Here is a 72,089-nt window from a genome sequence, read left to right on the forward strand (position 1 = left end):
AGGCAACTCAGGATGCAGCATCCACTACCTGTTTTCTACATGTACCAAACTTTCCCTAAGTTCACATCATATACTTTTTGAGAAAAGTACACTTATAGATAACTCAAGAAATACACATGAATATTTAAATTTCTGAATTTTATTCTTTCTTAATGTTATTTCATTTAATACCTACAGTAGATACACATCTTTCCCAGCTTCTGTGTGTAGTGAGTGATAATTGAAGAGGTCCTGACAAATACAATCTACTAAATATGAAATGATTAAATAGCATAAGTAATTAAGAAGTACCCAAATTATTTTACTGGTAGGCTTTAACAAATCCATTGACATTTGCCTGCATAATAGCCATTACAGCGAAACAGGTTATATGTAAATGGATTAAGAACAATGAGATGATAGCTGTGGAAGAGAGTAAAGTTTTTCTTATGGTCAGATATAGGAAACCATTACTAAGGCACCAAAGCTAACCTTCAATACATATATTAGTTGGCATGCTTAAAATTTTTCACAAGAAAGGGCTAGAGAGATGGTTTCAATGCTAAGGGTCCAGTTGGCTCTTCCATAGGACCTGTGCTTAATTCCCAGCAACTACACAGCAGCTCACAGCCATCTGTAACTGCACTTCTAGGGGATCTGATGCCTTGTTCTGACCTTTTCCGGCATCAGTCATGCATGTGATACACAGAAATGTGATGGTAGAGATGACAGAGTCATGGAATATCTGCCAAGGAGACTGCTAACAGGGAGTGCATCCAGCCCAATAGAAAGAAGTGGCTTGCAGCCAACAAAGCTGAATAGAGTTGGAGATCTAAGAGGATTTTGACATCACATGGAGATGGAAAGTTTGGAGTTTGCCCATTCGTTTCTTGGTCTTCCTTGGCCCAGTATTTCCTCACTCTTCTCTTTATTTGGAATGTTGATATATACCCTGTGCCATTATATGTTAGAAGTATATGATCTGCTTTTTGATTTTGATTTTCATGGGTGATTACAATTAAGAGATTGCAGGATTCTCAGAAGCAACATTGAACTTTCTAACATTGTTGAGACACTGTGATAGACTTTGGGGGCTTCTATTGTTGAAAAAATAATGCATTTTGCAATGATATTATTATAAACTTCTAGTGCTAGTGAGTGACAGTTTAAATGGAGCTGGCCCACATACTTTCACAGGGAGTTCCACTGATAGGAGGGTTGTCTTTCTTGGATTTGGGGTGGGCATGGTCATTTGGAGCAAGGGTGACACTGTGTGGGCAGTCTTAGAGGTTTCCTAAGCTCATAATACCACCCAGAATTTCAATAGACTTCCTATTGCCTACAGAATGTAGGATTCTCAGCTCTTTCTCCAGACCCACAACTACCTTTACGCCAGCATTTTATATGCCATGATGAAAATGGACTGAATCTCTGAAACTATAAGTGAGCCACTTCAAATAAATGTTTCATTTATGCTCTCTCTCTCTAACTCTCACTCTCTCTCTCTCTCTCTCTCTCTCTCTCTCTCTCTTTCTCATGCTTTCTCACACTCTATCTTTCTTTTCTCTTGTCTTACCCTCCCCAGGCTAAATCTTCCTAGTCCCACGTGATTTTCTCTCTTCCCCTACTCTTTATTCTGGCCTCCTCTCCACTCACAAACCCCCAAGCTCCCAATATGCTAAGAAGATCTAGTTCTTTTCCCCTTCTATGAGGGAACTTGTATGAATCTCTTAAAATCCTCCTTGTATTCTAGTTTCTCTGGCATTATGAAATATAGGCTGGTGATCCTTTGCTCTATGTCGAAAATATATATATGAGTGAATACATACCATGTTCTTATTTTGTTGACTGGGTTACCTCATTCAGGGGGTTTCCTTAAAGTTCCATCCATTTGCCTGTGATTTTCAAGATTCCATTGTTATTTTTTTCCACAGAGTAGTATTCCATTGTGTAAATGTCCCACATCTTCTTCATCCATTCTTCATTGGAGGGACATCTAGGATGCTTCCAAGTTCTTGCTATTACAAATAATGCCGCTATGAACATAGTTAAACACATTATTTTTGTTGCATGGATGTGGATCATTTGGGTATATGCATAAGAGTAAGATTGCCAGGTCCTGTGGTAGACCAATTCCCATTTTACTGAGGAACTGCGATGAAGATCTCCAAAATGGCTGTACAAGTTTGCAATCCCAACATCAATGTAGGAGTACTCCCCTTTCTCCACATCCTCTCCAGCATAAGTTCGCATTAGTGTTCCTGATTTTAGCCATTCTTGCAGGAGAAAGATGGTATCTCAGAGTTGTTTTGATTTGCATTTCACTAATAGCTAAGGATGTTGAGCACTTGCTTAAGTGTCTTGCATGCTTTTTGATTTCCTCTATTGAGATTCCTCTCTTCAGTTCTATGCTCCATTTTTAATAGTTATTTGGTGTTAGGGTGACTAGTTTCTTGAGTTATTTGTATATTTTGGAGATGAGCCCTATGTCAGATGTAAGGTTGGTGAACATCTTTCCCCACAGTGTGGGCTGCCTTTTGGTCTTGTCAACTGTGTCCTTTGCCTTACAGAAGCGCCTCAGCTTGAGGAAGTCCCATTTATTAATTGTTGATCTCCGAGTCTGTGCTACTAGATTTATGTTCAGGAATGAATCTACTGTACCAGTTTCTTCAAGGGTACCTACCACTTTCTCTTTGAAGATATTCAGTGTGGCTGGATTTATGTTGATGTCCTTGATCCATTTGGATTTGAGTTTTGTGTAAGGCTATAGATACGGGTCTACCTGCAGTCTTCTACACACTATCATCCAGTTGTTCCAGCACCATTTGTTGAAGATGCTTTCCTGCTCCCATTGTATACTTTTAGCTGTTTTGTCAAAAATCATGTGTTCATAGGTGTGTGGGTTAATATCAGGATTTTTGATTTGATTACTTTGATCTACTTGTATATTTTTCTGCCAATACTAGGCTGTTTTCACGAATATAGCTCTAGTCAGGGATTAAAGTCAGGGATGGTGATGCCTCCTAAAGTTCCTTTGTTGTACAGGGTTGTTTGGCTATCTGGGTCTTTTGTTTTTCTATATAAATTTGATTATTATCCTTTCATGGTCGGTGAATAATTGTGCGGATATTGATGGGGAATGCATTCAATCTGTAGATTGCTTTTAGTAAGATTTACATTTTTACTATGCTTATCCTACCTATCCAAGAGCATGGGAGATCTTTCCATTTTGTGGTATCTTCTTAAATTTCTTGGTTTAAATAAACAGTTCTTGATATATAGGTCATTCACTTGTTTGTTAAGCATTACCCCAAGATACTTTATGTTGTTTATGGTTATGGTAAAGGGTGATGTTTCTCTGTTTTCTATGTCAGTCCCATTGTCCTCTGTATATAGTAGGGCAACAGATTTTTTTTTTTGAGTTGATCTTGTATAGTGGTAGTTTGCTGAAGGTGTTTATTAGCTGTAGGAATTCCCTGATAGAAATTTTTGGGTCGCTTATGTATACTGTCATATATTTTCAAATAGTAAAGTTTGGCTTATTTCTTTCCAATTTGTATCCCCTTGATCTCATTTTTTGTCTTATTCCTTTAGCTAGAACTTCAAGTACAATATTGAAGCAATATGGAGAGAGAGGGTAGCCTGGTGTTGTTCCTGGTTTTAGAGGAATTGCATTAAGGTTCTATCCATTCAGTTTGATGTTGGCTGTTGATTTAATATATATGCTTTTATCATGTTTAGGTATGTTCCTGTTATCCTTGATTTCTCCAAGCCCTTTATCATGTAAGGGTATTGGAATGTGAAAAAGGCTTTTTCAGTAAACCCTGTTTTTTTTTTTTTTTCAGTTTGTTTATATGGTGGATTACATCAATCGACTTTTGTAAATTCACCAATCCCCGCAACACAAGGATGAAGCCTACTTGGTCATGTTGGATAATTTCTCTGATGTTTTCTTGGATTTGATTTGCCAGTATTTTATTGAGTATTTTTGCATCTATTTTCATGAGGAATATTGATCTATCCTTCTCTTTCTTAGTTTTGTCTTTGTGTGTCTATGGTACCAAGGTAATTGTGGCCTTGAAAAAAATGTTTGGTAATGAACATTTTGTCTTTACTGTGTGAAACAATTTGAGAAGTATTGGTATTAGTTCCTTTTTGATTTGCTGGTAGAATTCTGCACAAATGCCAACAGGCCCTCGGCCTTATTTTGTTGGGAGGCTTTTGTTGACTGCCTAAATTTCATTGACGGTATAGGTCAGTTTAAGTTGCTTATCTGTTCTTGATTTCCTTTTGGTAAGTGATAGTTATCCAGAAATTTCTCCATTTCCAATGAATTTTCAAATTTTGTGGAGTACAGGTTTTTAAAGTACAACCTGAAAATTGTCTTGACTTCCTCAGTGTCTGTTATTATGTCCACCTTTTTGTTTCTGATTTTGTTAATTTGTGTGTTCTCTCTCTGCTTTTCGGGTTAGTTTGGGTAAAGGTTTGTCTATCTGGTTGAGTTTCTTAAAAAAACAATTCTTTGTTGCATTGATGTTTTGTATCATTTTCCGTGTCTCTATTGATTTGTGCTCTCGAATGGATTATTCCCTGGCATCTACTCTGGGGTGAGTTTGCTTCTTTTTGTTCTAAGTCTGTTAGCTGTGCTATTAATTCTCTAATGTGACTATCCTCAGTTTTCTTCATATGGCCTCTTATGAAATGAACTTCCATCCTTCGTAGAAATCTTTTCAATGTTTAACATAAGTTCATGTATGTTGTGTCCTCATTGTCATTGAATTCTAAGAAGTCATCCATGTCTTTCTTTATATCTTCTTGACCAGTAATGCTCCAATTGGACATTGTTCAGTTTCCATGAGTTTGTAGGGTTTCTTCGAGATTTGTGTTGTGGTTGAATTCTAGCTTTAAAGCATGGTGGTCTGATAAGATACATAGGAACATTCCAATTTCTTTTTTTAGTCTGGTGAGGTTTTTTTATGTGGCCTAGCATGTGGTTGATTTTAGAGATGGTTCAATATGGACTTGTGAAGAAGGTATATTATTTGTGTTTGGTTGTTATGTTCTGTAGATGTCTCTTAAATCCAATGTAGACATAGCTTCTGTTAGTTCTTGTTTCTTTGTCAAGTTTTTGTATGGTGGTCCTGTCTAGTGGTATGAGTGGAGTGCTGAAGTGCCCCACTAGGAGTGGATGAGGTTTTACATGAGCTTCAAGATTTAGTAGAGTTTCTTTTACTAATGTGGGTGCCTTTGTATTTGGGGCATAGATGTTCAGAATTGAGAATTTGTCCTGATGGATTTCTCCTGTGATGTATATGAAATGACTGTTTTCATCTCATTTGATTGATTTTGGTGTGATGTCTAACATGTTAGATATTAGGATAGCTATACCTGCTGGCTTCTTGGGTCCACTTCATTGGAAGATCTTCTCCCAACCCTTTACTCTTGAGGGAATGTCTGTCTTTGAAACTTAGATATATTTTTTGTATGCAGCGAAACCATCAATTCTGACTTTGTATCCATTCTTTTATCCTGTGAATTTTCATAGGTGAGTTATGACCATTAATGTTGAGGGATAGTAAGGACCACTGATTGTTAATGCTTGTTTGTTTTAGATTTTTTGTAGGTGGTGTTATTGTGAATATATTATCCATGCTTTAACCTTGGTTTTGGTGAATTGGGATTATCTATTACTTATGTCTTTGTGAGCATAGTTAACTTCCTTGGGTTGGAGTTTTCCTTCCAGAAATTTCTATAGGGCTGGATTTGTAGATATTCATTGTGAAAATCCAGCTCTGTCATTAAATATGTTGTTACCTCCATATATAATGATTGAGAGTTTTGCTGGGTATAGTAGCCTTGGCAGGCATCTGTGGACTCTCATACTTGTAGAACATCTACCTAGGACGTTCTGATTTTGAGAATTTCCATGGAGAATTTAAGTGTAATTTTGATCAGTCTACCTTTATATGTTATCTGAAATTTTTCTCCTGCTGGTCTTAATATTCTTTCTTTTTTTCTGTATGTTAGGTGCATCGATTGCTATGTGTTGTGGGGTCTTTATTCTTTGGTCCAGTCTATTTGGTGTTGGGTTTGCTTCATGTGCTTTTATGTGCAAGTCCTTACTCAGATTGGGAAATTTTTCTTCAACGATTTTGTTGAACATGTTTTCCAAACCTTTGAGCTAGGCTTCTTCACCTTCTTCTACACCTATTATTCTTAGCTTTTGCTTTACCCAGTGTCCCACATTCCTGGATGCTTTGTGTTAAGGATTTATTGGACTTATGATTTTCTTTGGTCGATGTATCTATTTTCTCTAGTTTATCTTCAGCCCCTGAGATTCTCTCTTCATTCTCTTGTATTCTGTTGGTTTTTCTTGAGTCTGTAGTTCCTGATCATTTGCCCAGTTTTTCTATTTCCAGCATTCCTTCAGTTTGTGTTTTCTTTATTGTCTCTATTTCAGTCTTCATATCTTGAACTGTTCCTTCAACTCTTTGATTTTTTTTTTCTCGGTTTTCCTTGCTTTCTTTAAGCACTCACAAAAATGCCCCACACAAATTATATTTCTACATTCTGATCTTGCTTCTTCAAGCAATAATGCTGGTTACACTGCTCTATCTTATATATTCTTTAAAGGTTTTATGTAGTATAACTCCTCATTATCCAGTGTAGGTTGAGTATTCCTTATTGGAAGTGCCTGGCACTGTGTTTGCAATTTTATATGATCTGGGAAGTCCTTCTGGATATATTTTGTCTTCTTGGTTGATGAATAAAATAATGACTGATTGATTGGCCAGCCAGAAAATATAGGCAGGACTACGAGATGAGAATGCTTCAAATCACAGGCGGAGGGGTAGTGATTTATTGCACCAAAGAAGTAACAGGATGGAGAATTCTCCCATAAGCCAAAACCAGGTGGAAATACATGATTATAGAAATGGGTTAATAATTAAGACAGAGATAGCCAATAAGAAGCCCAACCACCAGCCAACGGTTGTATACCTAATATACCATCTGTGTATTCATTTAGGACTAAAGGGTGGCAGAGTCAAACAGGATGAGGAACATATATATATATATATATATATATATATATATATATATATGTACATATATATGTATATATATATAGAAAAAGAGATTGAGAGAGAGAATGTGTTTATAAACCTTAAGTGTTGAACATCAAAAATTTAAAATCTGTTCTATGATATGCTTCAAAATTCACCAAGTTTTGAGTGCTACATATACCCAAAGTGTCATTGAGAGCAATCTGGATTCCTGAATTTCCATAGTTCAGGTGGACACTTGCCTTAAACTGTGTGGAAGAAGAATACAGTTCAGAACAAGGAGCTACAAAGGATTTTGCTGTTTGGTTGTTTTTGAGGTAGAGTCTTACTAAGCAATTCTCAGAATGGCCCGGAACTCACTCTAGAAGAGGCTGGACTCACACTCACAGAGATCCTCCTGCTTCTGCACCCCAACTGCTAGAATTAAAGGGATGTGCTACCATATCTTAAAAAATAAGTAAGTCTATCATTACAAGCAGTTATGTTACCCAAAAAATTTTCTCTAGAAATATAAGTAAAAGCAGTGCCTATACTTCACAAATGTCTACTCACAGAATATTTTAAAGGTAAAGTGAGATGAAAAGATAACATATGGGAGAATTTAGAGTAATGAAAATGTTTAAATACTATGCTTCCTCCTCCTCCCCCTGGAAGGAAAGGTGAGGTTCTGAAGAGACCCTCCAACACAGTTGGAGGAGAGAGAATAGCTCCTTTCAGTGAAGGTCAGCACAGTATATAGGGACCATATGGGGAGTGCTCTGGAATAATTAAAACAGCAGTTGTATGTACAAGGTCCTTTTGTGCACCAGGAATATATCCTGGTTCCACTGCCTGAGGTCCCTTAGACTGTGCAGTCCTTCTAGCTGAGACCCATATTCCCATGGAGGGCACTCCCTTATCCTAGAGACAGGAAAGAAATCCTAGTCCCTACTTCAAATGACTTGACAGATTTACATGACCCCACCTGGATGGCATTGCCCTACATGTGGAATTGGGGTAGGGGGATGGGAGGGGAGGGTGGCCAGTGTACATGTGAACAGGGAGAGAGTGTAAGAGGTAGGGAGGGAGGGAGGGAGGGAGAGGGAGGGAACTGGGATAGACATCTAAAAGAAAATAATAGTGACAATGATAATAACAGCAGTCTTAAATGCAGATCAAATTAGCTGAATCATAAGTCAGAATCACATTCCGCAGCTCTCATCGTGTTATCCTACTGTCTGTCAGCTTATGTCTAATATGTGCCCTGAACACTACACAGATTTCAACAGAGCATGGTGTTTTTGAAGCTTTTCAACAAATTAGATGTTTATTAAAATAACAGCATAAATATTCACACCTTGAATTCCCTCAGCTTTACACCTATGTAAAGAATTCTGATATTTTCAAGGTTTTCTTTTTAAATTGGCGTGTGTGTGTGTGTGTGTGTGTGTGTGTGTGTGTGTGTGTCTTTCTTTCTTTCTTCCTCTTATTCTTTCTTTCTACCTTTCTATCAACATGGGGGTCATGTCCATGCAAGGTACAGTGACCAATGAGGCCAGAGGCATTGGATCCTCTAAAGATGAAGATTACATGGACCTTGAGCTATTCAATATGTGTGCTAGGAACTGAACTCAGGTCCTCTGCAACAGCAATATGTGCTTTTAAAAGCTGAGTCACCTGTTCATCCCAAAAACAGTTCTGATTTTTAAAATATGAAGGTCATAAGTTTGAGTGGAATGGTGCTTATTTTTATATGTGCAATGTGGAAGGCAGGCTACAAGCTCTAGAGAAATTTTACCTGGGTAAATATCACAACTCTCAAGATGTATTTTACATAAAACCCAAACAAAAAAACAACAGAACCACACACAATGCCAAACTATTATCTACTGTATATAGCCACACAAGTTAAGCAAAGGATGCTGGTGCTATTGAGGAGTCAGTAGGATTGACAGAGGATGATGCTTTTTGTGCTTCTTTGTCATTTTTTTGTGTTGCATTTTATTTTGTTTTCTGAAATGGTTTCATTATGTACCCCTAGCTAGCCTGGAAGTGGGTATGCATACCCAATTGCCTGAAAATGAAAATGATTGCCCTGTTTGACTCAGAGTACGATTCAAATGTGCCTGACACCATAGACAGATATTTTTGGAAATTTGTGACCATATACTTCCCAATAATCCAACTTTGAAGGTGATGTTAGATGTCACTCTGTAAATATGTAAATATGTAAATATGTTTCTCATACTGGTTAATGAATAAAGTATTGTTGGTCAATAGGAAAGCAAGACAGGTAGTACTAGGAGACAAGGAGGATTCCAGGAAGGAGTAAGGAGGAGTCAGCATGGAGAGACTGGGGAGACCAGACGCCGGCCCCATTCCCCGGTAAGATGAAACCACTTGGAAATACTTAGATTAACAGAAATGGGTTAATACTTAAGACAGAGCTAGCCAATAAGAAACTAGTATCTGGCCAACAGCATTATATCAAATATAGAGTTTCTGTGTGTTATTTGAGGCTAGTGTGGTGGTGGGCCCAGGTACCAGGGGGTGGGGGGAACTACTACATACATGAAGGTTTGCAACGTGAAAGTGCTTGATTTAAGTCAGAGCCACATAGGTCATGGCCAACCATGAAATGTTCTAGTCACACAGTTTGGGAGGTTTTATTTTGTTTTGATTTTTAGTTTTTTGAAAGAGCATCTCTCTCCGTGTAGCTCTGGCTATCCTGGAAATCACTCTGTAGACCAGGCTAGACACAAAATCAGAGATCTGCATGTCTTTGCCTCCCACGTGCTAGGACTAAAGCCATACACCAACACTGCCCAACTAAAAGTCAGATTATAAAAGTAAACAAATTCATAAAATACTGTGAAGAATCAGAAATTACTTTTGAATTCTTCAAGTTAAAGACTCAAATATTACCATGCATTCAATATGTAATCCGGATGACTGAGACCCCTATCATTTTACAAATTAATCATTCCCAATTGTGATTATGCTTCCAAAGGTAAAAAAAAAAAATCACCAAAATCAGCAACAAGTGGAACTTAAACACCAGGGAATTCCTGTTTCAAGTACAGTAAATGTTATAGAGTGTGTACCATCCCAATAAATGGTCTACAGAGACGATCAAAGCATGGTTGACCCATCATAGTGACATCATCTATATATTTGTCCCACTCCAAGCATTGTTACTACTTGAAGTCTTCAATATTTGCAGTGTAAGATATATTTACATTTTAGTGAAATATGACTCTCAAAATGATTGCTGATGTCCATAGGTAGTTGAAGGTATATACTACCCATGAAGATTTCTCTTTAATTCCACTTCAACTGGAAAGCGCAATGCAAATGATTAGCTCTTTGGAAGTCATTAAAATGCTAACTTAATAAATCACCAGCAGAGGTACTAAATACATCTTTGAAGGGCTAAGCTCCCTGGGATTATTACAGTCATCAAACTCTAGACCTTTCCTTAACTTTTAAATCAATACTTTGAAATTTGCTACATAATTAAAATAACCATTCAAAAATTCTTAAAGTATTGTTAATATGTAGTCACAATGCTATTCCACTTAAATACTTCTCATTCATTCTCCCCAAAAATAACTAATGGTACCTTATTAATAGCACTGTGCCTTTAAAGGACCTGCCACGACATTTCACTGAGAAAGTGAGATATCAGTCATTTTCATTAATGCTAATAAGCCAAAACCCAGAGTTAATGAAACAATTTCAAATAAAATCATCACTACAAAATCCTAAATACTGTTGGGTGAAAATGTTAATTTAAACTAAACTAAACTATTATATACAATATATATGGATACATGATATGTATTTAAAATATGGGTTAAAAAAAAACACTACCTCTGGCAAATGCTGTCTTTATACAATCAGGTGAATATCCTGCTTTAGTTAGTCTGCAAACAAAGAACAAATATATCTATGTTACTCATCAGAAAGAAACACCACACTTTAGGCAAAGGCCAATTCCAAAGCAGTTCCAATCTCAAAATCTGCTGAAAAAAAAAAAAAAAAAAAAAAAAAAAAAAAAAAAAAAAAAAAAAAAAAAAAAAAAAAACAACCACTGATCTTCCCAGATCCATTTCTACAGTTCCACACTTCTTATGGAGGTCTGGCTTCTTCTTAGAGGTGTTCATGTTTACAACTGGATGTTTCTATAAATTGTACTTTGTTGAGTGCTATCTTACAGAGTATACATACATTCATGAAGTAGAACATACTAGATACACTAGTAGAAATGTGTCATTTTATGACTAAGGAAACTGAGGCAGGGGCTTTAACTGACTCTGAAAGGAAAAGAACTGCTCTGAGTTACCCACACTTCCCCTTGTAAAATTTAAAATTCCACTAAATGAGGAGACTATTGCATTTCTAAAGTTTGTATCTTTAAGTTTTACATTTTTAAACAAGTGCTACTTAATTCCTGTTTCTTAGACTTGAAATAGAACAGCTTTATTTACTTAGGAATGAAGTACTCTAAGAAAGCATCACAGTGTCAGAAAGGCATCCTTTTTTTTGCCCACTCTTGTTTTTTTCTACACTCATCATTCTGTAATGTTTTTACCTGACACTTTTAATAGTGTGACTTGTAAAAACATCTTGAATTGTCCCTGAAGTAACCAAAGAAAAGTATTTCACACAAATTAAACTTCATAGTACTAAAACTGAACAGATATTTTACAACATTATGAAATTTACTACATTTTTAAAAAAAAATTATATTTATAAAGCATTACACAATGAAGAAACTATTTCAAATAAAGTATTCTTATGAATACTTACTTTTGTCTCATCAGAGCATTTTTTCTCTTTAATTCATTGATGTTTCTTTCCAAAGCATGAGCTTCCAGCTTGAAGAAAATAATAGATTTTGAAACTATATCTATAAAATCTCAAATGTCTAGAGCATGATGGCATATAACTTCACAACTAAAAACAGGTTAAGAATCTGCACTTATCTTTTTTCACCCACATAACCATGCCTATTCCAGTGACCTCCATCTCCTGACCTCTGCTAGAGTGCCAGGCCTCTCCCAGAATGCCTATCCATGCAGGACCACCCTGAGTCCCTGCCTACCTGATCTTTGGCCCCCCATCACCGGGACTCTGCTGGAGGTGAATTTGGGACCAGTTCAGGTCCAATCCCTCCCATACACTTCCCTGGAAACTTCCTGGGTAGCCCTGAATGTAGCTCCCACCTACATCCAGTAGCCATCAAGAACACTCCTAGAACTCTGATCCACAAAACCACCCACCCAGAATCTGCCCTCACCCCAACCTGTGCCCTAACTAGACCACTGTACCACTCCTCTCATTGAGCACTGGACCACAGAGCAGGTCCAACAATCCCGCCACCTTCAGGGAACTTCCTGGATCTATTCTGAGCACACTAAACCACATCAAGTCCTCTCCTGCATAATCTTTGAACCCCATCGCCTGGCCTCTGCCTGATACCTTAATAGCCAGGCCTCTGCCGGAGACCAGACTATCCATGCTGGACAACTGAGTCCCTGCCTACCTGATCATTGACCCCAATTGCCAGGCCCCCTGTCTGACAGGTAAGCTCCTAGAGAGTTTGGACCACCCAGAGATACAGACATCGAACTCCTGACACACTTAAGCCCCCTAGGGGAGTAGCATAAACAGGAGAGAAATCCCACATGTACCCATTGGAAGAAGTGAAGGTAAGGTGACAATACAAGAAAACACCTAACAATAGAAAGACAAGAAGGAAGTCATCAGAATCTAGGGAATCTACACCAACTACTAGACCTGAAGACATGAAAGCAGATGAAGCAGAAGAGGAGGACTTAGAAAATATCGTCATAAAAATGACAGAGGCACTCAGAAACTGTATGAGAAAATCCCTTAGAGAAATGAAAGGAAAAACATACAAAAAAAATGGACAAAATGAACAAATTTCTTAAAGAAAGTAAGAAAAGTCAAGAAAAAAACAAACAGATGAAGGAAATAATTCCAACAGTTCAAAACCTGAAAACTGAAATAGAGACAATCAAGAAAACACAATCTGAGGGAATGCTGGAAACAGAAAAATTGCACAAATGATAAGCATATGCAAGCATAACCAACAAAAACCAAGAGATATAAGAGAGAATCTTGGGCACTGAAGGTAAACAGGAGGAAACGATTCATTGACCAAAGAAAATCTTAACTCCAACAATTCCTTAACAGAAAACACCCAAGAAATTTTGGACACTGTGAAAAGGCCAACCCTATCAATAATATGTATAGAAGAACTTGAAAAAGCCAAGCTCAAAGGGGTAGAAAATCATGTTCAACAAAATCATTGAAGAAAACTTACCCAAGTTGCAAAGGATATGTCCATGAAAATACAAGAAGCATATCGAACAACAAATAAACTGGACCAAGGAAAACGAACCCCCGACACATATAATCAAACATATGAATGAAGAAAGAATTTTAAGAGCAGCAAAGAAAAAAGACCAGGTAACATATAAAGGCAGACCAGTCAAAAATACACTGGACTTTTCCATGGAAACTCTCAAGGACCGTAGATCCTGGATATGTGGTTCTAAAAGTGCTAAAAGTCCATGGATGCCACCCCAGGATACTATGCCAGCAAAACTCCCAATCACTATAGAGAGAAAAATAGAACCAGCCAGATTTTCACAATACATATCTACATATCCAGGCCTACAGAAACATCTGTAAAGAAAACTCCAACACAAGGAGGTTATCTAGGCTTATGAAGTCATAGGAAATAGATGATCCAAATTCATCAGAGCCCAACTTAAAAACAGGGTAAATATATTCAGAATACCATGGCCAAAAAAATATCTAAAGCAAACAAGCATTAACAATCAATGGTCCTTACTTTCCCTCAACATTAATGGTCTTAAATCACATATAAAATGACACAGGCTAAAAGAATCTATAGCAGGACAGAATCCATCCTTCTGCTGAATACAAGAAACACAGATAAGCTTCAAAAGCAAACATTAACCCATAGCAAAGGGTAGTGAAAAGAACTTCCAATCAAATGGACCAAGAAGCAAGCAGGTGTGTCTCTCCTAATATCTAATAAGTTAAATTTTTAACCAAAATCAATCAAAACAGATGAAGAAAGTAATTTCGTATTCATCGTAGAGAAACCCATCAGCACAAAATCTCAATTCTGGACATATATGTCCCAAATACAAAGGCACCCACATTTGTAAGAGAAGCACTACTAAAACTCAAAGTTTACATAAAACCTCACATACAGTGTGAGAATTCAACACCCCAATCTCACCACTAGACATTTCCACCAGACACAAACTTAACAAATAAACAAAAGAACTAACAGAAGTTATGTCTCAATTGGGTTTAGCAGTCATCTATAGAACATTCCAACCAAACGCAAAAGAATGTACCTTCCTCTCTGCTCCACATGGAACCTTACCTAAAATCTACCACATACTCGGCAGCATAACAAACCTCAACAGATACAAAAAATTGGAATAGTCCACTGTATTTTATCAGACCACCATGCTTTCAAACTGGAATTCAACAACAACACACCTCGCAGAAATCCTACAAATTCACAGAAACTGAATAAGGCACAATTGCACCTGGATCACAAAAGAAATAATGAAAGAAATGGAGAACTTCCTAGAATTCAACAAGAATGAGGACACAACATATGCGAACTTATCGGACACCTTGAAAGTGTGCTATGAGGGAAGTTCATTGCGCTAAGTGCCCATATGAAGAAAACTGCGAATAGTCACATTAGAGAATTAACAGCAAAGCTGAAAGCCCTAGAACAAAAAGAAGCAAACTCACCCCAGAGGTATAGAAGCAAGGAAATAATTTGAGGGCTGAAATCAATAAAGTAGAATCCTGGAAAACAATACAAAAATCAATGCAATAAAGAGTTCACATTTTGAGGAAATGAACAAGATAGACAAATCTTTATCCAAACTAACACAAAAGCAGAGAGAGAATACACAAAATAACAAAATCAGAAACAAGAAAGGAGACATAACAACCGACACTGGGGAAATCCAGGCAATTTTCAGGTCATACTTTGAAGCCCTATGCTCCATAAAATTTAAAAACTCAAAGTAAATGGACAAATTTCTCAATAACTATCACTAACTAAAATTAAATCAAGAACAGATGAGCACCTTAAAAATACCTATAATCCCTACTGAAATAGAGGCAGTCATTGGAAGCCTCCCAACCAAAAAAAAGTCCAGGGCCAGATGGCTTCAGTGCTGAATTCTACCATGAATTCCAGCTAAAGCTAATAACATAACTCGACAAAATTTTTCACAGAATAGAAATAGAATGTTCATTACCAAGCTCCTTTTGCAAGGCCACAATTACCTTGGTAACTAAGCCAAGAGAAGACACAAAAAAGAGAACTACAGACCAATATCCCTCATGAATATTGATTCAATAAAGTACTGGAAAATTGAATCCAAGAACATATCAGAGAAATCATCCAACATGACTAAATAGGCTTCATCCCTGGGTTACAGGGACAGGTCAACATATGAAAATCTATCAATGTGTTCTACTATATAAACAAACTGAAAAAGAAAAACAATGTAATCATCTCACTGGATACTGAAAAAGCCTTTGAGAAAATCCAATACCTTTCATGATAGAGGTCTTGGAGAGATCAGGGATAACAGGAACATACCTAAATGAATAAAAGCAATATACAGTAAACCAACAGCCAACATCAAACAGAGTGGAGAGGAGATTAAGGCAATTCCTCTAAAATCAGGAACAAGACAAAGCTGCCCTCTTACTGTCAATATCTCTTCAATAATGTACTTGAAGTTCTAGTTAAAGCAATAAGACAACAAAAGGAGATCAAGAGGATACAAATTGGAAACAAACAAGTCAATCTGTCACTATTTGCAGATAATATGATAGTTTGGGGGATAAGTGTACTACCAGGAAATTCCTACCACTGATAAACACCTTCAGCAAACTAGCAGGTTACAAGATAAACTCAAAAAAATCAGTAGCCCTACTTTATTCAGACGCACAAAGAGGTAGAGAAAGAAATCAGAGAAACATCACCCTTTACAACAGCCACAAGCAACATAAAGTATCTTGGTGTAATGCTTACCAAACAAGTAAAAGACCTATATAATAAGAACTTTGTGGCTCTAAAGAAAGAAATTAAAGAAGATACCAGAAAATGGAAAGACAGCCCACAGACTGGGAAAAGATCTTCACCAATCATACATCTGAGAGAGGGTCGATCTCCAAATATACAAAGAACTCAAGAAACTAGTCACCAAACATCAAATAACCCTATTAAAAATGGCACACAGAACTGAAGAGAGAAATCTCAATTATGGAAATCAAAAAGGATTCAAGACTCTTAAGAAAGTACTCAACATCCTTAGCTACCAAGAAAATGCAAATGAAAACAATTTTGAGATACCATCTTACCAGAAATACTAAAATTAGGAACACCATGACAACTTATGCTGGAGAGGATATGGAGAAACAGGATAACTCCTACACTGCTGGTGGGAGTGCAAACAAGTACAGCCATTTTATAGATCATTATGGTGATTCTAAGGAAAAATGGGAATCAGTCTATCACAGGACCCAGCAATCCCATACTTAGGCATATACCCAAATGATCCACATCCATGCAAAAAAGATATCTCTTTACTATATTCATAGCAGCATTATTTGTAATTGCAAGAATCTAGAAGCAACCTAGATGCCCCTCAACAGAAGAATAGATAAAGAGTATGTAGCACATTTACACAATGGATTACTACTCTGCCAGAAAGAAACAATGGGATATTGAACTTTGCAGGCAAGTGGATGGAACTTGGAGAAACCATCCTGAATGAGGTAACCCAGTAACAAAAAGAGGGACATGCTACATATTCACTTATATGGATTCTAGACATAGAGCAAAGGATCACTGGCTTATAATTTACAGTGCCAGTGATGAGACTAGGATACAAGACGTTTCTAAGAGATTCATACATGATCTCTCATGGGGGGGACAAGATCTCCTGAGAATATTCAGAGTGGTGGGGCAGTGAGTGCAGAGGGGACTAGGAGAAAGAGAAGGTCAGGAGAGGAAAGCACATGAGACTAGAAAGATTGAGTCATGGAAGGAATAGATGGGAAAAAGACAGAGAGAGAGAGAGAAATACCATAAAAGAGGGAGCCATTATAGGATTCTATAAAAATGATTATAGAGAAATGTACAGAGATGTACAAGTCTCATCCCATTTTACAATTTGAGCAACATTTGCTAGGCTACTATAAATGCCCTTTCCTGATAAGGAGATTGATGACTAACTTATGTACAATCATTTAGCCCTCATCTTGAAGCTGATAGAAATAGAAGAAGATACAAACAGCTAAACACTGTGCCAAACTGGAATCCAGATGCAGATGGAGAGGACAAAACCAGGCTATAGAAACATATAGAGACAACTGACCTAAACAAGGAGGAGCTAATGGGTCCCAGACTGATAGCTAGGAATCCAGCATTTGAACAACTCAGACTCCCTAAACATGGGTCTCAGAAGGCCTGGCCAGTCTAAGAGACCTCTGACTGTGGAACCAGGATGTATCCCTGGTCCATAATAGGATTTTTGGAGCATGTTCCCCAAGGAGGGATACTCCTTGCACCTAGAGGCAAGAGGGAGGGCCTAGTTCCTACTCCAAATGATTTGACAGGTTTAGATGAACCATCCAGGAACTCATCACCCTACATGTGGAGTGGGGAGATGTTATTTGAGGGTGGTGGTTGGGCATGGGAGGGTAGAAGAAAGGGAGCAGGAAAGGATGGAGCAGGAACTGGGATTCATATGTAAAATAAGAAAAATAAATAAATATAATAAATAAACAAAAGAGAATTGGCACTTATTGTAGTCAATATAAATCATTTTCACTTTTGGGAATGATTCAAAAAGGGAATGAGTTTTATGCCAGCCACATGCATAAATGTAAAGCTGGAGTTTCATTGGTACTTGTCAATTAATGTTGCTGTTTAAATGCAATATCAGTGCCTAAAATCATTTGATGATGAAAATATCCAATCATAAGTGGCTAGCAGACTACCTTAGAGCAAAGTCAATGGAAATGGATGGTCCTTAGGTCCATAATACTGGAAACTACAAATGTCTAAAACAGTTTCACAGAATGCCATTACAGGTCATTTTTTAATAGCTAAATACAATCTGTACATATCGCACAACTATTAAGTATAAGACAATTCACAAACACAATTGCAGCAGTTATTATTTGTATCTCTGCATTTGTTGGTAGTGTGCAGCACCATGCCCAGCTTAGTTATAATAAATACCAAGAACCTGCAATACTCTCAAATAATCATTAACAAAAGCCAAACATATGTTATTCTACCTGCTTCCCAGCCAATCTGTTGACTCTACAGATCAGATACAGAATATAGAATACATTAGATAGATCAATTCAAAATGTAAGCTTACCATTTATAAGTAGCAAACACTAACACTCTTCAAATTAAAGGGACTCTACTGTCAATAACTTTGCAATATAGATGAGAATTGACTTTAGCCAATGAATGCACTTAACATCCACCGTAAATATAGCTTAAATATATTTTACTACTATCAAATTTTTTTTAGCTAGGCAATGGTGGTGCACAACTTTAATCCCAGTACAAAGGAGGTAGAGGCAGGTGCATCACTAAGGCCACCAGAATTGCCATCAATACACAAAGAAACCTTGCCTCAAACCCTTGCTCCAAAAAGGATGTTTCTCTCTGTGTAATTATTTTCCAATTGTAATCATAAAATCAATTTTAAACGAAAAGGAATTCAGTACAATACCCTGAGCTAGTAAAATGTTACAATTCACTTAACTGTTTTAAAATTTTACTTAGTTTTATGTGCATAAGTGTTTCTCCTGACTCTGATATACCTGGACTTACAAGGTGCTCACTGTATGACACATAAATATGAAGATGTGCACATGTTATGTATGTGTCCATGCACACACGAGTGTGAGTGGAGGTGTTTTAAGAGGACAGAAGAGGGTCTAAGTTCACCTGGAAGTAGAATGACAGGCAAATGTGAGCCATCTGACTTGCTCAGAACCAAACACAGCTCAGGTCTTCTGGAAGAGCAGCAAGTGCTGAGCTGAAATACTGAGCTCTCTCTCTAACCCCCAAAACTCCTTCTCAAGACTTTGTGATTTTAAAACTAATTATATTCAGAGGGAAATGTACAAGTAAAGCACAAAATAAAAGATTAGTTCTCAGTGCTTCCTATGGTCTGGCCTGTAATATGATTTCAATACTGGTAACATTAATAAAATTCATAGAAAGTGATTATTTTTAAATACCGTCTATACCTTTACCTAATATAAAATGAATAGTATATGTTACGGGACTTAAAAACTTACCCAATAGTCATGTGCCCTTTGTTCATGAGCAATAACCTAAAAAACAGTTATTAAAATTATTCGTAAATAAAAAACATTCATTGCCACCACTAAAATTCATGGCGTAAACCATAATACCCACTGCCTAGGCATCTCTGAAGCACTATAACCATTTTGAAAGCATAATTTCACATATACAGATGATTTTCTCTCCTGAAATTTTTAACAAACCTGAACGTAAGTGTTTTTAATGCCAACAAACTGCAGAAGATGATCAACTACTAGAGTTTCCAAGGAACAGATAACAAGCCCAACATGGGACTGCGATGGTCCAGACATTGCTTTGCTGTATAATACCCATTGCAAAAGAAAGGGAAGTTGCAGAATTTTTTTTATTTCAGTATCGTTGGCTCTCTGGGTATATTTCAGTTTCTCAAAACACATCAGTCGTGATGAAAGCTACAGTCCTGCATCAGTTCTATCCAGTCAGAGTGCTCTAACTGCATATACAGCCGTCACTTGACACACATACCTGCCCTTGATAGGAGCAAATTGTTCTCTCCAATTCTTCTTCGATATCTTTGGCACGCCGTCTACATGGAACAAATAGTTACTCCACTGTGCTGACATATAATAAAGAATAACAGCACGTGGCTACAAGAATATTACTGAGTGTTCTTCCTTATTTAATTATAACCTAAAGACTCCTCTTTTGAGAGATGCTGACAGGTATTAAAGACCATCTTCTCCTCCCCTAGGTCTAATGTCAATTAAACTATGTGAATACTACTACTTGGATGTGCCTAACACAATGTCACAAAAATTTACACAGTACAGAAGGTCTTAAGCAGCCTGTTCAGGGGCTCAATTGCAATCTTACCACGCCCCCATCCTAAGTGCAAAAGTCTCAGGCACATGCAAGCATGCCTCATCATCTGGATTTCATTTTCAGGATTCAAAATCATGAAAGATTAACTCAGATCCTGTAAAATTAACAGATTCCCAGAAAAGGAAATCTTTTTTGTTTGTTTTGTTTTGTTTGTTTTTTACTTCAAGACAGGGATTCTCTGTAGCCCTAACAGTCCTAGAACTGGCTCTGTAGACCAGGCTGGACTTGAGCTGACAGAGATCCACCTGCCTCTGATACCAATGCCCAGCTCAGGAGAGGAACTCATAAGAGGTAAAAGTATAACTAACTTACTGTCTTTATGAAACAAAAAAGTAATTTGTCCTTTTAGACAAAGCCCAAACTTACTCTTCCTAAGGTTGACAGAAGTGTCCTATGACTCAAGTTGCTGTGGTGAGCCTCTAACAGACATTCTAGTGTTTCCTCAGGTCCACTGAGGACTGAACCAAAGACTAGCTAAGCATTTACTAAAATTCTAAGAGTGGCTTGTTCATTTCATGGCAAACTTGCTGGATGCTAGTACTGTGTATATTCTTCCCCAGCTGAAAAAATCTTCATGAATGAGCTTGAATTAACTGCTCATCATGTCCTTCTTGAAGACAGGGTCTCATGGAGTCCAAGCTAGTTTCAAACTCACTATTTAGCCAATATTGGTCTTGATCTTGTGACCATTCTTTTCCACCTCCCAGTGCCAACACACACAACATCCATACCTATTTATAAACTTCTTGATGTTACCATAAAATATGCTTATACTTATATATCAAAATCCCCAAAAAGAAAATTTTCCTTTTTATATTTTCTGAATATCAACAAAATTCCATGAAGCTCAAATACAAAGTAATGAAACAAAAATATGCCAATTCACTGAGTAGTGGTATTAGGGCACACAAGCCTTTAGTCCTAGCACTTGGTAGGCTGAGGCAGGCAGATCTTTGAGTTCAAGGCAAGTCTGCCTCCAGAAAGAGTTCCGGATGGGTCAGGGATACAGAGACCTTGTCTGAGATCAAACAAAACAATAAAGCCATTTTATTTTACTGCTTCCTAATGCCAAGCATCAAAATAAGAAAGAGGATGTCTTACCTATAGGTCTCTAGTTCCTTGTTCACATGGCTGGTTCTCTTGTTCAATTTGAAAAGTTCTTCCTCTTTCTCCAATCTACATTTTTCCTCCACTGTTATTTTCCTTAAAAAAAGAGTTTTTTTTATTCCTTTTAATGTATGTAATCAATATAATCAACTACAATCACAAATGGTGTATCACAGAAAGCAATTGTCATACACCACAGCAAAGGCCATGTGCAAAAAAAGAAAAAAAAAAAAAAATTTGTGAGTCTCCGATATGAAATTTGGCACTGGGCCAAAGAGTGGTTCCAACAAACCCTCCACTTCTGTGGAACTTCCTGGCTCTGCTCTGAACCCACTGGAACCACCTATCCACTCAGGAACACCTTGATGCTAAACTGTCCTAATCTTTGAACCCCACCAACTGCCCTCCGCCAGGGGAGCAATCTCCAAGAGAACTTGGATTATCCAGGGTTGCAGACATCGAACTCCTGACCCACCTACATTCACCAGGACAGCAGGGTAAAGAGAGACAGAAACCCCAGCTTCGCACACTGGAATAAGCGATGGGAAGACAGCAATAGAAGAAAACACCCAACAATAGAAAGAACACTATGATACAACCAGAATCTAGGGACTCCACACCAAAAAGAACTAAACATATCAAAACAGATGAAGAAGAGAATGACATAAAAAAAAAAATTCTTAAAAATAACACAGGCCCTCAAAGATGCTATGAGAAAAAAAAATCCCTTAAAGCAATGGAAGAACTCCAGAGTAATGTGGTTTGATCAAGCCAGACCGCCTCAAACAGAGTAGGAGGTGATCCTACATTCAAAACAGCTGGACAAAGCAGCCTTACAGACTACAGCCAGGATTTGTGAATCTTCTTCGAATCCCCCAAGACAGCGCCCCTTACCAGCAGGAAGTAGTTTGGAAAGAACAACGCCCAAATTCCCAAATATTGTCTATAAATGTTTGTTTTCATTTAAATGGACTTTGTTATATAAAATAAATTAAAAAAAGAGTAACCCACTCATAAAAAGAGGAAATGGTATATACTCACTTATATATGGATTTGAGACATAGAGCAAAGGATCGCCAGCATATAATTCTCACCGTGAGAGAAACTAGTATACAAGGAGGAACCAAAGAATAATACAAGGTCCCTCACAGAAGGGGAAAGGACAGGATCTCCTGAGCATATTGTGAGTGGGTGGGGTCAGTGAGTGGAGTGTCAGGAGAAAGAGAAGGGGAGGAGCAGAGCACATGTGGGACCAGGAAGATTAAATTGGGAGACTAATACATGAGAGAGAAAAAGAAAGATAATATAATAGAGGGAGCCATTACAAGTTTGAAGAGAAAATGGACTCTAGAGAAGTGTTCAGAGACCTACAAGGATAACCCCAATTATCAATCTGAGCAATCGTAGAAAGGCTACCTTAAATTCCCTTCCCTGATAATGAGATAGATAACTAATTTATATGCCATCATTAAGTCCCCATCTAGTAGCTGATGGAAATAGAAGCAGAAACTCACAGCTAAACACTGATCTGAACTCTTGGAATCCAGTTGCAAAGAGGGATGAGTGATAAGAAAATTGGTCAAGACCAGGCTACTGAAACCAACAGATACAGCTAACCCGAACAAGGGTGAGCTCATGGCCCCCTGACTGATAGCTGGGAAAACAGCATTGTACTGAATCATATCCCTGAACTTGGACCTCAGTTAGAAGGCCTGGGCAGTCTAAGGGACATCTGACTGTTATACCAGGATGTGTCCGTGGTGCATAAAAGGACTTTGGGGGCACATTCCCTGTGGAGGAATACTCCTTTAGCCTAGAAGCAGGAGGGAAGTTCTAGATACTACTCCAAATGATTTGACATATTTTGATGTCCCCTCTTGGATGGCATCACCCTCCCTTTAGAGTTGGGGGGGGGATGGGAAGTGAAGGTGTGAGCGGGCCAATAGGGAAGGAGGGAGTGGGAACTAGGATCAAGTTTTATTATAGTAAGTCATTATGTTTGTTAGTAAGAGGGCCAATAACTATAAATATGGCTTGTGTTGTTTTGTTTGGTTTTTATGACAGTGTCTCATAACGTAGACCTGAAAATCACATTGTAAACCAGATTGGCCTCTAATTCACATAGATCCACCTGTGTTTGCTTCTTGAGTGCTTGAAGTAAAGGTGTGTAGACCCAATATTTTAAATTGGTAGTCAAAAATAATAAGAGAGTGAGCCCAATCCCCACAGAGGGATAGTCTCTTAGCTTAGACACATAGGGGAGGACCTAGGCCTTGTCCCAAATGATGGGACAGACTTTGATGATCCACCATTGAAGGCCTCACCCTTTCTATGTAGCAAAAGAAGGATGTGATGGGGTCTTGGGAAGATGGGAGGGAGAGGGAACTGGGATTGATATCTAAAATAATATTGTTTCTAATTTAAACTTTTAAAAAGGAAAAAAGTAACAAGAGAATAAATAATCACAGCACCAGCACTAATCCTGCACTCCTTTTTTCTTTTACTAACGAGTAACAGGTAACTCATTGAACAGTTACTGTGTGCCAGAACTATTACTAGACTTTTCTGTGGGGAATTAAACTAGTCAACAGCCATACAAAACTATTATTTCCATTGCATAAAAATGAAAACAAGGTACAGAGAAAGCAATCATATACCATGTAAAAATAAGTCTCTGAGAAATGAAGCAACAAGGCATTTCATCACTGTGTGGACATCAGAGTATACTTAAACAAACAAATATGGCCAAGAATCAATGGGTGGCATTGTCCTATTTGTGGTTCATTTTGTACCAACATGTTATTATATGACACATGATTGTCACTGGAAGCAGGCTTTGGGAGCATATGGCCTCTTCCTGCTTCTAGTTTTATCTGTCTTCTTCAACTTTAAGGGGGTTATGATCTCTCCTCTTCCTGCTCTAAGAACATGCTCCCATCCTCCCCTCACTATCATTGGCTCTCCTTTGGAACTGTGCACCAAAACAAGTTCTCCCATCTACTAGTTGCCTTGACCTGAATAGTTTGGTATTTAGGGGTTTTTGTTTGTTTGTTTGTTTTCTTTCTGCCATTGTATTTTATCACAGCAACAGAAAAGTAACTAATACAGCCTAAATGTTGAAATTTAAACTCTACTGATAGAACTTCAAAGAGAAATCACATATATAAAGCAGTATACTAAACTCCTAGATTCAAATATTTCACTTCTTCCCAATATTAAACTTAAAGAGCTGAAGATAATGTATCAGTCATGAAAAAAAAAAAAAACAAGAAAATAACATGAATGAAAAGAAGGCAATCTAGAAAATAAGTTAACCAAAATTATAGCCTATAGAGGCAAGAACTTATTCTGATATTTATACAGTTTTACAAAATTTCTATGTCCTACCCTGAAGAACAGCTTGTGGCATAATTCAGCTTGAGCTGTGAGTTGATTCAGAGCAGAATATATAATATAATACTATTAATAACAGACATATTCACTGGGCTTTTTTGTCAACTTCTCACAAACTACAGAAACTTGGCAAAAGAGAATCTCAACTGAGAAAATAACTTCCCAGGACATGCTTGAGGCAAGCCTATGGGCACGTTCTCCATGTCTAATTGATGTAGGAGAGACTCCAACCAATGCAAGTGGTTCCACCCCTGGGTTATATAAGGAAGCTGATCAATGCATGGAAAGCAAGGCAGTAAACAGTCCTCCTCTATGGCCTCAATTTCAGTTGTGCCTAGACATTTCATTATGACCAGTGTGATCAGGACAGCAACAGAAAGTAAAGTAATACATGAAATCACAGTGTGAACACATACAAACAGAACACAATGCATATTTTCACCACTGCTTTGAAAATGGACAGAAAATGTGTTGCACCTTTGAATTTTTAAGCATTACACATTAACTTCATTAACTCATTAACCATTAACTGGCAAATTAGCAAATAATGGGGTCACTGGTTCCTGGGGTAAAACAGGAATACTTCTCTGTTGATCTCTTTTCATGAAACATATCATGTAAAGAATACACAACTTTGAATCCTGTGTAAGTATTTTATTTAAAACTCACCATGGGACTGGAGAGATGGCTCACACCTAAGAGTGCACAAACTGCTCTGGCAGAGGACACAAGTTCAGTAATCAGTACCCACATGGCAGCTCACAAGCATTTGTAACTCTGTTTCAAGGGATCCAACGCCTTCTTTGGGCCTTAGAGAGCACCAGGCACAGGCATTGTGCACAGATATACATACAGGAACTCTCACATACACATAAAATGAAAATAATACTCCATGGGCAGGATCAATAGTTCAGCCATTAAGAAGAGTACATCCTGCTCTTGCAGAGGACATGAGCTCAATTCCCAAGACCTATATCCAGTGACTCATAACAGCATGTTATCTACAATTCCAGGGAGAGCCAACATTTCTGACTTCTACATGCACCAACACTTATGCTTACAGGTGCACACACATTATACATAATTTAAAAGAGCAAATCACTGTTTTGTTTCTTTGTTTTGCTTTGTTTGATAAGATGGGGTTTTTCTATGTAGCTTTGTAGACCAGGCTGGCCTCGAACTCACAGAGATTCAGCAGCCTCTGCCTCCTGAGTGCTGGGATTAAATGTGTGCACCATCCATGCCCAGCATAATAAATCATTTTTTTAAAACTAAATAAAATCTACAATGGTGGAAAACACCTGTTCCAAGCACTTGGGAAGTGACTGCAGAAAGATCAGGAATTATGAGACACAGCTGACTGTAATCAGGGTCAAGCCAGCATGGACTATATGAAAGAGTCTCGAACAAAATAATACACATCTTAGTTCATCATAGTTAACATAAGTTGTAGATTTCCTAAAGTAAATTCCCAACCAACAGCACTGTAAGTTAAGACAAAACAAAGTTAATCTTATACATAGCATTTTCTCCACAAAGTATATTATGGCCTTCTTACCATCAAGAACACGTGACAGCACTCAAGCACATGCTTGGTTTCTATGTGAACAGGTACCTCACCAAATAAACATCACCAAATAAACAATTCTAAAAAGATGAGGTAGTCAGAAAAGACAATTGTTTACAGAATGAGAACTGAAAGAAGTTGCTGTGTTTGCCCTCAACCAGGAGTTCTCACACTGGGCCTCAGAATCTTCATCATTCTCAGTTTACCCATGAAAGGCCAGCAAATCTCTGGGGGAAAACACAGGCTTTAAGGTTACAAACAAATTTAACAATGGACTTTATATCACACACACACACATACATAAATACATGCATACTTAAGGTATGAAGGAATAGGACATACAAGGGACTTCCAAAGGGCAATAAAAGTCAAAGTGTGCTTGGTTTTATAATGAAAACTTTAAACTATAATTCTTATTAGGAAATAAGCAATTGCAAGATTGGTATCTCAAGGGTCTTTTCTCTGCCTCTGGGCATGTCAGGGCAATGTCTCATATTGCCATCAATATTTAAATACACTGAGCACAATTTTATTTATTTCTTTTCATTTTACATATTAATCCCTGTTTTCCCTCCTTCCCTGTTTCCCTCCCTTCATACTCTCATGCCCCCCCACCACACTCCTCTCCCACCCCCTACTCCACATGTAGGGTGATGTCTTCCAGGAGGGGTCATCTGAATCTGTCACATCATTGGGAGTAGGGACTAGGTCTTCTCTCCTGTCTCTAGGTTAAGGGAGTATCCCTCCATGGGGGATGTGCACCAAAAGTCCTTTTGTGCAACAGGTACATATCCTGTTTCCACTGTCAGAGGTCCCTTAGACTTTCCCAGGCCTTCTGGCAGAGACCCATGTTTAGGGAGTCTGAGTCAGTGCAATGCTGGAATCCCAGCTCTCAGTCTGGGGGCCCAGTAGCTCCTCCTTTTTCAGGTCAGCTGTCTCAATGTGTATTTGTAGCCGGTCTTGTCCTCTCTCTCTGCATCTGCATTCCTGTTTTGCTCAGTGGTTACTTGTGGGTGTCTGCTTCTGTTTCCATCTGCTGCTAGATGAGAGCTCTATGATGGTGGATAATACAGTCCTCAATCTTATCATCAGGGAAGGGCATTTATGGTAGCCCTTCCACTGTTGCTCAAATTGTTACTTGCAGTGAGTCTTGAAGGTCTCTGGACATTTCTCTAGGTTCATTTTTCTCTTCAAACATATAATTGCTCCCTCTATTATGTTCCCCCCCCTCTCTCTCTGTCTCTCTCTCTCTCTCTCTCTCTCTCTCTCTCTCTTTTCTATTCCTCCCCTGACTCAATCTTCCTAGGCCCACATGCTTTCCTCTCCTCCCTTTCTCTTCCTCCTAGCTCCCTCTCCACTCACTGCCCCACTAATCCCCATATGCTCAGGAGATCTTGTCCCTTTCCTCCTTCTGTGAGGGGACTTATATGAATCTCTTAGAATCCTCCTTGCATCTTAATTTCTTTGGCAGCGTTAATTATAGGCTGGTGATCCTTTGCTCTGTCTAAAATACATATATGATTGAGTACATACAATTTTATTCTTTTTGTGACTGGGTTACCTCATTCAGGATGGTTTCTTCAAGGTCCATTCACTTGACTGCAAATTTCACGATTCTATTATTTTCTTTTCTGGCAGAGTAGTATTCCATTGTGTAAATGTGCCACATCTTCTTTATCCATATTCTTCAGTTGAAGGGCTTCTTGGTTGCTTCCAATTTCTTGCTATTACAAACCATGCTGCCATGAACATAGTAGAACAGAAGTCTTTGTTGCATGGATGTGGATCATTTGGGTATATGCCTAAGATGGCGATTGCCGGGGCCTGTGGTAGACTGATTCCCATTTTCCTGAGGAACCGCCTTAATGATCTCCAAAATAACTGTACAACTTTGCACTCTCAACAACAGTGGAGGAGTGCTCCCCTTTCTCCACATCCTGTCCAGCATAAGTTGTTCTTGGTGTTTCTAACTTTAGCCAATCTGGCAGCAGTAAGATGATATCTCGTAGTTCCTTTGATTTGCATTTTCCTGGTAGCTAAGGATTGTGAGTACTTTCTTTAGTGCCCTTCAGCCTTTTGAATTTCCTCTATTGAGAATTCTCTATTAAGTTCTGGACCCCATTTTTAATAGGGTTATTTTGTGTTTTGTTGACTAGTTTCTTGTGTTCTTTGTATATTTTGGAGATCAGCCCTCTGTCAGATGTAGGATTGGTGAAGATATTTTCCCAGTCTGTGGGCTGCCATTTGGTCTTGTCAACTGTGTCCTTTGCCTTATAGAAGCTTCTCAGTTTGGGGAGGTCCCATTTATTAATTGTACATCTCAGTGTCTGTGCTACTAGAATTATGTTCAGGAAGCAGTCTTCTGTACCAGTTTGTTCAAAGGTACTTCCCACTTTCTCTTCTATGAGGTTCTATGAGTTTCAGTGTGGATGGATTTATGTTGAGGTCTTTGATCCATTTGGACTTGAGTTTTGTGAATGGCGATAGACATGGGTCTATCTACAGTCTTCTACATACCCTTATCCAATTGTCCCAGCACCAGTTGTTGAAGATGCTGTCCTTGCCCCATTGTATAATTTTAGCTGTTTTGCCCTAAATCAGGTGTTCGTAGCTGTGTAGGTTAATGTCAGAATATTTGATTTAATTTCATTGGTGACCTTGTCTATATTTGTGCCAATACCAGACTGTTTTCAGGATTATAGGTCTGTTGTAGAGCTTAAAGTTGAGGATGGTGATGTCTCCTCGAGTTTCCTTATTGTACAGGATTGTTTTTGCTATCCTGGTTTTTTTTTTTTTTCTTTTTCTGTATAAAGTTGATTATTATCCTTTCAAGGTCATTGAAGAATTGGATTGGAAACCCACTATTTTCCTTTCAGTTTAGGCACTGGGAATATAAATAAAAGTACCATACTTCTTACAGGGTTTAAATTATTGAGAAGTGGAACACATGATGTTTAGAGAACAAAACAAGATGTGATGAGAAATAGCGGTTCAGTTAGGGTACCAAGAAAGTCTTCTTTAAGATGACAGTGGGACCCACATCTGAATGAAACAAAGATTCGAAAATGCAAGCACATAGAACACCACATAGTGAAAAAAATAAAAAGAAGAAAAGAAAAAGCTTGAAAGATGAAAGACCTTACCATACAGATATGCTGGGCACACCAAAAATGAAGAAAGCCAATGGTAATAGATAGCAACAAAGAAAAGAGACATAGTATAGTCTATAGCTTCTCACAAGGTGGGTATGGTAAACTTGGCTCTGAGAATCTTGTTTTAAGTCTGTTTAAAAGCATTTGGGGGGGAGGGTCCAGGAAAGACTGTGACAGTACACACAATTTATGTTTTAGGAGTTATTCTGAGTTTACAGAGAAAAGACAGTGTAGGAAGTTGAGGTATAAAGATATTCATAGGGCTACTGTAATGAACCAACTACTGCTAATGATGGCTTTAACCAGAGTATTAGTAGATGATAAAAAGCCATCAGATTAAAGGTTAAGAAATTTGACAGAATTTGATGATAAGACAAACAAATATGGGACACAAAAGGGGCACTGAAGGATGACTAGCAGCTGCCCGTTCACAAAGACAATGATACTGCCATTTAGTAACTACAACAAGGAATATTAACCAAGACTAACATGCGCAGAAGAAAGCAGTCAGTTTTATATACACCAGGAAGTTCCATCCAAAGACACTACTTAGATTCCCGGACCCTGTGTGTCAGCATGAGTTTAAGGCAATAATCTGATAAATGTTACTAGATACTGAGAAAGGTAGCTTGGGAATTCCAACATATTTACATTTTGTTCTTGAAGAAAAACGTTCAAGACAAAATAACATTCTGAAATGTGAATGATGTAGCCAGGTAATGTAGGGCACTCCTTTAAAACTAGCAGTCAGGAAGCAAAGGCAGGTGGATGTCTCTTAGTTCAAGGCCAGCCTGGTCTACAGAGTGAGTTCCAGGATAGGCTGCAAAGCTACACAGACAAATCCTGTCTTGAAAACACAAACACCAAATTAAAAAAAAAAAAAAACAACATGAATGATTGTATGTAATTGATAACATCCAATAATCAATGTGTAAAGCCTCTAATACATAACATGCATTTAAAGACATTTCACTTGCCATTCACTGGAGTTACCAAACACCTCTCATCTGTGAAGCATCCTTTCATTGTCTTGGTACAGCTCCCTCATCACTGTGATTTTCCTTTGAAGCTTCTGTTTCTCGATTTCAAGTAGTGTATTACCTGACTGCAGAGACACTTGTTCAGACTTGAGACTTTGCATATGCTCTAGACAAGCGTACAAAATCATAAAGAAACAAAATTAAAGGAATTTCATAAAATTAAAAACATATTGAAGATACACAAAATTGGCCAGATCACTGTGACTTCAAAACCCACCTACTTTATAAAGATACACAGAGAAGACCGTCCTGAAAACAAAAATCCTTAGTCACATGCCTAGGGATTTTTAAATGTATATGGAACCACTCAGACAATATACAATTAAAAATATGTCTTAAATTTTTAGTGGCTAGAGAGGTTAAGGGGAGTGTTTGTTTTTCCAAAGGTCCCGAGTTCAGATCTCAGCAACTACATGGTGGCTCACACAATCTGTAATGGTGTCTGGTGCCCTCATCTGGCTTGCAGGTGTGCATCCAGTCAGAACACTGTATACATAATAAATAAATAAATCTTAAAGAAAAAAAGATAATGGACAAGATTGGACATGCCCAGGGACATACAGCTATAGACAATTACTATAGACAACAACAGTTCAGTTACTAGTACCATAATAAATCAGCCTTTTTTCAGTCAAAATTGTTCATGTGCTGTCATTCAAATTAGCTGATAATAAGTGCTCATTTCCACTTTCCTGAGAGACCAAGTCTCAAACAAAATGAAGACTGGAAAGAATAATGACTTTTCCATTATTTCAACTGCTATACTACTGAATCACCCACAAAATTGGGGAGATAGCTCAGTCAGTTAGGTACTGGCTAAACAAACATGAGGACCAAAGTTTGGGTCATGAGCACCCATATAAGACCTGTCTGAGTGCTGGAAAGGGAAAAAACAAGATCCCTAGGGCTCACTGAGCAGCACAATCCAGGTTTAATGAGAGCTTTCTCAATGAATAAGGGGGAAAGCTATTGAAGGAAAGCCTGAAGGACTTTTGTCCTCTATATACATATGAATACAGACACACACAAAATGGATTATCAATTATAAGTGATTGTGAATTCTGTATGAACTAGCATACCATTATTTTTACATATCTCACTTTTCTTTCATTATGATTACTACAACTCTACACAGCTCTAATATTGAAATGAGATCCTCAACTCTGACCTGCTCTAAGGTATCATTCCCAAAACATATGTGAACCAATCGAATACAAGAAAAAAATGCACTATACTTCAAAATGGCAGTTTCAAAATCATAACAAGGAAAAGTTTAGTAACTATATGCAATGGGATGTTATTATTCTAAAATGCAAGCTAAATAAACATATGGACCAAAAGGTTTGTGTCAATACAGTAATAGCAAAGGGAACATATACAGGAAATCATGCATAGGTGACTTCTGCAAAAATTGTAAAGCTATATCAGAAAAAAAAATGCCCATCCATGCTTTCTGCCAAATCTAACAAGTCACTTATCAAGAAATCAATGATCAATATAAGCTGTAATATAATTGAATCATACTAATGCAAAGAAGTCTTACAAAACAACACAAATTATTTTACCATTATACACTCAAGCTCTTTTTTCTAGTGTCTTACTTTATCTCATTTTAAAGCTTTTAAAACTAAGTGTTTGGGAGACATGGAAGGCAGGGGCTCAGAGGGAAGGGGACTTGGAAAAAGTATAGCTCAATTAAAAAAAAAAGTGTGTGTGTGTGTGTGTGTGTGTGTGTGTGTGTGTGTATGTGTGTGTGTGTGTTCACCTGAGCCTGCATGCCCAGGTGGGTAAAGGTCAGAGGACGACTAGCAGGGGTCTGTTCTCTCCTTCCACTGGAGACTGAATTCAGACCATCAGGCTCAGAAGAAGGGGCTTTTATGCACTGAACCCACACACTATAATAGGGCACTGTACAGGCCAGGTGCAGTAATTTTAAGCCTATATAAAGCAGACATGTGAGAAGCTGAGGTAGAAATGTGAAGACTTCAAGAAGCCTGGGGTTACATAGAAACATGCATTTAAAGGAAGAAAACTATAAATTATTACCAAAAAGGCCAGATACTATGGGAGATGAGAGATGGTTAGAGAAAAATGCTCCCATATGGTAAAAATTAATTATTGAAAAATTTTATGACGCATTAAGGAAAGAATGTTGGGGCTGGAGACATGGCTCAGCAGTTACGAGCAATGAATGCTCTTCCAGAGAACCTTGGCTCAATTCCAATCACCAACAGGGCAGCTCAAAACTGTCTGTAACTCCAGTTCCAGGGGATCTGACACTCTCACAAAGACATATATGTGAGCAAAATCCCAATAAAGTAAATAAATAAAAAACATTAAATAATTTTTAAAAACACCATGGAAAAAAGAAAAGGTGGATTTGGAGAAATGCTCTACACACAAGAGTTTCCAGTATTACTTGGGGGGGGGAGGGGATTAAGACTGGCCAAGAGAAGGAGTAAACAATGGAATAACTGGTGAACTAATTGCTTGCTACACTGGTACTTCCTAAGATACATGTACGTTAATGTATGCCTCGATAAAGCTGCCTTGAGAACAGAGTGCCTATTCCTCTCTGTATCTTCCACACTGTTAATACCATTCATCTCAGATAGCAGCATTTTTTTTTTAATTAGACTAGTGTTTCTTCAGGTCTAATAACAATACAATTACTATAATCAATGAGTAGAGCAATTTAATCCAATGGTTCAATCTTTTTTAAGCATTTTGCTCATTAAAAGTATTAAAGGCCTTTGAGACCCTTTTGGTCTTTTTCTCATCAGATCTCAACCCTGGTCTTGAATGTTATAAAGAAGATAAAGTACACTGAAGCTGGACTCCCAATGATGAAGTCTGGTATAGAGCATAGGTCCAGATTCAAATGGTTCTGGCTATCGTTTGGAACACAGAATAAGTTAAGAATGAAAAGGAAGAAATGTGAAGTTCTGGGCAGCCATGGCAATGGTTGACTACATATTGACGTTTCTTGTACTCATTGAGAGGATTATTTTGTTGTTGTTGATTTCTGGTATGTTTATATTCAGCTGTGTAATCAGTGAAGGGGCCTTGCCTGTGATCATAGGTGTAGAGTTAGAAACAGGAGGAAAAATCAGGCAGGTGGAAATGAAGCTCCACAAGCAGAAGCTTTTGCCTTATGTTGCATCATTTATTAAAGTGTAACAGGATCAATAAAGCCTGTTTTGAAAAGAAAATATAGATGAGGAGAAATAAAAAAAAAAAAAATGATGCCTGTGGTTCCATTCTGAGTTAACCAGCACAGACACTTGAATATGTCCATCCATTCTCTTCTGATATAAACATATGAATTTATTTCATTAACAAAGTGAGATGTGATATATCTTTTACAGCACAAACACAACTGGAAAAAACTATTTTTCAATGTGAACAAAATCAGCAAACTTTTTTAATGCTTTCCCTAAAAAATATATATTTTATAGGTCTAAAGCCACTCCTGTGTATGCTAATAAATTATATGAATTTATTAAAGTAGTAGACATTACAAGAGCAAGTCCTGAAGATCACTTTCTCAATTTTAAAAAATGTAAGGAAAAATTTAAATTTAAAACTTTTTAACATCTAAAAATATATCCAACATTGTACTCCTTGTGGTGGCTTGAGTGAAAAATGTCACCCTAGGCTCAGAGGATGTGACACTATTAGGAAGTATTGCTTTGTTGGAGGAAGTTGTCACTGAGGGTGAGCTTTGAGGTTTCAGAAGCTCAAGACTGACCCAGTGGCACTCCTCCTTCCTGCTGCCTGCAGATCTAGATATAGAACTCCTGGCTCTTTCCCCAGCACCATGTCTGCCTGTGTGATCTTCTGCAGTGCAATTACTATGGAATACTACTTTATGGAATACTTATCATTTGCAGGCCCTAGAACTCTGAACTGTAAGCCAGATCCAATGAATGTCTTTCCTTATAAGAGTTGCCAGGGTCAAAGTGTCTCTACATAGCAATAGAAACCCTAACAAAGATGCACCATACTCCACATTCTTACATGCTTTTAATAATTTGCATAAATATAAGAGAAAATGGAGTAAGTTTACCACTGACAGTAAAACTCAGAAGTAATTCATTCTATTTAAGGAGACATGCTCGTCAAGAACCCTTACCTGTAAGATCATCATTTGTTGCATCTATTTCAGATAACTGAGTATAAATTTGGTTTCTGTCTCCTTCTAGGGATTTTAACGAAGCACTTAACTTTAAAGAAGGAAAAGAAAAAGAAAAGCAATTATCAATTACACACACACACACACACACACAAAAAAAAAAAAAAACACATCTCCAATATACCCCATACTACTGTTCTGCAGTTATTTTCCCTGTGATGATGTTATCATGGACAACATAAAGACATCAGTGCAGCTGCTAAAGCAGCCTTCACCCTATACAATCAGGACTTTTTACACAGATTAACTAAGAACAGACAGAGGGAATAAACCAGAAGAAAACACAGCTATTATTTATTTCTCAAAAGAGTATGTGGAACCATTGGAACCAGAAGAAAAGAATGAACAAGGTGAATGATGAAACAAAATAATAATATTTCTGAAGATATCTTTAATGGAAGGAATGAGTGTACAATTTGAACATTTCTAAATACTCTAATTATAAGAATTTCTAAAGTTGATATAAAAAAAGAAATTGATAAGGAAATCCTAGGGGCTGGAGAGATAGTGCAGTGGCTGCTCTTCCAGTGGACCCGGATTTAAGTCTCTACACCCACATGGCAGCTCACGACTGTCTGTAGCTCCAGTTCCAGGGAATCTCAAACCCTCATAAAGACAAGCATGCTGGCAAACCACCAATACACAGAAAATTAATACAGCAAAAGAAAAAGAAAATTCTAATCATTTATCACATAACCTTATACAAAAAAATAAAAGCAATCTTTAAATTAGTTACATAAGGACACACAGATTTCATCTCTGCTGTAGGTCCAGCTCCTTCTCATCTAGATTTTTACTTACTAATACAAACCTCAGTAGCATATATTAGCTTCCTCAAAGCTCCCTTAGGCTGATTACCTACAGTGAAAAATAAAACCATACTTAGTGAACACATCCAAATTAATGCATTAGTTCTTCATCTAGTCTTGCAACCCCTCTTCCGGCCAAAATTAAACAATTTGAGGCTGAGCTTACTTGCTCTTGACTCCAATTCCAACATTTCACAGCTAAGACAAGGGGATTCCCATGAGTATAAGGCCAGCCTGGACTCCAAGGTGAATTCCAGGCCAGCTTGAGCTACAGCAAGATGCTGTCTCAGTAAAAAGAGTAATTAAAATAAAAACAATAATTTACATGAGGTAGAGTGACCTACACTCAGGAAAATAGACAGTGCACTACAGAGACCCAACAAGAACTGAATATTTACATAAACAGTGTCCATGGACTTAACTATGCTTAGATTCTTATGGCAATACAGCATCCAGGTTAATTAGTCAATCGTGGCTTCAACACTAAAATTATTAATGAACCATGGCTCCAAGTTAAGTACTATTAAACATAAATAGAATTTATGTTTCTTCTATTATAAAATAAAAATGAAAAATACAAATATACCTTACTATACCTTACTATAGTTCCCCTTTTGTTATGGAACTTAAGAGCTGTGTTGTTATAATGAAGAAATATGGGCTATAGAGAAGAACAAAAGAGAAGAAGTCTATAACTCTGAAGAAGAAAAGAAAGATTTACACAAAAGACTAGCTAAATAAGGTGGAAAGAGTGCGTGGTACTTCATGAAGATAGACAAAATGTGCCAAGTCTAAGTATATGAGGAGCTCGATACACATGTGGAATGAAGAGGAAACAAGGAGCCGGTCGCCACAAGTCAGTGCACGTTATTCTCTAAGTCATTGTTCACTTCTACATCCAGATTACCATCATCAGTTACATCTTCCCCAAGCACAGAATTCCAGTCTTTCATCCTTAGCAGGCTCTCCATCAGAGACTGGATATTGAGTAAAAAGAGAAAACAAAATAGAAGGTAATGACTCATGATAATAGCTTTACAATTTAGAACTTAACTCATCTGAAATTCAATCCTGAGCCAATGAGATGGCTCGGCAGGTAAAAGCATCTGCCACTTAGACTGATAATCTGAGTTTAATCCCCAGAACCCACATGGTAGGAAAATTGCCTCCCAAAATTTGTCTTCTGAACTCCATACCCACATCATGGAATGCACACACCCGACACATACATACACAAGTAAGTGTTTAATTATTATAATTTTTTAAATCAATCCCCATAAATAAATCCTTTTGTGCCCTAAGTATCTGTCTGCAATTGAGATATGTAGATAGTTGGTTTTATTTTCTAACTCCACATTTAGGGACTATTAATCCTGAAAAACTAACTTGCTGAACATGGTACATCTTTTACCCCACCACTCAGAAGGAATAGGCAGGCAGATCTATGTGAGATGGGAGCCAGACTGATGTAATAAAGTGAGTTCTGGTAATATAAAAATACCTCTTGAAACTCTGTATGCAAAAAAAGTTATTATGAATATTATGGAAGGGAGGGATGGAGGAAGGGGAGGTAGTGAGGGAAGGAAGGATGAAGAGAAAAAGGAAAAGAAAGAAGAGAAAACAAAATCAAATGCAGTGTTTTATAACGGTTCATTCTTGTTAACTACAAAGCTACAAAATATTTTCTTTTGTGTGTATCATACACACATGAGTATGCAGGTGCACATACAGCTGCAAGAGCATGAGGTAAGAAGATGCAAGTGTCTTCTTCCATCATACTCTAGCTTACTGCCTCGAGACAAGACCTCTCATGGAATCAGAACTCTACTATCTCAAAACCATGGCAGCTCAACAGGCTCTAATCTCCACTGTCTCTGTCCCCTGTGCGGGGCTCTCAGGCATGCGCAGCCATGCTCTTTTATGTGGGTGCTTAGAATTCAAACTCAAGTCCTTATGCTTGCAGACCAAGTGCACAAACCCACTAAACCATCTCCCCACTTCCTAAAATACTTTCTTTTGACATTTTTTATATTTTTTTTACTAATTTACAGTTGGACTGGAGAGATAGCTGAGCAGTTCAGGACTCATTACTCTGCTAAAGCATCTAAGCTCTTTTCCCAGCACCCACATCAGATGGTTCACAACCACTTGTAACTCTAGCTCCAGGACATCCAGTGGTCTCTTCTGGCCTCTGTGGGAAGCATGCAGGCAAGTGGATGGCACTTGAAGAAACCATCCTGAATGAGGTAACCCAGTCATCAAAAAGAGGAACACAGTATGTACTCACTCATATATGGATTTTAGACCTAGATCAAATGATCACCAGCCTATAATTCACATCACCAGACGAACTAGGATACAAGGTGTATTCTAAGAGATTCATATAAAGTCTCTCACAGAAATGGGAAGGGGCAGTTCACCCAGTGCTCAGGGGAAGTGGGGGGGGGCAGCGAATGGAGAGAAAAGGAGGGGGAGGAAAGGAAAATATGTGGGACCAGGAAGATTGAGCCCGGTTAGGAATAGAAGATGGGGGAGAGAGAGAGAGAGAGAGAGAGAGAGAGAGAGAGAGAACATAAAAGATGGAGCCAGTAATGGTTTGAAGATAAAATTGAATGCAAAGAAAGGTCTAGAGACCTACAAGACTGCTGCCAACTAACAATCTGAGATTCCATGGAAAGGCTACCATAAATGCCCTTCCCGGAGAGTGAGATCAACAACTAACTTATCCATGGAGTTCTAAACTTGTGCCTGATGGAAACAGGAGCAAACATCCATACATAAACACTGAGTCAAAGTAGAACCTGGATGAAGATGGAGAGGACAAGACCAGAAACACGTAGAGACAACTTACCTGAACAAGAAGGAGCTAATGGGCCACCAGACTGATAGCTGGGAAGCCAGCATGGGACTGACTCAGGCCTCACTGATTATGCATCTCAGCCAGAAGGACTGAGCAGTCTAAGAGACCTCAGACAGTGGAGCCAGGATGTATCCCTAGTGCACAAAAGGACCTTGCTGACACATCCCCCATGGAGGTATAACTGCCTTAACCTAGAGACAGGAGAGAAGCCCTAGTCCCTACTTCACATGACCTGTCAGATCTACATGACCCCAACTGGATGGCATTCCCCTACATATGGAAATTGCATGGGGGGATGGGAGGGGAGGGTGGCTAGAGTGCATGTGAGAGGGCATAGAGTGTAAAAGGGAGGGAAGGAGGGAAGGAGGGAGGAAGGAATGGAAAGGGAGGGAGGGAGAGAGGGAGAGGGAACTGGGATGGACATGTAAAATAATAAATTAAATGAAAAAAATGCTTTGACTCCAAAATTTAAGTTCAAGGACAAGTTACTGGGGGAAAAGGATTTCTATTTTTGTCTCCACAGAAAATGAAAAGATGTGGATTCCTTCCAGACTAATGTGGTTTGATCAAGCCAGCCTTCCTGAAACCGAGTACCAGGTGATCCTACATTCAAAACAGCTTGACAAATAGCCTTAAAGACTACAGCCAGGATTTCTGCATCTTCTTGGAATTACCTTGACAGAGCCCCTTACCAGCAGGAAGTAGTTTGGAAAAATGATGCCCAAATTCCCAAATATTGTCTAATGTTTGTTTTCATTTAAATGGTCTTGGTCATATAAAACAACAAAAAGGTAAAAATCATTATTTTATTTCTTTATTCATGAACTCCAGGCTAAAATACTGGAGAACAAAGACATGGAGTGTTAACATATATATTACAAATCTATGTATGTTCTAGAAGCATTTGAAATGTAACAAAAAGACACAATAGCAAATAAAAGCTGTTAAAATTATTTGAATTTACAATTAAGTATAAAATTGTGACCAACTAATGACTAAACCAAACAAGCCATTACCTTGATCTGATTTTCCTTAACTTTTAGGAGTTGCTCTGCCTGTACGTTGGATACTTCGATTGCTATTTTCTGTTTATTGAGTTGATTCATTTGTTCTTTCATGATTTTAGCTTCTTCTAAATACTGATAGGAAAACAATAACAAGGATATTAAAGACACAATTTTTACATGAATGTTTTCAATATCATTAAAAGATACTAAATGTGTCATTAAATGATATTTAAAAAGATAGGGCTGCTACTTAAATAGGGACTCAGATGTGGTTCCTTTTTATAATGAACTTTCAAAGCAGAAGACTATAAAATAAGAAATACTCTTCAACTGATTTCCAAGGAAAATTTTCATCAAGTACATGATTTTGACACATACTTGTATGAAAAATCTAGTCAATTATTTCTATCTTTGTACCCTATATACTCTGCTACATCTCATTACTTTTGTTTGTTTGTTTGTTTTGTTTTCCCAATAGAGTTTCTCTGTATTGCTTTGGAGCTTGTCCTAGAACCAACTCTGTAGACCAGGCTGGCCTGGAACTCACAGCAGAGATACAACTGCCTCTGCCTCCCAGGTGCTGGAATTAAAGGTATGTGCCACCAATGTCCAGATATATATATATATATATATATATATATATATATATATATATATATATATTCTGCAGATAATCTGAGCCTGAACTTCACTGTGAGTTCCAGTTTAGCCTGGTATACATGGTAGGACTTTGAAGTGAGGATGACTCAGCTTTTATTATAGTAAGGACAATCAACACAGGAGTCCTCACCACCATGTTTTCTAAAATCTGAGATGATAGAACAAAGATGTGAAAGGAAAAGACATCAACCCCAAAAGAAAATGGACAAACAGAACGAACACATGTGAGACCAAACAATCCACAGACAATAGAAGAAACATAAGCCAGTTAGAAAAACATAAAATAAGATGACTTGACACAATCCAGAGAGGCTCATGATTGAAAGCAGTAGTAGTAGAGGGAGGAATGGAAACCAAAAGGGAAGAATTAGGGAACTGGAGAGACAGTAGAGTAGTTAAAAGCACATACTGCTCTTGCAGAGGACCCACACTCAATTCCCTGCACCTGCACGGAATAGCTCACAGGTGCCTGTAATTCTAAATGATCTAATGTCCTCCTCTAGTCCCTATGAATGCCTGAACATATACACACATACCAACACACAGAAGCACACACATGCTCCTGATATCTCTCCTATTACCTCCCTGTACCTGTCTTCTCTCAAACATGCATATACACATCACATTTTCTGCCACTCATCACATTTTTTCTTTTATGCATACATACAGCTGAGTGTTTCATCCCTACTGGCAAGCTTCAATAGTGCTGTAAGGTGTTATGCATACAGCAGTACAAAACATATTCATCAATGTCACCTACCTGTGAAGCACACAAGCTGAAATAACAACCCAGCAGCAAGATGTGGCTTATGGTACCACAGTAGCATAAGTGTATTAAAGTAAGCAACCACTTTCTATTTGGATTTAAGGCCAACCAGCTCAATGAGATGAAATGTTGTCCAGCACAGCAATGCACACCTTTCACCTCAGTGCCCAGGAATCAGAGTCAGGTGGAATTCTGTGAGATCAAAGTCATCCTGATCTGCATAGGGAGCTCCAGGATAGACAGAATTACTTAAGGGAGATTATTCTTTCTAAAAAAATGAGGTGGACCATTCCTGACACTGTTAAGGCCTCTAGTCACTACACACAGTTACACACATGTATCCATGTGCACAAATGAACACACACTCACACCCACAAACACACTCAACAAATCAGGTAGTCGTCACTATCATTATCATGGAAGGGCTTTAAAGTTAGTCTCTCCAGTATTTCTTGGATTGCTATTTGGTCACGGAAGGCCTCACCTTCCATGGGAAGCAGAAAGGGGATAGGGTGGGTTTTGGTGGGAGTTATAGGCATGAATGGGAACATGAGGGAACTGAGATTGACAAATTTGTTTCAAATTTAAATAAAAAGGGAAAAAAAACAAAATTTAAATTATCACAATAAATAGTTCTAGTAACCCACAGTTTCAAGAGTTTCCAGAATGTAAGAATCCAACATATTAAAGAAACCCTATGTGACACATCATCACACAATCTCAGAGAGCTAAAGACAACAGAAAGATAATGTTTGAGGAGAAAAAAAAGGGCAGAAAGCAAAGAAGGTCCCATAATCAACACATCATTCAAGTTTCAAAACCAAACATGGAAAGGGAAGACAATGCAGCAATATCAAAGTTTTATTTTAAAAAAAATGCAGCACAGCAGATAGATCTCCTGGTTTGAGGCCTGCATGAGATTATAGTGAGTTCCAGAACAGCCAAGACTATTACACAGAGAAACCCTGTCACACTAACAACAACAAAAGCAGAATCAAAACACCAAGAAGTGCAAATAAGTATCTAAATATCTGAAACATGAAAGAGAACAACGAGTTAGAGCAATTTCTCAGTGGTTAATACCATGTACTGTTCTCCAAGGGGTCCTGAGTTCAGTTCCCAGAACCTATATCGGGCTCATCACAGCCACTTATAACTCGAAGTACAGGAGATTCAACATCTTTCCCTGGCCTTTGAGAGCACCTTAATCATGAACACAAATGCACACAAATAACACATGCACAAAATTAAAAAATAATAATTAATTTCAAAATAAAATCTTTTTTAAAAATGGAAAATAAGACCTTTACAGCTATGCAATCTCCTTTTAAAATTACCTACTGTACCTTATTATCTGAAAGATAAACAAGTTAATGAATCACAAATGTTCTCTTTTGAAACAGGAAACAGAACATTTAAGATAAGGAAACAAAAATCCTTGGCTGCTGAGTGAACTGTAGTATCAGGACAAAAATGCCCAGTAGATCTATAGAACACATTTTTCTTTTTCTTTCTTTGCTCTCTCTTTCCTTCCTTCCTTCCTTTCTTCCTTCCTCCCTTCTTTCCTTCTTGGAGACATGATTTCTCTGGCTATCCAGGATCTCATTCTGTAGACTTGGCTGGGCTCAAAGTCACAGAAATCTACCTGCTTCTGTTCACAGTGCTGGGATAAATAGGTATGTGCCACCAATGCCACTCATTACACATTCTTATTGGACTAGGAGAATGTAAGATTCCAAGAAAAATGGCCCCCAGAAGAAAATGAAGGAGGAGTCCAAGAATATCTATGGTTATTTCAGGAGACCTGAATTTGGTTCCCCTTACAGACTATGTTAGGGATCTGATGCTTGTGGCCTCCAAAGGTACCTGCACTTGTGTGCACATATCTACAATCAAGTTACACACATGCACATAATTAAAATAAAAAAATAGAAGAGGAAAAATCTGGCAGTAGGCACACACATACCTATGAACCTAGCAATTAGGAGACTGAGTACCTCAGTAAGTTCCAGGTCACCCTGAATTACAATACAAGACACTCTCAAAAAATAAATAACAATAATAATAATAATAGAATTGTAAATGAACAAATTAGCCAAGGCAGTTGAGTGATTGACATTTCCATTGAGATAGATTACAAATATCCATTACAGGAAGCCAAGTAGTAAAAAAATAAAACGTCGGGCAACTCAGGATATATAGTCAAGACAGACAGAGAGGAGGGTGAGGATAAAAGGTAAGTTGTCCCTTTACATTACCCAAGAACTCCTCCCTCCTCTAGGACCCCAATTGGTAATCTGTTAACTCTTACTGCAGTCTTTATTGTGAGGAATCCTGTTAGCCGATGTCTCCTGTGAGAGTAAAAATTCTGACTGCCTTCTCTCACGGGAGAAGACAGATGGAAGAACACACTTTTAAATCCTTTATGGGAGTCTGCAGGGGAGACTTCCTGCTCTAAGAAGTTTACTCGTTCACTACACAACTCCACACATGGTTCATTCGTGAGGTGCCCAGAACATCAAAGGCTATATTCATATCTAAAAGAATATCTGTAGTCTACAAACCTGATGCACGCTTTCCTGAAGTTGATAATTTTCATTCAAGGTATCTGTTATTACTCCTTTAAGTCGTTCTTTATTTATTTCAAATATTCTTAGTGTGGTTTTGGCCTAAGTAATAGAAATACACCGTTTAAAACAATTTAACAGAAAGCCCCCTGATTATGTCTTTTCTGAAGAACATAAAATGTAAGCAAAGGCCAAAACATTCCACTATTTACAGCAGAGGAAGTATCAACACTACTTTGATACACTCATTTGCCACATGACTTTGAACAAATTATTGAATCTTCCATGTACAATTCAGACAATTTTGTTAACTACTGAAATAGAAAAGAACAATTATTAGTTACAGAATTACTGGTTTATTTAGCGGCTTACTTAAAACACTGCCTTACTGCCTATTTGCTACCAGGAAGGGAATAACCTGGAGAAATAGCTGAAAGAATGGGTTGTCACCCTTAGCAACCTGCTACTGCCATGTACACTTTAGAAAAATTTGCTTGCTTGCCTGCCCACTTTGTGATTTTAAAAAAAAAGAAACTCTAACCAGAATTGAAGGCTTTCTGGAGGTCTCATGAGGACAGTCCACTGGTGACCTCTCTCTTCCATGCTCACTAGTGCAGGAGCAGATATTAGAGAAAGACCCCATACTCCTTACTCTTTGTCTCATGACCTAAACTTTATATGGCAGGAAGCAAATCTATTTATTATCGATACATGTTACACAACTTCAAGAGTGCTCAGATACATTCCTAGGTTAAATATATCCAGAGGAAAATGAATTTCAATCAAGGTAACACATTAAAACAAATGCATATTTAAGCTTGGCTACATTTCAAATACTAACAATATATTATTACCTAATGTGATGGCTATGTTTGGTTATCAACGATAACTGGAATTAACTAAAACCCAAGGAAGCTGTGAGTACTGTTTCTAAATTAAATCATTTCAAGTGGCAAGACCCAAATTTAATCTGGATCTTTTGAGGTGGGAAGATCCACCTATATTCGGGGCTATACCTTCTGGCAGCAGCCTATCTAAAGGACATGGAAGGAGGAAGCTTGCTGGTCCTCACCCTCACTGGCATTACAGCTTACTTCTTTGGTATTCCAGTGTATACTGAGTATCAGGTGAGACATCCAGCCTCATGGACTGAGAAAGTGTTGGATTCTTGGACTCTCTGTTGGTAGACTGACATTGCTGGACTGAGTGGAACACAGCCTGGAAATCGCTTTAATAAATACCCGATATGTTCTGTTCCTCTAAAAAAAACTCTGACAAATATACCCAATAATAATATGAAACATAAATGGTCTTCAGAAGTGACAGACCAATTTATTTCAACTTAACTTACTTCAGCTAGCTGTGATTTGACAGACTGTGATTCATCTGCTAGAGACTGCATCATTTTTGAAAGGTCACTCATCTGAAAAGACAGTATCAGTCAGTAAGTATTTAATAAGTCCATTTTGCTCCAAGACAACATGCATTAGTTAGGTACATTGTTAGTTTACTGTTAATAAAAGGGAGAGGCCAGATGAGGAGGCCTTGTCAGCTTGCATTCCAAGTGCTCACAAGGATTTTACAAATTATGTAATCACATGATGTCCTTACAAATGCAATACATCATGGAACTTTTCAGGTTTAAGGTGAACCCACTAATTTAAATAATCACACACACATCAAGATTTTGCTTAATCCAGAATTTAAAGTAAAATAAAAGATATTCTTTATGGTTACTTGCAACGTAAATATTGAAATTTTCCATTTAAAATAACAAGCGAGCCAAGTGTGGGGGTGCACACTTGTAATCCCAGCTCTTAAGAGGCACAGGCAGGAAGGTAATGAGTTTGAGGCCAGCCTCACTTATACATACAGGGCTATATTCTAAGACTATGTCAATAAATATAAACAAGAACACAGGAATATGCACAAGCCACTCATCATAACATCTAAAAAGTAAAAGTTTGATGGGAGGTGTTGGCACATGCCTTTAATCCCAGAAAACAGGAGGTAGAGGGAGGTGGATCTTTGTGAGTTCCAGGCCAGCCTGGTCTGCATAGTGAGTTTCACAACAGCCAGAGCTATTGTACAGAGAAATCCTGTCTTGAAAAAACAAAACATAACAACAAATAAACAAAAGAGGTGAAAAGATCAGATCAGATGTGAAAAATTTTGTTCTCATATTATTCTACATCATTTTTTTTCTTTTGATTTTTCAAGACAGGGTTTTTCTGTGTCACTTTGGAACCTTCCTGGAACTCGTTCAGTAGAGCAAGCTGGCCTCAAACTCCCAGAGATCTGCCTGCCTCTGCCTCCAGAGTGCTAAGATTAAAGGCATTTGTCAAGAATGCCCAGCCTGCATTCCATTTTTTACATACATGAGTTTCTTTACATTTTTGAAGATAGTATATCCTCTCTCTGTTCAGGGCAGGACAGCTTGGAACTGTTGTTTTTTCCTACCAAGTGCTGGTATTATAAGTTTGTGCCACTTTGGTTGGCTCACATATAATATTTTAGTCAATATTTAATTTATATGTAAGATTCATAATTCTCTTGGAATATATAAGACTCACCAATTCCTCTTCTTCATAATGTTTAGCTCTCTCTTCTTCTAGTTTCTTCTCTATAAGTAATATTTCTTCTTCAAGTTTAGATTTATCTCTTTCTAGATTTTTATAAGTTGCCTAAAATAGAAAGCTAACTTTAAACAAGCCAAACATAAGAATTTTTCGTTAGGGTAAAAATCAGATGAGTATAGGGTAAAAATCAGATGAGTATACTCAAATTAATAAACACTTTACACATTCTTTCATTTCTCAAATATTAAAATAACAGCAGATTTATCAGTTGCCAGCAACTTCTATAAAAAAAAAAGTGTAAGTATTTTAGGTGCCCACCAGTTAACCATGGCAAACAATGAATACCCCCTGAAGGAATTAAAACAGTTGTATTCCAAAAACACTTTTATGTAAAAATAAAGAAAAATTAATGAGTTTATTTGGAGTCTAAACTCCCTGTGGATTCTACAAAGGCATTCTACATCATAAGACACAGACTTGCTACTCAGGACAGAGGATGACAGAACTGCCATTCTGGACTGAACACATAATCAAAGGGACAAAGTTTTTTTCTGTTTTATCATTGGGAGGAGCAGGCTATTTCTATTTACTATACAGGCTCACAACTCAGTTTTAATAACCGTTCCACTTGCAAAGAGTATTGAGGCACTTCATCACATCATACTCTGTCTGTTAGGACGAGTCATTGTGTCCTCTGAATCAGGAGAGTTAACTGTCCATCTCTCCTAAACTCTCCATTCTGTGAAATCATGGTTATGGACTGAAAACTGGCTGTGATGGAGTGTGTAGACAAGGGTTGATGCACAGAAAGGGATTAAATATTTATCACCATGCTCTTTACAATGTAAACCTCTGGTCTAATTTTAGTAAATGTCTACTACCATGGTAAGAAAAAATAATATGGTTACAACTTACTTGTCTGCTACTATGCTTAAATTTGTGAGAGTTCTATGTCTCTTTCCTGGAGCAAACTATGTCAAAAGTAGGAATTGTCTTTCCAATCCTTTCACCGGAGTACAGAATGCAGAATTTTTTTCTTTCTATAAATCTATAGCTTCTGATAAACTGATTTTATATCACTCAAAACAAGTTAATGACAAGAGTTGAAACTGTTATATTTTAAAATATTTTATGCTACCTACAAATATTCTGTTTCCACTAACTTTTTCTGTACATTGTAAGATCCAGATACACAATTTCATATTTCTCTGACATAATTATTTTTGAGGAGACAAGATATTTCTAATAAGAATCTTTTCCCTAGCTTTTATATCATATTTTTTTTTTACCTTCAAACTCTGTACTTCTGTTGATGCCTTGTCAAAGTTGTCCTCCTTTAAGGATGACTCTAAGCCTTCATACTGAATGAAACAAGGGAACACGTGAGGAAAAAAATATAAATTTTATCTCAACTTGTATCTAAATAGACACCAAAGAAGGAAACAGAATTTATATCCACCATGTAAAGTACCCTTGGATTTTCTGAGCTTAGTTTTGCAATCTAAACACTGTGCTGAGGAAAGCCAGGTCTACAAACAAGCCACAACCATCAGCCTAGGCAACATATGGCAGAACGTTTCCATTGTGACTAGCAAAGTTGCCCCACATCTGCTGGGGCTGAAAACCCTAACAGCAAGTGTGACTAAAGTGTATCTAAAGAAGTGAGTCATCTACTATCCCCTGAACGGATTAATGGCTTCTCCAGTCTGTCAGTAGAACAATATGTGGTAACTGGCTATCAGACATTTATATCATGTGATAAATAAGGCAAGTAAGGAAGATAAAATCTGTGAGTTGCAGACCACCCTGGTCTACAGAGTGAGTTTCAGGACAGCCAGTGATGCACAGAGAAACCCTGTCTCCTATATCTCAGCACCTCAGAATTTGTGTTATTTAGAGACAAAGCCTTTGAATACAGGTAGGTTAAAAGGAGGGATTTAAGATGACCGCAACGTAATATGACTGATATCCTATGAGGAGAGCACTAGGACAGAGAAAGACACAACAAGCAGACAGTACTATCTAAAGTCAAGGGACAGGTCAGAGAGGAAGCAAAGCCTGGCTATATCTCCATGGACTCGTTTCAAGAACTGTAAGAAAATTCACTTCTGCTGCTAAAGGTATTTTGTCACAGTAGTCCTAGCATGTCCAAATGAAAACAGTAAAAAAAGTCTCTACATGATAACAAGTAAAAGTACCTTTACATCCTTGATAAGCAAAAAAATCTCATGAAACATTACACTACATTAAATTGTAATTCAAATCCTCTACCTTCTAAGACACCAAACAAAACAGAAATGTAAGCCACAGAGTAGAAGAGATTTACAATCCATATATCTGAAAAAAAAAACTCTTATATATGACATAAAATAGTAAAAGCAAAGGCCCTAATCTATATGGCATAAACTGAGAAAGATTACGAGTGCATTTAAAAGGATGGAAATGCGCAAGTGAGATGGCTCAGTAAGTAGTTAAGGAGCTTGCTGCCAAGACTGATAACCTGAGTTCAATCCCAGGGACCCAAGTAGTAAAAAGAGGAAAGTGACTCCTCCATGTCCTATGATCCTATGATCACCACACAAATGCCTTCTTGGTACACACCTACACACATAGACACAAATAGACACACAATAAAAACAAAGTCATCTTTTAAGGTGGATAAGACATAAAAGGCAATTTTACAATATCTAAATGAGCAATAAGCAAATCAAGGTGCTCTGACTAATTAGTCAGGGAAGGTAAACACTACACATCACCAGGGTGGCTGCAAAGAGAATGGCTAAGTGATGAAGTTGAGCAGCAACAGAGCTCTGGTCTGAAACAAAGCTCTGATGGCAGACAATAACCCATGGAGAACAATTAAGCTCCACACTGTGATGGGTGGTATTTTCAAACACATCTTACCTCCTCTTGAGCAAGGCACACTTTGTCAATTAGATCACATTTCTTTTTGATTTCCATTGCAAGTTCCACAGCCAGTCTATTCTCTCTTACTGAGCAAGCAAAGGAAAGATTATTATGACTAAAGTGTGAAAACGCTTTAAATTAGATACAATCACAAGATCTAAAATCAAAAAAGACTACTTACTCAAATAAAGTCGGCTTTGAATCTGAAATATAAATTTAACAAAATTACATTAAAACAAATATATCTTCAAGCAAATCTATCTGACTTCTACTTCCAGCTTTAAGACGCCAACTTTCTTATGGCCTTATGGTAAATAAATTACCCAAAAGCCTTCTATTTCAAATGAAAACAATGCTATATAGTAAGGTCTCCCATTGTGTGGTATCATGTGTGTTATTATATTAAAGGCTCTGAAACAGTCTCATTCTAAAGAAAACTGTATAATTACACTTAACCCCATGTTTCCCATGCATATATTGGCTCTAACACAAAGTATTTTAAGGAGCCACCATTATTAAATCTCCTACGGTTAATAATCAAAATAAAAATATATGAAATATCATTGGATTCTAGACCTTGACTGACTAAAAAACTCATTAGTCTTTTTCTTCTTCATACTTCAGCTTTTGATGAGGAAGGGATAAATCCACCCTTGAGAACAGTGGGGATAGGGTAAAGTGGTCAAGGGACGCAAACAAGAACACTCATGCCACCTAGAAAACAGAGACAGAAAACTGGAAGAAAAAAATTGACAAAAAAACAGTGGGATATATGTAAGCAGAAGGTAAGGAAGAAAAAACCATGAAGACATTAGAAATGAAGTCAGTCAGAAGCACAAAGGCCAACATCTAAAAAGAAGTCTCAGAAAGAAAAGGCTATGTTATGACTCCCTCCTTAAAAACAGTTAGCATAGGAAAAAGCAATATAGGATCCAGGAGAGCCATGAAAGTAGCGATTTTTACTCTTAGTTGGGAAGTAGATACAGCTGCAAACTTTTTAATATTGTTAAAAACAAACACAGACACCCCAAATTTAAAGAAGAAAAGGGAAAGAAAGAAAGTTGAGGCTTTAGTACTAGTGTGTAGTATCCCTACAATAAAATCCTTTAAAATATACTTACATAAAAATATTTCTGTTAATCCCTGTTCAGTTTTTAAAAACCACCTGTTAGCATAACGCAGAACACTAAGACCTAACTCATTTCCCTGAAATAACAAGTTTCTCCAATTAGTTGTTCAGTCTAAACACAAAATGAAGGTTAGAGAGAAATGGCTCAGAGCATTTGTTAGTCTTGCAGAGGACCAAGATTCAATGCCATCATCGACATTATAGCTCACAGTCATCAGTAATTCCAGCTCCAGGGCATCCAACAATGGCCCACTAATCACTTCTGTAGACCAGGAACACATAACACACACACATACATACAAGCAAAACAGTCATACACATAAAAGGAAATAAACTAAAAAACAAAAACAAAAAACCTAGAATGACCATTCACTTATTATAAGTGGCTACTTACTGATCGGTATCCTCTCCAAAGAAATAAGAAAATGGTAAGCAGTACAATGGCAACCACACATATCAGCGATTCTAATGATGGCTCACTAGGATCAAAGCTTGTTGTCATATCTTCAGGCACTGCTGCCACAACCTTCGAGACAAAGAAAATAAACCTATAAGCATGCTTCTTCAACAGTACTGGTACAAAGACAGGCGCAGTTGGCTGTGGCCAACTCTATTCATATTGAATGGGCTACCATAAAATACAAAGCAGAATGCCTCCAAACATGTTTTCTAGTAAATTACAATTGTTCTTATTGAGGGGCTAAGTGTGGTGAAACAGTAGTTTTCAAACAGAAGTTATGGGGAGATTCCACAGAGCATAACTCCAGGAGAGTTAAAGGATAAGGATATAGTATCAAGAAAAGACTGTGTTTCATTCTTTTATGTTGCATTTGTTTAACTCTGTAAAGCTACATTACTTTGCCTGTCTAAAACACCTGATTGGCCTAATGAAGAGCTGGACAGACCAATAGCTAGGCAGGAAAAAATAGGCAGGGCTGGCTGGCATGCAGAGAGAATAAATAGGAGGAGAGACCTAGAGAAGATCCAGGGACAAGAGGAGGAGGACACCAAGGGCACCAGTCACAGAGTAAGAAGGAAAGCAAGGCATATAGAAAGCAAGGGAAAAGAGCTCAGAGGCAACACATAAAGAGAAATGGGATAATTTAATTTAGAAAAGCTGGCTAGAAAAAAGCTGAGCTAAGACCAGCCATTCGTAAGTAAGAATAAATCTCCATGTATTTATTTAGGAAATGGGTGAGGGACACCATCCCTACCAAAGATTTTTAACATCCAGTAAAAAAAAAAAAAAAGTATCAATGATCTGGATTGGGTTCTTTTCCCTGAGTTTAAGTTCATGATTTATCCATATGCACTGGGTTTGAAATAACATTTCCTGCAGAGGAAAAACACTGATCTGCAGCTTGTCCTCTGAGGAAGGGAGAGTGACAAGAAACAACTGACAGAGCTTCAGAGTTGGGATTTAAACCCTTCCTTCCTGTCTCTTGAGTTAAATTAATGCAGTTGGAGCCCAAAAAGAAAATGGCTCTTTCAAAAACAACCCTAGAAATGATGGGCTTGACTCTTTCCAGGCATCAACATACACCATCTAGAAACTCCACAGCTGTCTTCTCCTTGGGGTCTGACAAAATGAACAACAAATCCTTAGATAATTACTATCTATAAAACCTGTTTTATGCTAGTACATGACAAGGACCTTTTACAAGCTGCTATCTACAGCTTCTACCAAAAAAAAATATATAATGCAATAGTATCCTCTTTTTTTATTCCCTGTATCTTTATTTTCCTTTTTACATCTGTGACTCCAGAAAGGATCCAAAGTGTAGGTGCACAGCCTCTGCTCTGGGTTTCATGGAGAGTTCCTTTAATCTTGTGTTTTAGATCCTTCAGGTACAGGACTGACCTTGCAAGGGCTCAGAAAAGGGTTAAAAATATTTTATCCTGGTCCTGTCTCTTTCTCACCTGAGCCACATACACAAAAGTGTGATATCATGTTGCAAGGCAATGATAACAATGATTTGCCTCTAGGATCACAAGAACAGATATTCAGGCATGGCAAATATTTCGATTATCTCTCTCCAAAGACTATGAATGTATAACCAAGCCCTCCACATACCCTCTAAAATATTCTTCCACATCTCACAGAGTAATTAATTGCATATATTACCTCTTCCTGAATCCATCTTCCCTCAGTGGGTTATTCTAGTCTTTATCACCAGGCCCCAATACTAACTGATCATAAACAAGTAGATTGACTCCTCTGATAGCAGGTAAAAAAGACTAAGACTAAAACTGTTACTAGACACAAAGATGTGATTGAAAAGGCTAGCTCAGTCTTTAAGTTGTAGGATTTTATGCAAGAGAACCACAAAATGAAGTAAAATCTGTTGAAGTAAGGATAAAACAAACCGTTCATCAACAGTAATTATTTTTAGATCTCACTTTCAGTGAGTCAGCATGAAAAGAGAACAAGGTAAAAACACTACAAATAAGTTAGACTATCATATTAGCAAAATACTATGCAATAATAGCAGAAAATACATTCACTCTCAAATGTACATGGAAGATTCTTCAGAAAAAATCCAGGCACTAAGCTAAAACACACCTCAATGGTTTCTTTGTTTGTTTTTTTTGTTTTGTTTCTTTAAATAATCAAATCACAGGGCCAAGCCCAAAGAAATGGCTCAGCAGCTGAAAACATTTGCTGCTCTTGCAGAGGAGCAGACTTCAGTTCCCAGAATCCATGTCAAGAAGTCCCTAAGTGCCTGCCCATGACTCCAGCTCTGTGAGATCTGATGCCCTCTTGCTGCTTCCTTGGGCAGCTGAAGCTTACAAGCACATACACACACATACAAATAGTTTAAAATAGTAAAAATTCAATTAAAAAATTCCCATGTCAAGAAGCATCTTCTCTGATTACAACGGGTTAAAATTAGTTATCAAAAAAAACAGGAAGGGCTGGAGAGAGAGCTCAGCAGTTAAGAGCATTTGTCATTCTTGTAGATAAATGACCCATGTTTGGTTCCCAGGATCCACTTGATGGCTCACCACTATCTATGACCCCATTTCCAGGTTTCTTTAAGCACAGCAAACATGTGACACATGGACATACATGCAAGAGCAAAACATCCATGAACATAAAGGATTTTTTTTTCAAATAATAAAATGCAACACAAAACAACTAATTCAGTGTGTAATAGGATAATTTATAGTCATAAAAGATTTTGTAAAAAAAATATGTGGGGACAAGGGCTGGAGAGATCTCACAATGGTTAAAAACATTAGCTAGTTGTCAAGAGGTTCTGAGTTCAGTTCCTAGCATCCACACGGTAGCTCACAACCATCTGCAATGAGGTGCCCTCTTCTGGCTTGCAGGGATATAAGGAGAAAGAACACACTATATATAATAAATAAATCTAAATAAAAATTTTAAATATTATTGGTCCAGGAAGATAGCTCAGCAGGTAAAAACTTTGCCACCAATCCTCAGGACCTGTGTTTGACCCCCATCACCAATGTGGTAGAAGGATAAAACCGACTCTTGGGGCTTTGCATTTACACACACACACACACACACACACACACACACACACACACACACCATATATACACAGAAAGGTATGTAATGTTCAGTTAAAAAACCCAATGTCAAAATCCACAGTAAAAGAAATGAAGAAAAAGAAGATCTCAACAGATAGTAATAAAATATGTAAGAAAATCAACCTTCTAATCATCAGGAGACTGCAAACTAGGACTACTTTTCTCAATCTGACAAACAGCACCAATAGAAAACTCACAGCTAACACCATCCTGAAGGGGAGAGGACTGTTCCCTTACAAAATGCAACACACATCCACACAGCCCACTGAACCACAGAAAATCCAGACAAGTCTGCAAAATCCCTCCATGTTCCTCACCCACAACCTTATCAAAAATAAGTGTTGGTAACTGCTAGGTGCCTGTGTATTTTATATGAAAAGCCAGAGGCTGCTGTGGTAATGTCTTCCTTTTCTACCTCAATTTTTCTAAGGCAGAGTCTCTCACTCAATCTAGAGCTCACACATTCTCTGATAGACTGATTACCAGTGAACCTGGGATTCCTCTATTCACACCTCCACCCAGCATTTACATAAGGAACTCCCAGAGCACTTTCCTTTCTGAACTGAGCCATCTCCCTAGGCCCTAATTGTGGATTCTGAGGGAGATGTGTGTGACCTGAAATCATCTCTCATCTACAATATGCTTCTCTTCCCATAAGCCCCATCTCAGTAACTTAACTGACACAGCCAGGAACTTGGGATTATTCTAGATTCTCCACACATCCCACCCCTCTCTACAGCTAATCAAGAAAGTCACACTCATTTTAGCTCTTATTTCTTCTTGCCCCATTTAGGACCAACTTCTCTAGATCCTTACCCCTATCAATTCTCCTTCCTGTGTTTTTTCCCTGACATTTGATTCTCATACTATCAGGAATATCTATACATTTTTTCTATGGGTCTCACCACTGATGAGCCTGTGCTGGATCTCACACCCCACACCAATCCTTGAGACCCACTGGTCTACAGTAAGCATCATTTCACATCAGGCCCTTGGCTCACTTATGCTGTGAGCTCCTGTCAATGCTGTTTTCACACCTCATCTACTGAAACTTATTTGCTCAGTCTAAAGACTTTCCCAGCAACCCAAGGAAAAATAATCACTCCCTTCCCTTGTTTTGCATGTGTACTTCTATAGGCAATAGACTTCAACTGTGGATTAATTTTGTGTATTTTCTCCCCAAACAGCCAACATGATGAAAATGACCAAAATCCTAATTTCATTTAGAACCTCCATAGAGCATTTTTATTCATGAGCATGGCACTACTTACTTTAAATTCACAGAACATGAAGATAATTAGAACTGGCAGCAGCTCAAAAATCCTCCATGGGCACACCACGGTGGCAGTACGAGGCACCGCCATCCCTTTGCCCACGATGGGGGGCCTTGCAGCTGGACAGATGGACAGCAGCAGAGCAGAGCACAGTCAGGGGGGGCACTGGGAAAGGGAAGGGTTCTGGGGCCGGCTGGCACCACTGCCCTCTCCACCTCCTTATCTCAGTTGACGCGTCAACACTGGCACTCTGACCTCCAGCACCAGAGTCCTGGAGAGCTGGAGCAAGAGAAGCTGAAGCACCCAGTGTGGGGCTGCAGGCCTACACTCTGAGGCCTGGGGCACAGCCCCGGAGTAAAAGCTCAGCCCCCTATCCCCAGCTACTATTGCACTCTGTCCTATCAAGTCAAAAAAACACTCTTCTATGGAACACTAAAAGCTGAAACACCAAGTTTGGGGCTACAGCCCTACACTCCGAGGGCTGGGGCACAGCCCCAGAGTGAAAGCTCAGCCCCCAAGTTACAGCTACTATCACACTCTGTCCTATCCTCTACAGTCCAAAAGCCACACTGTAGTAGCTAGGCGGAAACTCTCCTACGCAGAGACGTCATCCTCTGTCATAATCAGTGTCAGAAAACGGCCTCTGATGTAAGAGACGATGACGCATTCACACTTAGAACTCACTGTGATCAGCCCAGTTATACTACTTGACTCCTAAGAAATATCCCTTCTTGACTCGGAATTAATAGCAGTGGTGTGGTGTGTGTGTGTGTGTGTGTGTGTGTGTGTGTGTGTGTGTGTGTGCTAATTCCTGAGTGTGTGTGTGTGTGTGTGTGTGTGTGTGTGTGTGTGTGTACTAATTCCTGAAGACATTCTGCTCAGCACTGCCCTATTTAGCATCCTATTTGTAGGCCTCATGAAATAAGCTGATGCTCTTGTGTATCTCAAATGTAGGACCTGAGAGTCACTGCTCTGAAATGTCTTTTTATTTTTCAGGGTCAGGTCTCATTTCATTGCTCCATGAGCTTCCATATAATGACTGCTTTGAATTTACTCCAAGAAAACTATGTAGGAACTTGGCAAAGTATGTTGGAAAAGAAAAACAAAAACAAACAAACAAACAAAACAGACCATCTAAAGTTTTTAAGCAATAGAAATTTGGTTTGTTTTTCCCTAAGTTACCTTCAGGGTGATTGAACAGAAGAATCAACTGATAAGTATTAATTGCCCTCAAGGAAGTTCTGGGAGCTACCTGTGTTTGCTGTACCCAATGAACCACACCAAGTTGCAAAACTAGGTACCACCTGTACTTGCCCAAATTCAGTTTATCACTTTGGACCATGTGGTTTTAGGGCAGAGCTGACTGGTATGGGGTTTTGGCCCCAACTAAGCTTTCATACATGCAGAATAAGCCTGAAACTCCAGTGCATGTGTGCTGTAGGCCAGCAGTGACACTGTTCAAATACACTAAGCAGAAAATGTCAACATGGCATATTGGCAAGGTAGTGAAGAAGAGACTGAGATCCTTTATAATTTGGATCTGGTTGCATTCTTGATGACTCCTTTTCATAGTTTTCTTAGTAGAATTTTTTTTTTGTTTCTTGGAACAGGTTTTTCAGAGGCTGCCTGGGAACCTGCTCTTATACACCAGGCAGGTCTTGGACTCATAGAGATCTGCATACCTCAGCCTCAAAGGCTGGGATTAAAAGCCTGCAACACTCCTGACTGGTTCTTAATAGATTTTCAATAGCTGTTATAATCCTTTAGTTTGGAGATGGAGATATGATGATATATACCACAAAAGGTTATTCTTTATTAGTAGTTTTTGGTATTACCCCGAGGGAGTATTCATTTACGTTAAAAATAAAAGCTCTGTTGACCTCCATATTTTCTGCTTTGAATTCCCATCTCCAACCTGTTACTCCATCCCAAGAATTGCACTACTAACTTCTTTATTGTTTTCACTTCTCAGTGTTCACTTGAACATCTTATTTGAATCAGTTTCCACAAACATCAAGAGCTACACATTGAAGCACATATGACTTTTCAAATCCAGCTCCAATAATTCTTCAAAACTCTTCATAATTCTGTTATTTCCTTGGTGTGTGCTTCAGGATTATTGTTTAGAGGGGGCGTGATATTTGCAAATTGCTTCACAATAGTGTCTCTTATATAAAAAACACTTCTCAAATGTGACCTCAATGTTCACATAAACACAAGAATATCCTCTTCTTTTTAGATGGTCTCCTGAGTCCTAGGAACACTCCACCTTTGCAATTCTTTCATTGATATACAAAACTTGTGAGCACAGCAAATGTTTAGACAGATATTGTCTTGAAGAATTAAGTGAACTCTTTCTACACTTTTAATTATTTATTTGTCAGTGTCTGTGTGGGCAGGTGAACCCTTGCCATTGTAAACATAAGGTCAGAGGCCAAATTAGGATTTGAATTGTTCTCTCCTAATTTTGAATTCTGTAAGTCTAGAAGACTTAACTTAGGTCTTTAGCTTTGACAGCAAGCATCTTTACCCACAAGGCTATCTCAAGGCCTAAAGAATCAGATCATAAGAATTTGATTTATTATTTTTATTTGATCAGTCAAATGAACAAATTTAAGTGAAATGAAGAAACAATAGAATTATTTTTCCTATTTTATTTGTCTGTTTGCTGTTGTGTGTGTGTGTGTGTGTGTGTGTGTGTAAGAGCATGCTACAGAAAGGATCAAGAACCATGTGTGTTTTAACATGAACTACACTCACAGCTATGTTTTATTACTGTACTATCTAGGGATGATATTCTTTTCCTTTTTGCACTCTCTGGGATGGTAAATTGCCTACATAGACACTTAGCTATACTCAATATCTGGATTTCTTACCAACCATAATATAAATAGTAAGGGCCTGTAATGGAGGGTGGATGTCAATATAACCATATTCTAACTAGTTTGGAGAAAAGCCTCAATGTCAGGATCAAAATATTTGAAGTTTTTTCATTTATGTTAGTTGCATGTCTTGCATGAGTAGAATGAAGTTATACTCTTTTCGTGAGTGACCATTGAGGAGGGTCATTTTGTCAGTGAGATGAAGAAATTCAGACTGCCACATGAGAGATTTGCTTTCCATGTATTGTGAAAGAAAACAAATTTAAAACAACCAGAAATTAACCAAGTGGCATGTAGGGTTTTTTCCCTTAACCACTCATGTGTCTGGTGTTCACATACATGGCTGCCCTTTAATTTGTGGTCCTTCCAAGTGAGTTGAGGGACAACTAAAAAGGAGAAGTTGGATAACATTCAGCAGATGACCCCAGGACAGAAAAGTTGCTTTCTTGTGATTAAATCCATAATGACAAACACACCTGTGTAGTTCTGTGCTGTGACTTTGCTGTGTTTACTTCCCCCACCTCCCTGTCAGGGCTAAGTCAGTGTGCTGTAATCTAACCGAGATCAGTTCTCAGCTTCTTTTTGAAATGATCTGTCCAGTCATAAGGAGTTAGTTTTCCTACTAATTCAATAACTATATTCTTCAATAGGATTTTAATTTCAAACCATTGTTGTGGGGTATTAATGACTTCATTAGACCCAAGATAAATGATAAATGATAAACAGGTGTTTCATTAGTGAACAACTTATACAGATAATAGTAAAGAACCCCTGAAACAGTCCTGCTTCAGAAGATGCAGTCTCTGCCCTTCTGATGCTCTCCAAGAACCTGAGAAAGTACCCACCCCTACCCCCCACTTCTCTCCCTTCAGGTAAAGGTAATTATCTTTATTCATAGTAAGAGGTAAGTATAATTTTAAAAGTGAGTTACGTATCAGAAGTAGACATAATCACAGTCATACTGATACACAATCTGTTTGTTCCGTTGGCACTGTAATTTAGAAAATTAAACATGGGTACAATATAAAGTTCACATTCCTGAAGGCAATTTAACTAGAGCATTTTCTCTGTTGGCTACACTCTTGTCCATAGATCACATGCCATGTCAGGTCTCTCCACTCTTGTGATTAAAGAAAGCTCTGATGTAGACTGACCAAAGACTATGTGCCTGAATTAGAACTACAACTATATCTTAGAAGCACCATACCACTCCAGGTGAGCCATCATCTCCTGAAATACTCTTAGGTGTCAAGAAACTGTCATTCCTCCCTTAGAGCAGAATCCCAAAGACCCAACTGAGTGTTGGTTGAAAGCATGCTGAATCTAGTTCAACAGTCCATTACCCATTGGTAGGTAAGGTACACAGTAAGCAGTGGATTTCTTTCTTTGGGTATTTGTGTGACAGGGGCTCTTGTAGCCTAGGCTGGCCACAAACTTATTGTATAACTCAAGACTTCCTGGAACTTTGGGCCTTCCTGCCTCTACTTCGCCAATTCTGGTATTGTAGGAATGAACCACTATTTATATCTGGTAGGCGTGGTGGTGGGTGTGCATTATTCCTAGAGCTTCCTGCATGTTAGATAAGTACTCTACTAACTGAGCTGAGTACATGTCCTTTTAGACAGCATTGTTTGTGTTGCTGTATTGTTTAACTTTTAAACTCTTCCCAGACTGCTCTCTCTGTTTACAGCTCAGTTTTAAGTATACATATATAAGTATATATTGAAACTATATCAATTACTGAAATTTCAAACATTATTAATTTCACACGATGTGGGATCTAATGTAATTTTTCCCTCAGTGCACTGAAAAATCTAATAGTTGTTAAGGCAGTAATATTTCAGTAAACTAAATCGCTACAACAGCCCAGTTCACAAATAAGAACGCTTGATGCCAAGATGAGTTTCATTTCAGAGTGTGACATTCTGAAGAGTGTCCAAGTAGTCAGGGAATGATCCAGTGGACAGTCTCCTTAAGTTCCACGGATCTAAACAGAAGCTGCTTCTGAGATGTGATATGATGAAAGGAAGGTACTGCAAAGATGGGATGGGGTTCTTCTCCTGTAGGTAGATCTGGCTGGGATCATGTTCCTCTGCCTCACTGAGCTTCTGTCCTTCCACAGTAACTTGTATTTACAGAGGTGATTTGTAAGTAGGTTTCTGTGGCTTTTTAAGTGGAATAAGGCAAGTATGTTAGTTAGGTTATGATCACACACTAAATAAGTTTCCCTTGATGTGTTACTACCTATACAGACCAGCTTTCAGTTTCTGCAAAGTTTCTTTCAGAGATGCTGATGTTGGGAGATGGGAGTCCTAGAATTCAGCACTGCAGCTGATGTTGGTTTTTAAGTACATCACTACAACTTTGGCTGTGGGTATGGAAACAGAATGTCTAAGTTTCAAATGTTACAAGAGATGTGGAAGCAACTCCCATGTTTGGCTCTCTCAAAATAGTCAGGTTTTACTTATATCGAGAAAGATCTTCTATCCTTGTACTCTCAGGAAACTGTCAGCTGTCAGTGATCACTGTTGCTCAGAGATGTCTATGAATGTTTCTTGGCAATGAGCTAATTGGGAGCTACATGAGAAAACTAGCCAAGGAGACATGGAGAAGTGTTGATGGTGGGATGTAGTTTGTTTTTAATGTTACTTCAGTTATAATCTGTGGAGTTTAGAATGACCTGCAAATGCTGACAGAAAACTCCAGACTCTTGAACCCTGCTCCAGACCTAATGAATCTAGAATGAGCACCGGAACTTGAATTTTTGGTATATTACCCCCAGATAATAAACCCTTATGATCCTTCTATTGCTCTGAAGTTGCCTTTTCCTACTCCAACCTCCATATAGCATGCATTCCTAAAACACATCTGAGATTGGATCAATCTGGTATTAAAAACTCTTTTATTTTTCCGCTCTAAGGTATTTCCCCATTCTCTTTAGTAGGGTATACATACTTTGCAGGCTTCTGCTCTTTCCATATGAACCTCCTTCAATTTCAACCTTTGAACCTACCTGGGCTATAGCTGACTTCACAGGAATAAGCACATCTAAACAGGGAATGAAAACTGACTTCACAAGTTCACCTTTAGCATTCATATGCTCATGGTGGTACACATGAGTGCATAGAGTAATCATAAATATTAGAAAGATTTCAGGCTATATTTATTTCACCAAAACACATATAGTCAGGTGTGCATAGTGTGTGCACATGCTTGTCAGTCTGTTTATATTTATATGTACACATCTTCTATTTTTTTCCCCTTTAGGTATTTGAGAAATTCTGCTTCCTACTTGTTTTGCAGACCAAATTGAAAGTTAATCTCCTCTGGAAATTTCCATCTGATTGTGTCCATATTCTCCCCCTCCTTTTAATTGTCATTCTATCAGATGGATGCTGTGCACCCACTTATCATTTATACCAGCAGAGTTCATTGTATTCTGTAATTACAGATGTGGGAGGTTATTACCAAATGTATATCAGTAAACCGTCTAGAATGTACTGTCCATACCCTTTCCACACAGCACCCGTGTGGCTGTAGAGAAAGAGTAAAGATAGGGTACCGTGCTCTTCTGAGGCTTGCTTTGCTACATGTAGACATAATGACTTCCACATCTCTCGTGGACTCTGGAAAGGGCAGCTACCATTTTGATACTTGTACAGCCCTTGGAGTCACCCAGGTTTGAGGAAAAGAGTCTTTCTATTAGGATGCAGATTTTTAAGCCCAATCCCAGATTCTGGTGACTAGAGATTCCACTAGTACATAATTTTACAAGGAGTCCATCTGGCAGATGTATTCCCAAATTCTGTTATACAAACACCAGGTGAAATGATAAATAGCTATTCCTGCATGTAGAGGGTTTGTCTCATACAGTGACACTATGCAATGATGGGGTCGATACCTCATATCACTGATATTGGCCTCTGACTTCTCTTTAGCCCCAGGAACTCTTAAGCTGTCCCTAAAATACGGTATATTTATGTGTGTGTACAGGAGTATGTACATGTGTCAGGGGAGGGCTGAAGTTCACTTTAAAGATCTTCCTCAGCCACTTTATATGTTATTTTTAAGAACATTTCACATTGATCTTGAATGTGACTGATTTCAGTTAGAACAAGGAGATATTGAGCCTCAGGAAATGTTCAGTCTGTGCCTCATGATGTATAGTGTCTCATCAGATTTTTATCAAATTCTTAAAATTAAACTCGGGTTCTCATATGTATTATATGTATAGCTCTTAGACTAAGCCATTTACCAAACCTCCTAATGTTCCTTTTTAATAGCAAGGAGAAATAAATATGTGTCTTGCCACTTCTGTTGCTCTCACTGTAGGTAGAAGGAGCACACCTACTCATGCTACCATGAAGCACCAGAATGTTCACACACTGGAGAGGGTGTACTATAAGTGTGTCGTCATCTAACTGATATACCCAAAATTCTAGCCACTTCGCCAAAAAGACCACCTACTTAGCCATGGCTAGACTGAAGGCCAGCTGCTCTTCAGACTGTGTTGATTGATATTTAAATGCTCATCTTTGTTCCATATCTTGTGGCACACATTCTGTTGGCCACTTTTGTTCTCCTTCCTCATTTAATGCTTCTCTCAATTGTGTGTCATGTCTATCACATAGTTCCCCCCTGTTTTGTGAGTCAGGAGATTGAGTCAAAGAAGGTAAATTTTCTGGAATTCATCTCAGAGGACTCCCTAGCTGGTTCTCACAAGCCTCTTCAGGTGCCCCCACCCTATGACTGCATGATACAGTTCCTGCTCAGGTGGTTTTACACAGAACCAGAACACTGCCAGAACAACCACCCAGAACTTAAATGACTTTTCTATGTGTCAAAACATTTTTCTTTTTCTTTATTCTTCTCTCATACATTATATCACAAACACAGACTCTACCTCTCCCCTTCCCCCAGTCCCCTTTTGCTTATCTCTCCCATAGATCTACTGCCTCTGTTTCCCTCAGAAAAGAGCAGATCTCCCAGTAATATCAACTGAACACAGCATAACAAGGTGCAATTATACTACCCATAAACACTCACATCAAGAAATAACAAGGTAACCCTGTAGCAACAAATCAGTTTCACGAGCAGGTAAAAGAGTAAGAGACACCTTACTCCAAATTTTAGTAGTTCAACAAAAACCCCAGGGTAAACAAATACAGCATATATTGCTAGGGCCTAGGACAGACCCTTGTAGGCTCTGTGGTTACTTTAGTCTCTGTTCTGAGCCCCCGTGATTCCTAATAGTTCATTCTGTATGCTGTGTTCTTTTGGTGTCCTTCATCCCTCTGGCTCCTACAATCCTTTCTCCAACTCTTCTCCTTGAGGGGACCGGGGTCCTGAGCTCTGCCTCATATTTAGCTGCTCCCATCAGGTGCTGGAGGAAGCCTGTCTGATGATGATTAGACTAGGCCTCAATCTATGTGTGTAGCAGAATATCACTAGGAGTAATTTCACTGACTTATTCCTCCCACCCTCCCTCCCTCCCTCCCACCACCTCCTTTAGTCCATATTTCCTTCTTGACCTTCCAGCATCTGGATCTGGCCATTCAGGCAGGATTGGGGACGTGCTCCCTCTAGTGGCTCGGGTCTGAAGTTTGAACAATCATCAGTACTCCTACAAGCTCTGGACCACCCACCACTACCCCAGTGCATGTTACAGGCAAGACAGGTTGTGGGTATTCAGGGTTTTTCTTTTTTGTTGTTGTTCTTGTTGTTGTTAGTGTTTTGTTTTGTTTTGACTAGGTTGGTGTCTCAGACCTCTTACTGGGAGCCTAGTCTGACTACAGAACATAGCCAGTACAGGCTCCATATAATCCATTCCAAGGAGTGTGCACAAGGCTCATGCTCATGAAAGTTTCCACATTGTCTCCTAATCCCCAAACACTCACCTATTCCAGTTCTGCTCCTTGTACTGTTTCCCTCTGTCTCTTTCTCAACCTGCTCCCAATCCACCCACAAAACCTATTCTAGTTCATCTTCCCAGGGACATCCTTGTGCCATCCCTGCCCTTTATCTAAATGCACTTGGTCTGTGAATTGTACATGGTTATCCTTTATTTAAAAACTAATATCCAGTATGAGTGGGTACATAACATGTTAGTCTTCTGGGTCTGGGTTGCCTTATTTAGGATTTTTTTTTTGTTTGTTTCATCCCATTGCAAGAAAATTTCCTGGTGTCACTTTTTTCTCTAATAGCTGTGTAATACTCCATTGTAAAACTGACCACATATTTTTATCCACACTTGCAGTGTCAGTGTGATTTTTCATTTAGAGAAATAGGTTCAAATTGGTAAGGAACCTATTTTTCACAAGTAAATATTTCCTTACTAGTGAGAGAAAGCTTACAGAATATAAATACAGTTACTTTGTTGTAATAATGGAGTAATTTTATTTTACAGGTGAGAAAATTAAGGCCCAGGGAGATTTAAACGTTTAAAAGCTAGTGATGCCTAAATGTAATTAACTTACAAAGCAGAAAAGGAAGAAGGCAGAGGAGAAGGAAGAAAAATGGTTTCCTGGGACAATCAAATAGCTCTAGCATTTAAAGTCTTTGCTGCTTAGTCCTAAAAACCTTAGTTTGATCCCTGATATTTACATTGTAGTATGAGATGAGAAATTTGCAGAAGTTACCCTCCCACTACCACATATACACTATAATGTATACAAATATACACACACTAAATTAATTAATATATTTAGAAATCAGTGTCTTCCTTGCTGGGGAGAACTGTTCTGCCTAAGAATTACTTGGCTATTAAGCAGGAGGATGTGATTTGATCTCTGGAACCATGCTAAATATACCAGGCATACTTGTGTACTCTTGTAATAAAGGTTTGGGGTTCACTGGTCAGTTAGCCTAGCCCAATTGATGAGCTTCAAGCCAAAGAGACACTGAATCAAAAGGCATGGAAGACATTCTTAAAGATGATACCTGACATTGTACTGTACTCTCTACAGTCAAACACTCACATGCACAATAGTGCACACACTCATGGTTTGTTGGTTCACTAAGCTGTGTTTATATGGAAAGAAAGTTCTCCTCTGACCTTACAGGAACCCAGAAATGTAGAAGGACTGCAGGGAGAAGGAACATGGAAGGTATTAGTTCAGGCTTTGTGTACTATGGCTAACTACAACTGATAGAATGCTTCTAAGGAGTGTAATATGTTAGCAAACTCTCCCCCAATCTCTGACGCTCAGTGAAGGATAATACATTTGTCCCTGCTATCATTACTGCAGTAGCCTAGAGACTACTGAAAATCAGCATTTCTAAATGAGAAGTGGGTAGCCTTTCCTGCCCAAACCAGCCTCCTCAACTGCCTGTGTATTAGCTGTCAAAGTCCAGAAACTTGACATTATGACTGACACACCACTGTCCTTCATTTCCTGGCTTGGGATTTTTGACTTTTGAAGATAAATCAGGAGTGTCCTCAAACTCATATCACTACACTAACTCAGGTTTTCTAGGTTATTTTTACAGGGCTACCGAATATTCAGTATACCCAAGTCAGCTAGAGAGCTTTGAGGAAATGCCATTTAATTCCCATGAATACCCAGAGTGTCATAGCTTCAGCAAGGGGAATTTCTAACTCATAGTGACCTCCATCAACCACTTGAGAAGGAACTTGTAAGTTGTGATTATTTCTGCTCCCTTATATGTGTGCCATATATAGAAATCTTGGATTCAATTGGATTGTTGCTAATTAAAGCTCCTGCCACATGTGCTTAGAATTACTAACAGTCACTACAGGTCCATTACAATGAGGGTAATGTCTTCATTATTATCTTTTTAATTATGTAGACCCTTTGTCATTTATCCACTGTGGCAAGTGCCTCTGCCAGGTACTCTGCTTCTGTTGGATGTTGTGGGATGGGTGATTGCATAGGGTCTATTTCCTTCCTTTTGTGTTGTTTATTATTGTCCAAACTCTGGTCCTCCTGATGGTACAGGAAATACTTTATTCTGAGCTATCTTGCCAGCTCCTCCTCTACCAATTCCATAACACCTGCTGTAAAGTGGGGTTGATGGTTGGATGGTTACTATTCTCCTTTACTGCCCTCCATTCACCTGACCGAACTTTCAATTTTGCCCCATAGGACCTGTGAGGTATTATGCTTTACTCTGACCAGGGTTTAATTCTATGTGGCTCTGCCTTGCTATTTCCCTCCCTTGCTTTCCACACTCTTGTCCATTTTTTTTTCTGGGTTCTGCAGTTTCTCCAGGTTATATAGTCACCAAGACATGTAGTGATACTTAATGGCACCTAAATATAGTGAATAAAAGAAATGATTCTACTTATAAAAATGAGGTGCTAGCTTGTTGTTTTGTTTTGTTTTTTTGGGTTGGTTTGCTTTCATATGCTTATTTTCTTCACTGGACCTGTATAATTTCCCTAATAATAATAAATTCTTTTCAAAAGTCATCATAGAATTTACATTTAATAATTACATCACTACTAGGATTTTATGCCTGCATTGGTTCAAATACATTTTTATTCCCAGAAAAAAAAAAACTTAATGCGGCAAAGTTATGTGAATAAATCCAATACTTTCAGGTGTGTTTGTCCTATCTTGGCAGCTACCCAGACAACAATACACTGGAGAGTGAATGTAAAACAGCTCTTCCATGCAGTAAAATACTCAAAGTTAATGCTCAGATCAATGATCCCGACCTGATATCCTACAAGAAACATTTCCTGTAATTCCACCTAGGACAAACGAGCTGCTTCTTGTCCAGTATTGCAAACATGATATACTGTGTAAAACTTATGATTGCAAAGGGAAAGTATGCTGTAAAATCAATAAATTACTTTTATTTTAAAATATAAGCATAGGAAGCAATTTCAAGGAATTCAACAAATAACTATATATGATCTTAGATTTTAAATATGTTCATGTGGGAACTACTATATAGGAGACATACTTAAACACTTGTCAGTAATTTTAAGACAAAAATATAAGTAGCCACCTTAAATTATGACCTCTATATAATTCTACAAAATGAAATACACAAAATTTTAACCTAAAAACTGATTAAAGCTGGGCATTGGTGGCAGAAGCCATTAATCCCAGCACTTGGAACAGAGCCATGCAGATCTCTATGCATTCCAGACAAGCCTAGTCTACAGAGTGAGTTCTAGGACAAGCTCCAAAGATATGGAAAAACTCAGAATCGGGGAAAAATTAAAAATAAAAAACCTGGTAGAAAATATACTGATTTTCAGACCTATCACACTACATTTATAATTCAAATTTCCCTAAGTTGGGTCAAGATGAATGTTTGACTTCATTTGTTGCTATATTGTAATTTGTGAGCCATATAAACCCTTTCCTCCTCACATTGGTTCTGGCCAGTGATTCTCACAGTAACAGTAACCAAACTTGAAGAAAAGCACAGATAAATGTTGACACATACATGAACTTTAAAATATCCTACCTGGAAATGGTTGAAATGGTGGGTTAGCTAAATTGCATGGTGGAAAACAATGTCTTGGATCTCTGTAGAGGTTTTCTGGAGGATATGGGGGTGGGAGGAAGAATTCAGCTCTTGGAGGAAGTTAAGGTTCATATTCATTTCTCCCTGTTTGAAGACATGGTAAAGGATAGTGCATGCTGAAACCAAATACTGTACACTTTTTCATCCTCTAGGTCAAGACCCTATTCTGATATCCAAACACTCACACTACAGTATTTCCACTCCAAAAGAAATCTTGACTTTGAAAAGTACACTTCTTAACTACGTAGGATCAATGAGAACTTCACCATCAGATTCACCTGTGCTTGTCCTAACTTGACAGGTAAGCATACTGACCTCGTCTACAGATTGAGTTCAAGGACAGGCTCAAAATCCATAGAGAAAGCCTAACGTGGGAAAAGCAAAACCAAAAACAAAATGCTCTGGTAAATTCACTGATTTTCTGACCTATTAAATGCAGTAAAAATTCAAAATTCCTTAAGAAGAAACAAGGTGAATCCTTGACTTCCTTTGTTGCTGAACTGTAACTTGAGCCATACAAACATCCCCTCAAGTTAGTTGTGGCCAGAGTTTAGCACAGTAACAGGAACCAAACTTGATGGAAAGCACAGGCAAACATTGACACATACAAGTACCTCTAAAATAGCCTACTTGGCATTGGAGGATATGGTGGGCCAATGAACTCTCTTGTTCGAAAATATCCCCATAGATTTTCTTGAGGATTAAAGAGTGAGGGAAAGAACCCAGCTCTTGGAGGAAAATGAGATGGAAAGCCCCTTGGTGCATAAACATTTCTCCCTGTTCAAAGAGACAGTGAAGTAAAGTGGGAGGAGATAGTCCTGTACTGCACACTTGATAACCACTAACTCCAGGACCTATTTTATAAAAAGTAAAATGACTAATTTATGGAACCAAGTTTATAGGACATTGGAAGGTTTAATTGTAATCAATGGCAAACAAGTCTTTAATTCAATTAAAATGTATTTGATTACACATACAGTAAACTTTACACTTGTCTACCACAAGACGTTTTTTTACACATTTCTAGTCTAAAGACACAGTAGTTTAAGATATCCACAATTATAGGATTACATGAATAAAACTACAAAGATTATGGATGTGCTGATAATAAAAGTAAAAGCTACTATCCATAATAACATATATAGAAATAATTTACTCATAAGATCCATATATAAATCATTTGTCTTTACAACCTACTATCCTGAAAATATAATCACATTAAGCTTCTATTTCAACAATAACAGAATCACATAAGGAACCACAGCTGCTAAAAATGAAAACGAGAAGAAATGACTGCCGAGGAAAGTAACAAATCTCCTTGTGTTTCAGGAGGTCCCAGTGCAGGCTAGAGGTTCAGGTGTAGGTTGTTGGAAAGGGGGAATCACATATAGAGAGAGCTCTTTTCTACTTTAGCGTATGGGAGTCAGGAAAACCTGGGTTCTGGGGGGAAGGTCAGATGGAAAATCCATTGGATGGTACACATTACCCCCTGTTCCAAGATATGGGTAGAAGACAGTGGAAGTTGAACCCTGTACCATACACGTCTCAACCCACTAGCTCCAGCCCCAATTCTCATACTAGGATCCAAAGCTATAGTGAATCCCTGCCTTGGGGAGAATAAAACAAGACCACCACAACAACAACAGCTAAAAAAAAAAAAATCTGCTTGTTAATTTACTGATGTTCTGGCCTATCACAGCAAATTACAATTTCAAAATACACTAAGGTGTATCCAGGTGAAGCCTTGACTTCATTTGTTGCTGGACTGTAACCTGTTAGCCCCCACAACTCTTTCCCTCTCATTATGGTACTAGCCTGTGTTTATCTCAGTAACAGGAAACAAACTTGAAGGAAAGCACAGATAAATATTGACACACACATGGACTTTTTAAACAATGCCTTCCTGGCATTGGAGGAAACTATGGGCCTCCAAAATCCCATGGTGGGACATACTATCCAGGACCTCCACAGATGTTTCCTGGAGGAGGTGGTGTGATCTGGCCTCTTGAATTCCCTGGAAAGGCAGGTACTTTAGGGACTCTAGGGCCTCTAACCTTTGGAACCAGTGGAGGAGTCATGCCAGAGTCAGCTGCTTTGCATTCAGAATGACCAGAGGTGGGCAAAGTTGCCGTCTGAAACAAAATGACAATCAGCAGTCAGTAAAGCTGCATCATTCACAGTTCTATTTGTGGGAGTGTCAGGCAGTGAGGAAAGTAGTCCATGACATTCCAGTAAACCTGGGAATAAGCTAAGTTTTCCACACCAGTGTAGGAGCTGATTATTCCCCATGTTAAGTACTCCATAGAGCTCAACAGAAATCTTTAAGCATGGTAGTAACACTCTGCCTGTTGCGTACTCAAACACAAGTACAGTTAGGGCATATCAAAACGGCACTTTGTAAAATAAACATAAAACAGGAGGTGGGGCCACAGGTCTTTAACCCAGAACTCCAGTGGCAGTGAGAGTTGGACCTCTGTCAGCTCCAGGACAACCTGGTCAATAGAGTGAGTTCTAGGACTGGCTCCATTGCTACTACGAAACGCTATCTCTGGAAAGATAGAATTGGGCTTCAGATCCCTTGAAATTGAAGTTAAGAATGGTTGTGAGCCATCACTCAGGTGCTGTGTGAATCAAACCCAAGTTCTCTAGGAGAGCAGCCTGTGTTCTTACCTGTAAGCCATAGACTCAACCTATGTGCTTTTTGGAGACAAGTTCTGCTTATATAGCCCACACTGGCCTTAAATTTGCCTTTTTACTTCCTCAGCCTGCCAAAATGCAAGGATTATGTACACCACCCAAACCCACCTAGTGATTTGTACTATTTCACAGAACATTACAAGACAACAACGAAAGTCATGTGTTGCCCAGATCTTGAGAGGCTATATTCAGATCAAACAGAGAGCATCTGTATATTACAAAACTGCTGCAGGTTTTCCATAATTTGAGAATTTTCATTCAAGGTATCTCTTATTACTCCCTTAAGTTGTTTTTTCATTGATTTCAAATATTGGCTTAAGTCAGAGAAATACACAGTTTATAACAAGTTAACAGAAAACCTCCTGTTTGTGTCTCCAATAAAGAACATGAAATTTAATCTAAGGCCAAAACATTCCACTATTAACAGCAGAGGAAGTATCAACACTAATTTTATACAACACTCATTTGCAACATGACTTGAGCAAACTATTGAACCTTCCATGTAGTATGCAGACATTTTTGTTAACTACTGAAATAGAAAAGAACAATTACTAAATACCGACATATTGGTTTATTTAGTGACTTACTTAAAACACTGCCTGTACTGCCTATTTTCTATGCATGGCTTCATTTGCTACCAGGAAAGGAATAACCTGGAGAAATAGCTGAAACAATGGCTTGTTGCCCTTAGCAACCTGCTACTGCCATGTACACTTCAGAAAACTCTAGCTTGCTTCCCTGCCCACTTTGTGATTTTAGAAAAGAAACCGGAACCAGAATTGAGGCTTTCTGGAAGTGTCATGCAGACAGTACACTGGTGACAACTCTCTTTCATGCTCACTAGTTCAGGAGTAGATATTCCAGAAAGATCCCACACTACTTACTCTGTCTCCTGCGCTAAACTTCATACTTCAGGAAGCAACTATATTTACTATCATTACATGTTAACACAACTTAAAGAGAGCTCAGATACAGTCCTAGTTTAAATATATTCAGGTGAAAATGAATTTCATTCAAAGTTACTCAGTTATAATTAAATGTATATTTAATATCTGCTATATTTCAAATCTTAATGTAATATTTTTTTCACCTAATATGATGGCTATTCTTGGTTTTCAATGACATTTTGAAGTAACTAAATCCCAAAGAAGCTATTTGAAAATTTTCTAAATTAAATCTTTTCAAAAGGGAAGACTCACTTTTAATCTGGACCTTTTGAGGTGGGGAGATCTGCCTATATTTGGGGCTACAACTTATGGCAGCAGATTATCTAAAGGACATGGAAGTAGGAAGCTTGCTTGTCCTCACTCCCACTGGCATTATAGCCTACTTCTTTGGGATTGCTGTGTATACTGAGTATCAGATGAGACATCTAGTCTCATACACTGAGCAAATACTGGATTCTTAGAATCTCTGTTGTTAGACTTTCATTGCCGGAACAACCAGAATGCAGCCTGACAATCACTCTAATAAATTCCCTTTAGAAAGATAGAATATATATATATATATCTGGCTGCCCTCCCCTAAGTTCGATTCCTCTAGAAAACTCTCACTAATATACCTAATAATAATATAAAAACCTAAATGTTCTTCAAAAGTAACAGACCGATTTAAGAAATTCAACTTAACTTACTTCAGCTAGTTGTGATTTGATAGACTTTTGATTCATTTTCTAGAGATTGTTTTGCTTTTGAAATATCACTCATCTGAAATGACAGTATCAGTCAGTAAGTATTTAATGAGGCCCTTTTGCTCCAAGAAAACATGCATTAGTTAGTACATTGTTAATTTATTATTAATAAAAGTGAGAGGCCAGCAAAGAGGCCTTGTCAGATTTCTTTCCTTATGTTTACAAGGATTTTACAAATTATGTAATAATAGTATTTCTACACAAATTTAATGTATCATAGCACTTTTCAGGTTCAACATGAACCTACTATTTCATATTTTAAATAATCTTACACACATCAAGAGTTTTCTTATACAAGAATTTAGAGTAAAACATTTATAAATATTCTAAGTAAATATATGTATATAATATATATGTGTGTGCATTATATATGTGTATATATAAGTATATATCCTTCACTATGATAATTGAAGTCATG

The 72,089-nt window shown here is 38.1% G+C and overlaps 1 protein-coding gene and 2 non-coding genes across 3 annotated transcripts; 1 reads left to right on the top strand and 2 right to left on the bottom strand.

The window, feature by feature from the left end:
- Positions 1-11,842: 11,842 nt before the first annotated feature.
- LOC127237986 (melanoma inhibitory activity protein 2-like) lies at positions 11,843-54,971 on the bottom strand (the record flags this gene model as incomplete). The annotated part of the gene is given in 18 exon segments (XM_051206418.1): positions 11,843-11,902; positions 19,461-19,496; positions 19,972-20,032; positions 21,430-21,531; positions 30,546-30,693; positions 34,723-34,813; positions 35,594-35,640; positions 35,936-35,957; positions 36,458-36,568; positions 39,468-39,590; positions 43,449-43,553; positions 44,803-44,874; positions 46,025-46,129; positions 47,320-47,391; positions 48,935-49,019; positions 49,115-49,140; positions 50,461-50,592; positions 54,896-54,971. Coding segments are annotated over 18 exon segments (1,416 nt in total), but the record flags the coding sequence as incomplete, so codon positions are not given.
- LOC127237993 (small nucleolar RNA SNORA61) lies at positions 33,346-33,474 on the top strand. The gene has a single exon (XR_007835894.1). It is a non-coding gene; the product is annotated as a small nucleolar RNA SNORA61 (small nucleolar RNA).
- Positions 51,819-51,940, bottom strand: LOC127237994 (small nucleolar RNA SNORA26). The gene has a single exon (XR_007835895.1). It is a non-coding gene; the product is annotated as a small nucleolar RNA SNORA26 (small nucleolar RNA).
- Positions 54,972-72,089: the final 17,118 nt, after the last annotated feature.

This window comes from Phodopus roborovskii, unplaced genomic scaffold, assembly GCF_943737965.1.
Source record: "Phodopus roborovskii unplaced genomic scaffold, PHOROB, whole genome shotgun sequence".
NCBI lineage: Eukaryota > Metazoa > Chordata > Mammalia > Rodentia > Cricetidae > Phodopus > Phodopus roborovskii.